Below are 72,089 nucleotides of genomic sequence, written 5' to 3'. Positions count from 1 at the left end.
CTCTACTCTACTCTACTCTACTCTACTCTACTCTACTCTATTCTATTCTATTGTATTTCCAAGTAAATTATGTTTGCCCAGCATGGATGAATAGGGAGTAACTGATAAACATTCCTTGTTATCAGGAAGTTCAAGGGAAGGTGGTCATTCTTGATAGCTCCTCCCTTCCTTTGGAAAAAAAAAGATCTTCCAAGGAAAAAGCAGATATTCTAGACGGCCTTCTTAGAAGTTAAACAACTAAAATATTTTCTGTATTTGAATTATATTTTGATCATATTTTGCATGCTACCTAGAGACTTTGATATGAGGTAGCCTATCAGCCTTAAATAAATGAATAATCTAAGTTTAAAATGAATAGCAAAATCTACACAGCTATAGAGAAGGTCGATAAAGAACATGTATTTCTGGAATGATTTTTTAGAATATAAGATTATGGTCAGCATGTTCAATTACCATAGCATGCTAATGACTGCAGAAAATAGGTAAAATGGGAAAGGATAAATAGAGTTGTGTATCATAGGAGATAGTGTACTATAGTCAGCTGGTTGCGTGAAATGTGAATCAAAATGGCTTTGTGTTACAAAAGTTAGTTTATTTTTCTTGCTTACATAGCCCAAGAGAAATCGCCACCTGAATGTTTGTTTGTGTTAAATGTCTACCTGCAATTTTTCACGTCATTTCTGCATAGCTTTGTTTTTAATCTGGGTCAAATTTGAAAATATCAGGAATATTTTAACAAAAACTTCAAATAGATTATGGATGAGTGAAGGAGGCATCATCTTCTGAACTATGTGCCTTTCTTTTTCTCTCCCCCGGCCCCCCTTGGTTCTGTGAGTGCTATGGCAATGTAGATACAGAGAAGTGCCTTAACACTATTAGGCAGGCACACAATTTTTGTTCAGATCTCAGTTCATGCAAGGAAAAGGAAAATTTCCTCTTTTGCTCTAAGGTCCCTCTGAAGCTGGATGGTTTCCAGCCTAGTCACTGGCTCTGCTCCTGAGGTTTCTGACCTTCTTACCATAGCACCTGCCATTGAAGTTGGGGATATCAATCGATACAGCAGCTCAGAAGGGGGTTCCTGCCAATGTCTTATTTGAGTTTTGTGGGGGAAAGTTTCTACAAAGACCTTTTGAGATCAATTTTGTAAATGGGAAGTATTGTTGGCTCCTGACAGTGAAAAATACTTGATAGGTCTGAGGGTGGGTAAGCCATTCAACCTTTCTCAAGGCCAGGTTTTGTAAAGCTATTTTATTCCTGTAAAGGGATGAGGAGAAAAATCTATATATTTCTATTTATTTGGCTTCACTAGAGTCTGCTGAAATCTAAGCTTAAAAATATTTTCCAGTAAGAACACTAGAGAGGATTCAGAAGCTATTCAAGCAGGCTGCTTTTCTGAAGCATCTCAGCACAACTTCACTTTGTTTCGGTGTGGGGAGAAGAGTAAGATTTAAAGTATTTATCTGCACTGCTTTGCAGGTATTGTCTTTCTTCAGGGGTCTTACGGAAAAGGAACATGAAGCACAAAAAATGGTACCTGTGTTCCTAGGGTTGTGTATTAAATGTGTGCTCCTTTGAAACAGAGTCAAAAAATGGTGCTTTGCATCTTGAGTGAGCCCAGCATCCAGTGGCATGTTCAAGCTCCCTTGCTTTTTTCACATACATTGCAAGCAGGACACATTATAGGAAAAGGGGGCAAAGGGTTCAATGGCATGGCCATAACTACCATTTTGAGGGGGGGGGGAGAAGTTATATTAACTGCGTTCTCTTTGCTGATGATGCAAAGCTATTCAACACCACAGACAATACTGCTACCCTTCAAAAAGACTCAACTATGTATCAGAATGGTCAAACAAATGGCAACTTCAAATCTCAACAAATAAATGCTCTGTCTTACATATTGGCAAAAAAAATCAGAAAATAAAATACAAGCTGAATAGTCAAGACCTAGTTGATCCAAACTCTGTCAAGGACCTTGGAGTACTCATCTCTAATGATCTAAGTGCTAGAGCCCACTGTAACTACATAGCCAAAAAGGCATTAAGAGTTGTTAACCTAATCCTATGTAGTTTTTTCTCTGGTAATATCACACTACTAACTAGAGCATACAAAACATTTGCTAGACCAATACTTGAATATAGCTCATCAGTCTGGAACCCACACCACATATCTGATATTAACACAGTTAAGAAAGTCCAGAAATATTTCACAAGAAGAGTTCTACACTCCTCTACTCATTGCAGAATACCTTATGCCACCAGACTTGAAATTCTAGACCTAGAAAACTGAGAACTACACTGTCTTCGGTCTGATCTAACTACAGTATATAAAATCATACATTGCAATGTCCTCCCGGTCAATGAATACTTCAGCTTCAGTCATAACAATACAAGAACACACAATAGATACAAACTCAAGGTTAATCACACCAAACTTGATTGAAGGAAATACGACTTCAGCAACAGAATGGTCAATGTCTTGAATACTCTACCTGACTCTGTGGTTTCTTCCCCAAACCCCAAAAACTTTAACCTTAGACTTTCTACTATTGACCTCACCCCTTTCCTAAGAGGTCTGTAGGGGGCGTGCATAAGTGCACCAATGTGCCTACCTTCCCTGTCCTATTGTTTCTTTTATTTTTCTTATATGTATTCATTTCATGTATTCATAACTATGTTTATCCTTATACTCAGGGGTAGGATTAAAATTTTTAACAACCGGTTCTGTGGGCATGGCTTAGGTGATGAGCATGGCTTGGTGGTCATGTGACTGGGTGGACATGGCTTGGTGCTCATGTTATTGGCTGGGCGTGGCCAACTCAATATCATTCACATCGAGGCATGCATATCCTCGCCTGGCCTCTCATAACTGTGGGGATGCTGCAACAGTCATAAGTGTGAAAAATGGTCATAAGTCAGTTTTCTCAGTGCCATTGTAACTTTGAATGGTCACTCCACACAAGCAAAGTACCAGCAAAGGAGGGGGGAAAAACTCCAGAGACGTTCCTGAGACAAGAAGTCTAGTCCTGCCAAGAATGTAATAAGGGTTAAAGGAGAGGCAGTTTCTGTAAGCAACACCAGAATGTTTCCTTCCTGCCTTCCTTATAGGATTAGGCCAGGAATTTCTTCTAACAACTGGTTCTCTGAATGTTAACAACTGGTTCTAGCGAATAGGTGCGAACTGGTAGAATCCCACCCCTGCTTATACTTATTATCTTGATTTATTTGACAAATCAAATCAAATAAATAAAAAAATAAATCTCCCAAGAGATATGCCCTCTGCTATTTATTAAAACAGCTTGACTTATTCAAACTTCTGAGAAGAGCTTGCAAAAACTGCCACTGCTGTGTTGCTCTCAAAATGGAGGCCTGAGGACGACAAAAATAACTTTTCCTCCTTTCTCTCACTGGAAGTTTGCTTAATGCAAAAGTGTAAAACTGAGACCAGGTGCTGCATGCTGCAAAACTCTTGGGGTGGCTTCTATAGTTCATTATGATCTGATAGAAGAGAAGAATTAAATAACTAACTGACTGAAGGCTAGTCATATCAGGTAGTGTTAGTCAAATGTAAATGAAATCAAATCAACATTAGTTTTAGCTCTGGCCCTACCCACTGAAGGCATCAGAATATGGCAGGGGTGGGGAAAGATACTGTCCAGGCCTGTTTAGGCTGTGATTTCAAGGGTTAGTTGCATGCCAAAAGTGTGCTCACAAGCTCACAAGCTCACATGCCTGCAGCCATGATGCAATGTGCACGTGACTCCTCCTATCAGAAATACAAAGATATTGAATTTCTTTGTGGATTAGTCAGCAATTCTTGACTTATGACCATTTGTTCAATAACCATTGAAAATTACAATGGTGCCAGAAAATTTTTTTTTTATGTCTGGTCCTCGCATTTACAACCATTGCAACATCCCCATGTTCACATGATCAGAATTAGATGCTTGACAACTGGCATGTATTTACATCATGTAACCAGGATATTTGGGTTATGTTTTCACCATTTGCAACCTTCCCAGGGGGCTTCCAACAAGCAAGGTTAGTGGTTAAATATTCCCTGAACAACCTCAGTGATTCTTTTGTGGCAAAAAAGTTAGTAAAATCAGATGCAACTCACTTAATAACCATATCATTTAGTGATGGATGTTGCTAAGTCATAAGTTGAGGACTACCTATTGTGGCCTTTAAATGGAAAAAAAAAAACCTCCTTTAGATATTGACATGAATTTTAAGGCTGAGCTACTAGGAATGAAGCTTATTGAATCTGAGCATTCTGAATTCCAGGAAGAATTACATACTAATGTTAAAATCAACACATGGATACCCTCCTGTTTCTGCATTTCCCAAAAGTTGCAATGGGGTTCTCAGCTACAAAAATCAAACATGCAAATTTATTCTAAACATATTTAAATTAATACTTTTAAATTAATTAAGAAGCATTTAGGAATGTATATTTGAATAAATGTATATTTACAAGTGTATTTAAATGGGTATGAAGGCACCCATGGGTATCATGTCATAAGATTGCAGCCAAATCTTTCCCTAAAGAAAATATAAGATTGGGAAGGAATACACCAGGGATGCAGACATAGAGAAGACATTTTCTGAAAGGGAACTCATATGGCAAATATTGTTCCCTGTTTGTTTGACAAAGAAGAGTTCGGTCTCTTATCAAGGAAAATACTTTGTTGGGGACAGTAAGAAACTGAGGAAAACATCAGATAATTTGAAATTAATATTCTTTGGCTAAATGCCTAGAAAATGCATGCCCTTATACTATGCTGTGGTGATTTTTTTGTTTTGTTTTTGTTTTAAATCTCCTTAGTCTTACTTTGGTAATCTTTTAAATCTTTTCAACTTGAAATAGGTCTCTGATAAAAAGAATACAAACATCATCTCTATGTAAATAAAGCTTTTCTACATACAAAAGACCAGAGGAAGGGAAGTTTAATATGTAACCTTTTATCCTGCAAAATATGCATTACTTCCTATTATGATAAACAGTTCTTATGTTTGAGAAGAAAATGGCTATACATATACATTCCAATTATGTATTCATTTGACTTTCTATTACATAAATACAGCTCAATTTGGATAAATGTCTGAAGCCAAAGGAATGCATTAGGAGTTGAGCCCAACCCCTGCTTTGCCCTTCCCATTGTGGTTGTAAGATTTGCATTTTATAGTGGCACATTACAAATATGCAAATTTCATTATGGTTTTGGATTACAAGGTTATCATCTCTATTACCCATTAGTAGTAAACACAGGCTTTTTGGATGAATAGATCCTTGGCTCAACTGCTTGCTTAATAGCTTTCCATCAGTGAGTTGCCTTCTTCTCTCCTTGTAAAGCCTTCCCCAAGCCTTTCTGAAGCTTCATTGTCCTTTGAGAAAGCAAGGCAAGGAATCAGGCCATCAGAGGCAAAACAACATGGTGCATGGACAGAGATCTCTCTGTTCTATGATCCATTTACTAGATTTTTATATTGCCATATAGTACAAGGAATCATGGTGTACAATTAAAGACAAATAACATGTATGGTTCAAAAAATGAAGATGAATTATTAAGTGTCCCAATGATGATTGGAAAAGATCCTGATGTTGGGAAAGATTGAAGACAAAAGGAGAAGGGGACAGCAGAGGATGAGATGGTTAGATAGTGTCATCAATGCAGTGGGCATGAGTTTGGGTGGACTCTGGGAGGAGACAGTGAATGACAGGGATGGGTGGGCTGGCATGCTGTAGTCCATGGGGTCATGGAGAGGCAGATGCAACTTAGAATTATTTATTCTTTATTGGCCAAGTGTGATTGGACACACAAGGAATTTGTCTTGGTGCAAATGCTCTCAATATACATAAAAGAAAAGATACGTTCATCAAGAGTCAAGAATCATAAGGTACAACAACACTTAATGATAGTTGTAGGGTACAATAAGCAATCAAATCATACTAGGAAACAGTCAATATAAATCCTAAGGATACAAGCAACAAAGTTACAGTCATACAGTCACAAATGGGAGGGGATGGGAGATAGGGAGCGATGAGAAGATTAATAGTAATAGTAGTGCAGACTTTGTAAATAGTTGAACAGTGTTGAGGGAATTATTTGTTTAGCAGAGTGATGGCTTTTGGGGAAAAACTGTCCTTGTGTCTAGTTGTTCTGGTGTGCAGTGCTCTGTAGCGTTGTTTTGAGGGAAGGAGTTGAAACAGTTTATGTCTGGGATGTGAGGGGTCTGTAAATATTTTCACAGCCCTCTTTTTGACTGGTGCAGTATACAGGTCTTCGATTGAAGGCAGGTGGGTACTAATTGTTTTTTCTGCAGTCCTAATTATCCTCTGAAGTCTGTGTCTGTCCTGTTGGGTTAGTGATTGAACAATAAATGATTAGTTCCTTTGAATAATTCCATTTCAATAATTTTACTGAGCATAAGAACAAAATAACCTTTTGGAATACAGATGGGAGGGTAGGAACCACTGCTACAGAAACACCCAGATTTTTTGTTTTTTTTCTCCACATCTCAGGTAAAGATGGATATCCACTGTATATCTTTACCTGAGGTAAAGTATGTCCACTGGATGAATAGGATCTGGTTGAAGCAGAGAGCAATGCAGGTTTCAAAGATTTAACTGTAATGCAGATAACATTTCCAGCTGCCTGCCTGAGGTCAGGCAATCTCTGGTTCATTAGCTGTCAAGAGTAGTACAAAAGCAGTCAAACTTTTTGTGGCCAAAGCATTTGGAGCTAAATGGCTTCCAGAGACTGCAGGAGCTACGATGGAGATACAATGATACCATCAGAAGAAGTTGCAGCAACATTTTTAATCTGTTCTGGGACGTCTGGTGGATGTTAAGCATTGATATGTACCTCTTTAACTAAAAAAAAACAACCACAAAATTTGGCTGCCAAAATGGAGCTGAAAAAAATGGCAAAATCATACATGGCCAATTGGTTGTAGGATGTCCTCCTGAAATAATTCAATGATCCTGGACAAAAATGAATCAGTTTAGAACATTCAGGTCAATTTTTTATGAACTACCAGTAGTTCTCAATTTACAATTGGGAGCAGAATTTCTAATACTAAGCAAAGCAGTTGTTAGTTGAGTTTCACCTGATTCTACAACCTTTTTTGTTTGTTAAGTAAATCTCTTCTGTTGTTAAGTGAATCCGCCTTCCTCCATTGATTTAGCTTGTTAAAATCTGACTGGGAAGGCTGTAAATGCTAATCACACAACCCTAGGACATTACAACTGTCATAAGTACATGCCCATTGCCAAGTGCTTGAATTCTGATTGCATGACCCTAAGGATGCTGCAACGGTCATAAGCATAAGGATTGACTGTAAGTTGAGGACTAGCTATATACTGATCTGGACTGAAAAAAGGAGCAGGAGCAGGAGCAGGAATGTAGACTAAAATTATGAAACCTACAACATTTTTCTTCTTGGTCTCTGTGTGTGTCCCTGTGTGTGAACAAATATGTCTATTTTGAAGTATGAGCTATACTGGGACTACCTCGATGTTGCTCTTTCTATTAAGCAACTTCTTGTGATTGCTTTCACTGGTTGGGGATAAAGTAGGGGGCTGTTATAAGCAGTGGTGGTATTCCAGCAGTTCAGCCCAGTTCTGCCGAGCCGGTAGTGCCAATGAGCAGCGGAGGCTGAAGCAGTTCTTTCCGACGCTTTGCTGTTGGGCCCACCCATCTGCCCGGGCTCCCATACTAACCTTTATTCCCTGCTTTTGAAGCGCAGTTGCTTTACACAGCACAGCAGATTGCTGCGCGGCAGCTGCTGAAGTGACAGGGAGAGTGCAAGATTGCAGGAGGTGAGTCAGCAAGCTTCTGGGCCTGCACAAAGTATGTGTTTGGCACACACACACACAAAGCGCGCCCTCCAAGCCATGCCCACTGAACTGGTGGTAAAAATATTTGAAATGCACCACTGGTTATAAGCTGCCCAGAGTCACCTCCTCAGAGAAATGGGCAGCGAACAAATGTATTAATTAAATAACTGAATAACTAAATATAATAATATAAATAATAAAAACTTTTCCGCAAGAGGAAATAAAAAAATAGTTCCTTCTGTGATATGCTCAGGTCTTAAGTATTCAGAAATGACCAGATTCAAAAGAAAAGACTCTAATGCCACAGAGAAGTGAGAAAAGTACCAAGCAAATAGCTACAAAGCAGAGGATTATATCTGAAGGAGGAGGTTATGTTTCATTTCCCCCCCATGTAATATCAAAGAGAACACAGTGCACCTTGCTGTAAGTGAGATAAAGGCATTCATTATTCAGGAATTACATGAGAAGCACAAATATATAATGTATGCAAATTAACACTGGAGGTAGAATTCAAAGCAAAATCAAAACTGAAGTTCTCTGGAGAAGAGCTCCTAGTACAGTTTTTCCTGCATATAAAAAAAAAAGTCTCTTTTATAGGGAAGAATTTAGCTTGGAAATAGGCAAGGCACCCTAGAGCAGATGGATCATCTCATTTTGTGAATAAAATAATTTTTAGCATTCAGAGTTATGAGGTGAAAGTTACCTCAGATCAATGTCCTCTTAAATCTAGCATTTACAGAACTATCATTATTCCACACACCCTGAAATCAAAAGAGACTGATACCAGTTTAGTCCATCAAGGAATCTTTTTGGAATGCTAAATCAACAATTGCAATGGCTCTTGAAGAGTTCTGATTATTATTATTTGTTTTATTTAGAAGAATGCTTGAGGTTCTCAAATCCTATAAATAGCAGTATCGGCACCAGCTACCCAGTACAAGTTCATAAGGAGCAAAGGTTTGCCACAGAAAACGGTTTCTAGATATCTGGTGTTAGAAGAAAGTAAGAGGAAAAAACATACCAGTGCTGGCAAAGATATCCTTCTGAAGATGCATTTGATAAAGGGTGTTGTAATTCATGAAAGTTTATGTCTTTTTTTAAAAAGAAAAATTTAATGGTTTGGCTACCAGAGACTAGTCTGGTTTTACTCCAGCAGTGTTAGTTATAAGTTACTGTATGTCAGAGCCAAAAACCAAATTAATCTTCTCCCTGAATTGAAACGAAATAAAAATTGGAGTGAATTATATAGAAGGGGTGTGTGTGTGTGTGTGTGTGTGTGTGTGTGATTAAGTTGTTTTTGAAGGTCCTTCTTTATGTGTCTGAAAAGAGATAATATTGACTTTGTATGTCTGGCACTTACTTTCCAAGAAGCCTGATAAAAAAGTATTTTCACATCTTGTTACCTGACAGTTCGTAAGCTGAAAAAATCCCTAAATTAGTCACTAATCTGTTGGATATTGAATAAGCATGGTAGTTAGCTATTTTGTGAAAATCTCTTTGATGTATAAGATCTTCATCTAAAATGCCCAAATTCCTTCTTTGTTTTGCTATAGTTTTAAAAAAGCACATTTTATTTAACCATATTGGTGAACTCCTTGCTGGAGACTGACACACACTAAATTGTTCACTTCTGAATATGCTGATTAACTATTGTAGCCCCAGTTCCAACTGGTGGCTACATAAAAGTTCTATGCCAGTCTCTCCAATATAACACCACAATTCACATTACACTATGATTTCCAAAGAGAGCTTTTTTTTGTATAGGAATGAAATTTATTTAAATCAGTATTTAAATAATCAAATGCATATTTAAATAAACCCACTGCTTACTTTATTTGAAGGTTAATAAAGCAAGATATTTATTGTTGGAATCATAAAGAATTGGAAGAAAATGCAATAAAAGGTTACAAGGGCTCATCTTTATGTCTTGTAACTGTAGCAAGAACATGCCCCAGTAATATATTTAAAATGTCATGTCCACATGATATTGCCTTCATCTCAGCCCCAGCCAACAGTTGACTCATCTTAAAGTCATTAGCTGTTGCAGTTTTAAAATAGTGTTCAGCCTCTTCTTACAACATTATTTTCTTGCCATGAATACACATACTTCATTGATAATGAGGTTGTTAATGAGGTTGAGGAGGTTCCCTTTGTGCACCACTTTGCTTATTCAGTTCTGCTTCTTTGGCTTCCATGAGCTACATATGGAGATTGTGTGTCCCAAGGGCAGAAATAGACTTACTTGTTGCATAGTCATAGATGGAACTAGCTTATTATGAATCACTCCAGCCCACTTCAATTCTGCCTCTGCTCCATGTTTGGATATTTTTGGACATAGTTTTATCACTCCTTTAGAAGACCCATATTCAGAAGTAGCCAGATGATAACCATAGAAGTCAGCATGGGTGTGTTAAAAACAGATCATGCCAAACCAATATCATGTCATTCTTCAACATAGTGACTAAATTAGCAGACCAGCAAAATACTGTGGACATAATATACTTAGACTTCAGCCAGGCATTCAACAAAGTAGACCACAACCTACTTCTTGGTAAGCTAGAAAAAAGTGAGATAGACAGCATCACCATCAGATGGATTTGTGACAAATCATACTCAAGTAGTCCTTAATGGTCCCCCACATCTACATGGAGGGAAGTAAGCAGGAGGGTACCACAAGGTTCTGTCTTAGGCCCAGTACTCTTAAATATTTTCATAAACGACTTACACAAGGGAATAGAAGGGGAACTTACCAAATTTGCAGATGATACTAAGCTGGCAGGAATAGCTAAAACCCTAGATGATAGGCTCAAGATCAAGATGGATCTTGACAGACTAGAAAACTGGGCCCTGTCTAACAAAATGAAATTCAGTGTAGAGAAAAGTAAAGTCTTACACTTAGGCAAGAATCCACCTATAGTAACCTATACTACATTAAAGAGAGTGATTGTTCTCTTACCAGTTAGATAGTAGTTGGTGGAAGATGAAGTAATCATGGTGGAAGTGGATAGTGCTTGGTGGAAGATGAAGTAATGGAATCAAATTCTGGTTTCCTTACTGCAGCAGAGTAAGGTTCAGCAATAGGGACAGCAAATGTTATGCCAACATATTTGACTGTCTGGCCGTGTCTTGAAGTTGGATTTGTTTGTTTATTTTCTACAAGTACTTTTAAACTATTCAGCTCTTAGCAATATACAATTTTTAAAAAAGAGCAAAAGATGAATTAACAAAAACAGTACATTTAGATGGCTGACCAGTCTACTAAATACCAACCAATCTAACCTTGAACATTCATTCAAATAGGTTAATAGGAAGGTGTTGGGTGCACCTCCAGGGCAAGATATTCTAAAGTATGGAGCCCACAAAAAGAAGGGTTGCCTCCATGTCCCCTTGAATTCTCATGGAGGTGAAACACTCAGTATCCCTTTCCTGGATTTAGATGTGGGTCAGGAACATGGTACTACTTGAGGAAGATAATTGTGCTATTGACTACATTAATGAGATTCTAAATTCAACTCTACAATAAGCAGATTATGAGGGTTGTTCTGCTTGTAAGCTTCATTATATTGGTCTTTTGATACATCATATTTGGACGTGAGTCCCCAGTTATTACTTCACTCTAGCACACTTCTAGTTGCTGTTTCTAGGACAGCTTTAATAGCTTCTACTTCTTGAGATAACACTTGGAAAGTTATAAGGATGTTTTAGGTAATAGTCCTAGAAGTGACATCAACTACCTACTAATTTTTCTGCTTTTTTATAAAACTTAATTATATTTTAAGTTTTCTCTTAAACTAGCATTCAGGATTGTCCAGAGGATGTGTGCATCAAAAAAAATCTGGATGAAAGCTGTGATTGCATAATTGAAAATTTATTCCTTTTTTACAGGTGTTGTATGCACATTAAAAAAATAGCAACTATTCTCTGATAACAACTTCAAAAATTATTGTTTGGTAAAAGAAATATTGCTATCAACAGAGGAGTAACAATTAAAACTGACTTTGTGGTAAGGGGAAAAAAAGGGACAGTATATCCATAGCAGAAACCTAACCTTATTCAAGGAGGAGTGGTTGCCTTATATCAGGGTTGTCAAACTCAAGGCTGTATCCGGCCCTCAGGGTGCTTAGATCTGGCCCACAGGGCCACTCTGAAAACAGTGAAGATCGGTCTGCAGTGCCTCTGCCAGTGAAAATGGATTTCAGGAGGATTTGCATGCGGCCTTCCCAAGTTTTGTTTTTGCACCTCCACAGGTGCCCCTGACATGAGTGATGTCAAGCTGGCCACACCTACCCTGGCCACGCCCATCCAGCCTCCTAAGGTCAAATACAACCCTGATGTGGCCCTCAATAAAATCAAGTTTGACACCCCTGCCTTACATAGAACATATCACACAGCAAGACAAGCTAATTAGAATGTGCCTTTTTAAAAAAGAGAAACTCCTTTAAATAATAATAGAAAATGATACAAATAGAAAATAAGTAGTAACATCCAAAGTAAAGTATAAAAACATATCCGAGTAGTAATTAGTTGCTGGGGGTGGTGGTGTTGGAAGAGATAGAAAGAGAGGGCTATCAGAATGTCCTTTTAATATTTTTTGTTTGTTTTGTTTTTTACATTTTTTTCTCAAAATCTCTCTTTCTCTCTCTTTCTCTGTGGCTGCATGTGGCTGCGTGTGGCTGTGTGTATCTTTTTTCTTTTCTTTCTCCTGGCATGTTTTCATCATTTTCAACAAGAAGTCATAGTTTAGAAATAACCTCATTGCATTTATGTTGTTGGAGATGCTTTATTTAAATATGTTGTTCCATTTCAGTAAGAAGCAATTGCATGCATTAACTCAACCTTGAGAGGTAATATTCTCAGATGTTTATATTCTATCTCAATCATATGGGAGTTGACTTCTGGACAAAGAAAATCAGCTTACAATCAAAAGACTTATTGTTCAGTATCAGAAAAACAAACACATGGCTCCAATTATTCAGTGGTGTGCAGAATTGGTTATCTATGCCGATTTGTAAATTTACCTTTATATGTTTTGTTTATCCTTTTTTCATCTTTTTTCTCCTTTTTATAATTTTGTGCATTTTTTTACATTTTCTTTGGATGTTTTAAATATTTAGTTAATTTTAAAATGTTATTGTTTTAGTTTTCATAATTAAGTTTAAATTTAAGGACATTTATCAGTACCTAGTATCCTTGTGGCTAAAACGGTGAACCAAACAAACCTCATTTTCTTCTCACACAAAATCATCTGGATTTTTCCCCATTTTACCTCACTCTGTCCTGAAGAAATTTGCAGTGCTTCTATCTTCATCATAGTCAATCTTACATGGGTAAAATAGCAATAGCAATAGCACTTAGACTTATATACCACTTTACAGTGCTTTATAGCCTCTCTCTAAGCAGTTTTGCAGAGTCAGTCTATTTCCCCCAACAATCTGGGTCCTCATTTTACCCACCTGGGAAGGATAGAAAGCTGAGTCAACCTTGAGCCTGGTGGGATTTGAACTGCCAAATTACAGGCAACTGGCAGTCAACAGAAGTAGCCTGCAGTACTGCACTCTAACCACTGTACCACCAGGCTCAAATAGTTTGTTTAACATCTCCTGGGCATCTTTTGCCTCATCTTTTGGATATTTCTTCAATCTTCTTCTCTAAAACATTCTTCTCTTCCTTCATTATGAATTCTCTTTCTCTGAACTCCATTTTGTTTACATGAGACCGATGATATCTGGACTGTAAAACTCCAAATGACTATTAGAAAGGTGCAGAGAAATGCTGAAAAATCTAATTCTGTGCTTCCATGTGGTGTCCTTTGAACTGCTACAATGGAGGACATTTGAGCTTCGTGCTTAGCTTCCAACTGTTCATCAATCTAGGGATGTGTGGGCTTTTAAAAAGCCCTTCAGATGATTGACTGTTTGAAGAACTGATGTACCAGGATGAATAAATACAGTATATGAATGGCCTGTCCACATTATTGTTTATTTAAGTCACTGACTTGCCTTTAATATGCTTCCAGGACCACCAATATCTCAACAGAAAATGCCATTTTATTTCTTTAACAAATAATGAAAAATGACATAACTGAGCTGATCCAGTTACCTTGGCAATAAGAATATTTGCCTGTAATACAGCAAGAATGAGTGCTAGGAGAAATAAAACATGCTAAGGTTGGAAGTTGCTTTGGAACTCTCATCTAAATATAACAGTTTCATCTAATGCAAATAAAATAGGACCTCCGTGTCTCAGTGTAATAATTTCCCTATTCCAAAATAGGAGTTCGCTGTTAACATTCTCTGCTATTTAAGTACTTCTGCAAACATACAGAAAAGATAACTAAAAGATTCATGACTTTATTGGAAGATAATGTCCCATATATTTTCATTTAAAAGGATTGCTAAAAGCTTGTTTATTTATTGTATTTACAATTCTTGTACTACTCTAATCAATCCACTTTGATTAGATTTATCATCTGTAGATTATATATTTATAATATTTATAAATGTAAAGTCAACTCTTTTAAATCAACTTAATGCCTAACATCAACTCGTATAAAATGCCTGCTTAAAAAGCCATTTTCAGATATTTCTGGAACACTTAGTGTGAAAATTCCAGATGTATAACTGGGGGGCAGCATGTTCCTTAATATCAAGGCAGCAGAGAGAATGTCCGCCTTCTGGTCCCCAATCTGATAACAGATAACAGATAATCAGAGTTGGAAGGGACTTTGTAGGTCATCTAGTCCAACCCCCCACTCAAGCAGGAGACCCTACACCATTTCTGACAAATGGCAGTCCAATCTCTTCTTGAAAGTCTCAATCTTTTTCCACCTTGAAGAAGCCTTCTGTCAAAAGTGATGCACTTTTGATACACAAGTGATATCCCAAAGATGCTTTTTCAGGAGGCAGAAAGTTTTGTCAGAACTTTGTTGTTTTTTTCTTTTGAAGACGTTTCGCTTCTCATCCAAGAAGCTTCTTCAGTTCTGACAGGATAGTGGGAATGGAATGATTTATATTCCTTGCAGACAGCTGGTAATCTGCATCCTTTTAGAGCAGGGCTGTCAAACTCGCGACCTGCGGGCCAGATGCGTCATGTGCTGGCCACACTCATCCATTTTAGTGAAGGGGGGAAAAGTTGTGATACATCACATGACAATGTGTCTTCATGAGTTTGACACCCTGTTTTAGAGGGTTGTTGAAACATTTGGAGGTTTATCTGTGTCCTCAGGGTCCCCTGAGTAGTACTCCTGGTTGCTTTAGTCTTCAATTTTTCTCTAGAAAATCCCTACCCCCACGCCATTCAAAGGGTGTTCATCCCAAATTGTATAACTGAAAGTCTGTAGAGATTATCAGTCATCAAGTCATCCCAAAAGTGCTTTTTCAGGAGGCAACTGGGCTTTCTTTCTTTTTCCTTTTGAAGATGTTTTGGTTCTAACTCAGAAGAAGCTTCTTGGATGAGAAGTCAGAGGTGGTATTCAGCAGGTTCTGACCAGTTCTGGAGAACCTGTAGCAGAAATTTTAAGTAGTTTGGAGAACCGGCAAATACCACCTCTGACTGGAGATTTTACAGTATCCTTCCCCTGCCATGCCCACCAAGCCACGCCCACAGAACCGGTAGTAAAAAAAATTAGAATCCTACCACTGTGAGCAGTGATATGTCTTCAAAGGAAAAAACAAGAAAAAGTCCTGTTTCTTCCTGAAAAAAAGCACCTTTGGGACAATCATGACCTGGATGACTGAGAATCTCTACAGACTTTTACACAAGTGATACACTTTTTGATATACTTTTTGTACCAAAAAGTAATTTATCACTTGTTGCATGTTATGAATAATGATTGTAGCTATGATCTATGATATATGACTTATCACTTTGTTGTTTGTATGTACACTGAGAGCTTATGCACAGGAGACAAATTCCTTGTGTGTCCAATCACCCTTGGTCAATAAAGAATCCTATCCTATCCTATCCCATCCCATCCCATCCCATTCCATTCTTTCTCAGCCAGAATAGTGAAAGATTATCAAACTGAAGAAAGCTAAATTATATCATCCAGATTTAGATGTGTATATGCATTTTAATCTTTGCACTCTAATGCACAATGTTGTTCTGAATCTGTTCTCTTGCACTGCTTCAGGATGGTGAGTTCATTTAGACACATTTGTTGTTCTAATCTACTTGAACACTGATCTGAGGATTCTGGTTCTTTACATATTTTGGTACACTTTTAACTTGCCAATATGGAAATGGAGTATAATTATTTCTACTGTGCCCTATGAGTAATGGTTGCATGTATGTTTTACCACAATGACCTTTTCAGTATGTTGCACTTTGATTTGCTGTCTGGTGTTTCTATTCAACAACATTGCTGTCCTCACCTACAAGGAGGAGTGCCATGACAAGCCAATCAAATGACAGAATACTGAAAAGGTCAAAGCACTAGTAAAGCATGCTAATGAAATTCATCCACTTAAAGCAAAAGAGGACATTTAATAATTGCAGTGTTCAGAAGAAAGCTTTCAAACAGCATGATATATTAGACTTGGTGCTTTTAAACCTTAACCAAGTATCATCTTTTTATTTAAAATATTTTTACAACAGGTTTCCACAGTTCAGACCCAAAGAACAGTACCATATTAACATTACAATCATCAGATGACAGAGATAAAGAGAGAGTATTTCTTTATGGAAATCTGAGCAGGCAAAACCATTTTTGTACTTCATTAGGAAGGCCTGAAGTTGGTCTGAACTGATCTTCATTTATTGCACAAATCAGCATTTCTGTCTTTCACACTTTCCAAATATTCCTCAGCATTTCTTCATTTTCATGAAAAATTTGAAACATCTCTTTCTTCCCCTCCTTTCTCAATGCATTCTTTGTGGGGGGGGGGAGGAATTTGAAATTTTGTATAATATGGTGCATAGATTGTGGAGATATATGGATAAACCTATGTATGAATGGCCCAGGTTTTGAAAAAAAAATACTGAAATGTCCACCTCCACAAATATTCAAGTCCTGAGCTATTACATTAAAGCCCCTACTTCCTGCAGTTGATGTCCTCATGATCCCAAGTTTTTTTTTAAAAAAAAACATCATGAATCACAGCCACAAGAAGCTTTGTTTTTGGTATGTTCTGTTCTTAAAAGGTTGCAGCAATCTTAAAATGTGAGATCCCTTTGAGTTCAGCTTAAGGCTCAACTTTGTAAATGCTGACACCTGTTTACATCTGCTTGCAGGCAAGCAGTTTATTGGAGAATGTGCACAGCTTTTCAATTACTGCAAGTAACTCAGCAAAAGTTTCCCTACAGCACTACTGAATTGAACTTCCATCCATCCTTGACTCAACAGAAATCTACACCACCTTGAAATGTGTTCTTCCCATTGCAAACCCTTACCTTGCCTTTATAGTTTCTGTTCCTTGTCATTGCCAGTCACACCTTGAGGCTGTCCTTGGATGATTTCAAAATATAGGGAAAATTCTACTTTGGTTCCTCCTTTTACCAACCTCAGAAGGATGGAAGACTGAATCAACCTTGAGCCTTGTCACAATCAAACTCCTGGCAGTGGGCAGAATTAGCCTGAAATATTGCATTCAACAACTGACTCTCCCGACTCTTCATATAATGAAATAGGGAACATTTTAAAATCTTGTATCTGATTCAGCTCAAATAGCTTGTGGAGAAAAAAACCAAACTGATTTTAATGCAGTCCTCAAAAATAGGCTTATGTTGTACAAAGTAAATTTCAGATTTCATCACTGTCCATGTATGCAGGTGCAGGAATAGGGAGAGATACAAAAATATGAAGTTTACTTCCACAGCATCAGACCATAGGTCCTTGCAATATTGTAATGATTCCTCTGAAGGAATGCAGTTTTCTGAAGTTCTCTAAGTAAATAAATATGATAAGAAAATAATCTGGGAGTTTCTTCATCCAAAACAAATGCATGCTAAACCCACTGAACAGGTCCTAGTGAAATAATTCAATGGAAATCAAATAACTGCTGTCATTGTGGAGCATGCATTGGAATAGACATTCTCACCCTAGTGCCTGTTAATGTGTTGTCAATTTTAGTAAACTCTGCCTTGAAGAGAAAAATTCCCCATGATCCCATTTATGAGTGGAGACCACACAATCTGCCTGAACCAAGTTTATGTGAACAGACTATAAGGTTCTGTTCACTTAAGGAGGCTGCAAACAACTTATATAGTCAGCAATGATGTCAAATGCCAATCATCTTATTTTTGATAATATAGGTTAGATTTTTGGCTTATAGTGAGAATACACAATTAATAATGAGTCAGTTTTTGTGGTTGCTTCTTCAGCAGTCTCTGAGAAATAGACACAATTGAATGGAAGAAAAAGAACCTTCCTGTTCCTATTTAAACATACCAGGGCAGATTAAGATAACTCACCTGTAAGTACCTAAGCAAAGTATCCTTGTTCAATGTGGGCAGAGACTCAATGGGAGAACACCCTGTTCACTCCTGTTGGTGTTACTGCTTTGGAGCAGGCATTTGGATGGTAAGAGAAGAAACTGAAGCAGGAAGAAAGAGAGAGAAAAACAGTGGCACAGAGAACAATAATAGAGAACCAGAACCAGATCTAGTCATCCACTGGAGGAGATCTGTGCTTGAATAAAGCCCTATTCTTGCAGCATGGAAGGGGAGGCCAGAAAGTAGAGTCCAAGAAAACTTAGTACAAGGTGCTGCAGCACATCAATTTGGCCCTCTATTTATTTTATTTATTTATTTATTTGATTTGATTTGCCAATTGTTTACAAGATAAGTATAAGTGTATATATAGTTGTGAATACATGAAATGGGTACATATAAGAAAAATAAAAGAAGAATAAGAGAAACAATAGGACAGGGACGGTAGGCACGTTGGTGCGCTTATGCACGCCCCTACAGACCTCTTAGGAAAGGGGTGAGGTCAATAGTAGACAGTCTAAGGTTAAAGTTTTTGGGGTTTGGGGAAGAAACTACAGAGTCGGGTAGAGTATTCCAGACATTGACCACTCTATTGCTGAAGTCATATTTCCTGCAATCAAGTTTGGTGCGGTTAACATTGAGTTTGTATCTATTGTGTGCTCTTGTGTTGTTATGGTTGAAGCTGAAGTATTCATTGACAGGCAGAGGCTTTGGTTGTTTAAAAGTAAGCTCTCCCATCTTCCCATTTAAGCACCACATGAACTAAAGGACAGAAATTAAATTTAGGTAAAGTCATCCTTGAAATAAGTTGCAATTTCTTAGCAATGGGGATAATTACGCAGTAGAATCTATTGCCAATGAGATGGCTGACATACTTTATCTTTAGATTTTTATAATTAAATTACTTAGCTTTATGAAAGATGCATTCAATCCATCTGGGCTGGATTCCACAGACTATTTATACAGGGGCTGAGCTAGGAAATGACAGTGTAGAAACACTGATAATGAAAAGAGTACAACTAGAAACACTGCTAGGGGGAAGTACTCCACATCCTTCATTCACTTCTATGGTTCTCAACAAATAGAAGATACAATACAGAAAGATCTCTTGGCTCATCCTCTTGGACATGTAGTCAAAGAAATTCTACCAATAAATCCAAATAAAAATAGATAGTGAGACATTGTTAGTGTTGATTGTTATGCCAACTTTATTTTGGATTTAACGCCTCCTAGCAATTAAATAATTTTGGACTACATATTAAATAGTTAAAAATAGAGTGTGTTTGCTTTTTGTTAGGATAAATAAAATAAAGTCATATGTTTCAGAAGCAAGAGTTCCTATTCTATTTAATATGATTTAGTAAATACATTGGATCAGAAGAATATCCAATCAAAAGCTTTCTGTGAGGGTTTCATTGTGCTAGCAACCTTTTTATTTAATAGGGATTTCTTGGCATTAGGGCTCTGCAGAACTTTGGATCTGATTCCAGAAGGGTCCTCTAGAATGTGAATGCAGCACTATCTGCAACACTTTAAAGTGCCACATCTTTTTCCAAGGCAGCCATGTTCTGGAACTGAATTCAAAATTCAGAGTGTTGATTCTGTGCTTTCTAGTGAAAAGCTTTTTCTGTTTAATCAGGGAAGGAAGGAAGGAAGGAAGGAGTCACTGTTCTATCAATGAGGAAGGAAGGGGTAATGATGAGAGGTAAAAGACAAGTGAGAATTACCTGTGGATGGTGACTTTTAACAAAATAGCAATTAGATATTCTTAAATTGATGAGTTGGGTAATAGAGCTACCCAAACAGAGGTGGTATTCAGCAGGTTCTGACCAGTTCTGGAGAATTGGTAGATGAAATTTTGAGTAGTTTGGAGAACCGGCAAATACCACTTCTGACTGGAGATTTTACAGTATCCTTCCCCTGCCACACCTACCAAGCCACGCCCACAGAACCGGTAGTAAAAAAAAATGAATCCCACCACTGTATCCAAATCTTCAGATGAGTGCCTCACTTTGCCAGAGAACTTCTCAAAGCTGTTTTGTATCCCCTCATTTTGAAAAATTAAGAAAAGAAGACACATCCCTGATTCAACTTCACCTACCTTCACTGTAGCTTCTTTGAGTACTTGTGTAATTTTGAAGAGACATTCTATAGATCTGAACTTCACAGAAGCTCCTTCCAATGCTTCTAGTCAGCTACGGGAAACTTCTTTGTTGTTTTTGTGAATGATGGAGGAGACTATGTGATAGAGATAAAAGGCTGCAGCAAGTCTCTGCAAAGTGCCTTTTGGGGGCCAAATTTGTTGCCTCTTTCCCTTGAGAAAGAGGATTGCAACACTTCAGCAATGCAAACCTGTTTATCAAGCAAATCAAACCCATCTCACATAGACCTATTGATTAATGTAAGGAAAGCAATAAGAAACCTTATACTCAATTTTAATCCCTGAGAAATGTTGTGAAATGTTCTGAAAACACTGCTTTCTCAAGATTATACACTATGCATCTTATCATGTGGATGGTGAGCCACAAAAGCTTAATAATAAAAAATGGCTAGTCTTTAGTTTATTAAGGCTATAGAAACTTTGCTTAGAAGATTAGTTCAAAACAAGTTGACATTTCCAATCAAATCAAATATCTGAATTAGATCAACAATTTGAAATAAATGGTTGAATGAGATTAGAAGTCTCCAAAATGTTTTGTTGATTCAAGAGGTTCGACTCAGTTTGAATGCAATCTGAAATCCACATATGATCAGGCTCAAGAACTGGAATCAGAATGGAGCTGATTTGCATTTTCCCACATCTAGAACTTTTGCTGCAAAAGAATCCCTCAGCTGTTTCTTTAGAAGATAACTCAGGATACTGATATGCTGTAGATGCAAAGTTTTCTAAATCCAATTGCTGTTATTTGTAGTGAGAGCTGAGCAAGGCTGCTGCTGGAAATCTTGATGATAGCCCAGAAATCAACTAAACAATAGTAACAACAATAGCACTTAGCCTTATACACCGCTTCACGGTGCTTTACATCCCTCTCTAAGTGGTTTACAGTGTCAGCATATTGCCCCCAACAATCTGGGTCTTCATTTAACCAACCTCAGGAGGATGGAAGGCTGACCCACAAGAATCAGTTATCCTTCTGGATAAGTAAAAGACCTATGCTCTTTTTCTATTTCCAACAGACATAAATTATGCACATAATGCAAAGTAGGACACTCTTCTTTTTTAAACTATTGCAGTATTGCACTTTCCTCACTTGTTTTTCTCTTTGTGCCCCTTACAAACCTGCTGAGATGTTGAAAAAATGGGAGGGGGGTGGATATGGAACTAACTCAAATAGTTCCTTCTTTTCCACACACCTACACAATTACACACCCTAACTATACCTCACATTGCCAGCCATGTATGGTAAATTTTATTCCACATCCTCTACTTGTTTGAATGGCGTGCATGGGGAGGGCTTCGTTTAACAACAAACATGTGCAAATCAACCCAATGGGAAGACAATCCTGAATTGGGTTTTCAATGCCCAGAAAAAAAGGGGCAGAAGATAAATAATCCTGTAAGAAAGAGGAGAATATTACAGAGAGGATATTAAATGTGCCTGAAGTTGAGTGATCTTGAGAGAAAGGCTTATCAGTGTTTGTGTGTCACCGGCCAACTTAAACCATTCATTTTTGAGGATCCTTAAGACCTTCTGCTCAAACTTTTCTCTTCTGTCAAGCTCTTAGAATCAAGAAAAGAAACGTGCTTTTGATCTCAAGTCCAGAATTGCAGAACTTAATAAGTTTTATGTTGCTCCTAAATTACACAAAGCGTATAGGCATAACATTCCATTAAGGGAGAATTTTAGTAATAAATTCCCTTCTAAAACCAATGAAGCCAAATCAATAGATATTTATTAGTTATTTATACAACACAGTCCCAGAATTTCAAGTAAAACAACAGGGTCAATCTAACCAAACTTAGTTACTTATTACTTACTTCATTATCCTCCTAGTTTTCACACCATATTCATTATAGAGAGTGTGGATCAACAGGGTAGGAGAAATCAGATGGGCTTCCAAGAGAAAGAGATTGTAAAACTGTTGTTTTTTTTTTTTATTTATTTATTTGAGACTGTTGTTGCTGCATAGTTGTGAATATATGAAATGCTGCTGAAACTGTTGTGTCCCTTCTTTTTCTCTTGCATCTGCTCCGTTATATAGACTGTGGGGTAAGCAGAAGCTAGGAGTCTTTGGGGAGACTGACTGTTGCTTTGCCCAATCAAGGGCAGTGCTCCTCCCCAGTGTTGGCTTGTGTCTAGCCAGCAAATCTCAAATCCCTAACACCCTAACACTCCACCTACAAAGGTGGGGTCTCATTTTTACTAGAAGGTTTCCCAGTCCCAGTTGTGTGTCTCTAGGGGGTAGTGTTCATCTCTGTATCCTAGCCAAGGAAGTCAACTTTGTCTGAGGACATTTTCCATGATCATGTGGATGGCATGACTATATGCCAGGATGCAAGGACTATATGTCAGGGTGCATTGAACTGGTACATATTTATCTAGTTGCATTTGCATGATTTCAAACTGCTAGGTCGCCAGGAGCTGGGGCAAGAAGGTGGTGCTTGGGTCTCAAACTGCCAACCTTCTGGTTGACATGCCCTTTTCACAAATGGAATTAATTGAGACAAGCTCTATGGTAATTCCATCTAGTTAGCACTCCTAGCGGAAGATCTATTTATCTGGTATTCTAAGGGACTTGGTTGTGCCATAATAAACCAGAGGTTTGTCACACTATGGTAGCATACCTTCACGCTCAGAATATTGGAAAGATTTAAACTTTACAAGGAAGAGGAAATAAGAGAATAGAGTTGACAAAAAAGATTGCTTCCTGAATGACAATATTTTAAAAGAAAAAACACAATCATATTTTGCTATCTAAGATAGAATTTCTCTATTTTAATAGAAACAAATATTTATCCAATGTTTGTGTCAAACATACATTTCATGGTTCCAGTCAGAATTTAATTTGGTTTTCAAGGTTAGTGGTTGAAATCTTTCCTTTGGGCCCTTTAAGATAATTGTTAGTGAGTACATATATGGGGTAGGAATGAGAATAGAGTAGGCAAGGGAAATTATTTTGAAGGCTTTGAAAGAATGAAGATATGTCGAAAGAAATCCTGTAAACATGTATAACATGTTCTCAGACTACTAGATTTGAGTTAGAAAAACCCAGACAAGCAATTAGAAGTCATAGTATTATTTTGCTGCATCAAGTTATCAACCCAGATCTCAGTGGCCTAGACAACCTCCAATAAAACATTTAAGACTAATACTTATTCAAACTGAAAAACGGGGGGCGGGGGAGCACAACTGGTAAATGTGTAATACTGAAAAGTAAATGAATAATTAAATATATTGCAATAAAGTAAATTAGATGGGCTTCTGGAAACCCTGTTTTCACAAGCAGGCTTTGATTTGCATGTAGAGCTAAATTTGCTGGAGTAATTTTACCATCTCATTTTCACATAGGGAAGCATGTGTGGGAAAGATATCCCAAGGTGAGCATTTCAAAATTGTCATTAAAAAAACACTAATTTTCAAGTGTTTGTCTGATGTTGTAACTTACGAGTTTTACGCATCAGTGCCGGTTGCTTCCACGTGAAAATGAAGCGATTGTAATTATTATGTGTGGACTATGCAACTTAGAAAGCAAATGTGAGAAGTGGGTCTTATGCTGTCTCCACAACTGCTGTTCCTTAAGTTAGGTTTTTGGTTACTCACCCGAACTCTAGAATTCTGTATGTTGTTAGCTACTTTTCATTCAATGAGAAATAATGTGCTTTTTCTGCAGCATTTTTGGGGTCCTCTGATTGTGGTTAATTGCCCATTGTGAAAGTTAATGAAATGTTAGTCCCCTTTCTTCCCCGATCCCCTTTTTGTGGAGTTTATATTTATACTTATATACCACTTCGTAGTGCTTTAAAGCCCTTCAAAATTTCACTCATTTCTGTTCCACATTAACTTTTAACAAATCACTCAATTTCTGTTGGGCATTTTATTATTATTTGCACTCCATCTTTTCCTCTTTTAACTACTTCCCAATATATCCATGCTGTTCCTTGCATATCTAGCAGTTTTGGCTTGGATCCACATTGCAGTAGGGATTTGGAAAAAATAGCCAACACCTCAGTAGACAAGCTCAGGACCCAAAAAGATTGTATTGCTCAAGAAAAGTGTGTGTGTGTGTGTGTGTGTTAGACAGATGATAGACAGTCAGATAGCTAGACAGACGGTTCCTATGCATACATATACATTTTGAAAAGATTAAATAAGTGGAATTTTACTTATATGTGTTCTATTATATGTTGATGTATGTTTGCATGTGTATAGTGATTGTGTGTGTATGTGTGTGTGTATGTACTAAACAATAGTAACAACAACAGCACTTAGACTTATATACCACTTTGTAGTGCTTTAAAGCCCTCTTTAAGTGGTTTACAGAGTTAGCATATGCCCCCCAACAATCTGGGTCCTCATTTTACTGACCTCGGAAGAATGGAAGGCTGAGTCAATCTTCAGCCAGTCGGATTTGAACTCCTAGCAGTTGACAGAATTAGCCTGCAAAACTGTATTTAGCACCATCATGGCTCTTATATCATACACATCCATCCATATATATATATATACACAAGGCAATACTTATTTGTGATCAGTTCAGATCAATTCAGTTTATAAAAATCTGAAAGCTGACTCACTGCAAAAATCTCAGTCGTAAGAAGTCAAAAATGTTAATAGGGCAAAGGAATTCAGAGATCCTCCTCCTTATTTTTTTTAAAGGATTTTTTTTTGCAGTGTAGTGAGGAAGAAATCTGCAAGAGAAAGGATTTAAAACCTCAATGCCCCTCATATGCACTTTATGGTAATGAAGTGTCCATAGCCCATATATTTCCCATGTACGTGCCCCTTGTTCAGAAATGTATATTGGATGGAATTCTCTCCTCTCCGAAAAGAAGCAGGCTGAACATCCTATCCTTAAATATAAGTCCTTCACTTTAATAAAGTGAAAGAATAGACCAATAACATTTCAAAGCTCAAGAAAGGGGTTCAAGAAACCATGTCCCAAAGAAGAATGTTCCACGTTTCCACATGACTGGCATTCCTATGGATGGACCACACAGTTTCTGCTGTTAATTTGATATGGTCTATGAAGAAGAAACATTTACTATTGTAGATGTCAATTGCACTGTCTTCCATCATGCACGATTTATAATTCTGCTGCAGGCACTCCATATTGTTAGTGGGTGTGCAGAGAAAGAATATTGCTCCCTTTTTCCTGTGTGGAGCATTTAAACAATACCACACATTCTACTGTCTGCTTGGGCTGAGCCATTCCAATGTTCTGTGGAACTCCTAAATGAAATATTGGCTACCACCCACGTATTTCTGTTTATTGGAAAGCATAAGAGATACTTAGATGTGATGTAGCATAAATTGTGTCATCTGAAATGTGTTTATCTACATGGGGGGGCAGTGGGGGGGGCAGAGCTGGGATTATTGATGCAACTTATTTTCTATTGTCGCACTATTTAGCAATTAAAGCAGAGAACACACTCCCAGACTATTCTCATTCTGCTCAGCTCGAACAGACATCCGTCTCAAATAAGTAATGGATCTTTGTGTAGTATCTTTATCTTTATCTTGTATCTTTAGACTGACTGAATCTACTTGTTGGAGTATATTTACAGGATATGGCTTTTCTGATGATGGATGTTTTGCTTTATGGAATTCAGTAAACAAAACTGCTGCTCATACCTTTGAGAAACTCACCCTGAAATTTTCTCCATTTTTTTTCCCTCAGGGACTAGGAATCACATGAATGCTTTACACAAATATCATAATTTATGTTACTTTGAAACTGGGCATTTGACTTTGTCTGCTCAGCGGGCAGCTAGATACCAAAATATGTTTGCTGCATTTGCATTCTGTCTTCCTCCAAAAATTGAAAGCATCCTAAAACCCTACATTAACTTCAAAACACAGTTTGAGGAAGTAAGTTTGATTGTGAGATTGTGACTTTCTCAAGGCCATCCCTTAGTATTTTATGAATGAGTGGGAATTTAATATGAACTGTAAGGTAAAGGTTTCCCCTCACACATACATGCTAGTCATTTCTGGCTCTAGGGGGCGGTACTCATCTCCGTTATAAAGCCAAAGAGCCAGCGCTGTCTGAAGATATCTCCATGATTATGCGGCCAGCATGACTAAATGCCAAAGGCACACAGAATGCTGTTACCTTCCCACCAAAGTGGTCCCTATTTTTCTACTTGCATTTTTACATGCTTTCAAACCGCTAGGTTGGCAGAGGCTGAGACAAGTAACGGGAGCTCACTCCATTACGCGGTGCTAGGGATTCAAACTGCTGAACTGCCAACCTTTCTGATTGACAAGCTCAGTGTCTTAGCCACTGAGCCACCGAGCCCCAATATGAACTGATAAAAATAAATCTAGGATTATTAAATATTTAAAATTGGCTTTCACGCCTAGTTTTCATAAGCCACTAACAGTTGAAATAATATTCCTTATTTTATGTTTGACCACATCATCTTATAAATAAGAAGTCATGTAGTAGAATGCTTCTATGTCATTTTTTCTTCTTTTTATGAGCCTTTAATCGCTTGTTTCATGGTGGAATCAGAGCGACTGCATGGAGTGATAATTTATTTGCCGGATGACCTTCCTGGTGCCTATGAGTTTGCAGCAGATATTTTCTGTTTGTGCCTTGATAGAGAAACATCTGCTGTTGCCTAGGATTTAACTCAGTCTTCTGAGAAATAGGTGAGTGGGAGGTGAGCATCTTCACCTCTAGACCACCACTTTCCCCAGAATGCTTCTATGTCATTGACTTTCTGAAATTTAGGAGACCTGGTGGCGCAGTGGTTAGAATACAATATTGCAAACAAACTCTGTCCACTGCCAAGAGTTTGATCCTGACCAGCTCAAGATTGGCTCAGTCTTCCATCCTTCCAAGGTCAGTAAAATGAGGACACAAACTGTTGGGGGCAATATGCTGACATTTGCAAACTGCTCAGAGAGTGCTATAAAGCACTGTGGAATGATATATAAATCTAAGTGTTATTGCTATTGTTATTTTGGCTGAACTCTTTCTGCTGATATCAAGTTTTGTGAGCGATGAAGATAATAGAAATATAGAGAGAGCAGTATGCGGAAGTTGGTGCAATAGCAATGTAGAGGACCACTGTTATTTTGAAGAGTCATGCTGCCAGGTTTTGATTTAAAAAAACTTGGGGTTGTTGTTTGTTGAGAGCTTCTGCATAGAACCAAGCACTGGGTAATGTAGAAATTAGTCATCCTTAAAGTTTCTCTGCTGTCATTGTTAAGGAGCTCCTGGAAGCTTTTAAGAGATTTGGATATTATCTTGCTTGGTACGTATGCTCATTATGTTATGCTTTTCATCTGTTTGACTGAGCTAATAATAAAGCTTAAAATTCCTTTACTTACTGTTGTGCTTATTGTCTCTGGAGCCAAAAGAACCAATTGTCTGCTTACCTAATCACTATCATGACATTCGGCAAAACATTTGGTGCAAGAATTAGTCACCTGTGCAGTTTGCTTCATTGGAATCTCTATATGGCATTTACTGTGAGAAAATTCATATTGTTAGCTGGTTTGCAGGAATGTATGTATAGATATCCCTGCTTGCAGAAAGAGGGTTAGGTGATGTCTAATTGATTGATTTTCATCTTTATCCTAGCAGATCAAATGAAATCAGGCCAACAGAATTATATTAATATAATATTTAAATAATCTCTTTCAAATAATAAAGAACAATTCAGATTTGCATGCTATTGGGTTATTCCTAGAGCAAATGTTTTGATATATATTTTTGCCCTTTCCGTTCATTTCTGACTGGTTAAATGGCTTGCAATCGATGAAACCTCCAATATCTTTGCATCAATTCCATAACAAAGACAGCTTATGAGGCAAGTTTATTGTGATATAATTAGTATTGGAGTAATTATGCTTCTGTCTATGCAAAAAGTTATTTTTTGCACAGAAATAATTATGCTGATGTTCCTAAGCACCAGTCATTAAATGTGGAAGAATTAGATTGAGAGGGATAGTGTTATACATGTGAAATGGAAATCCAGAGTTCTTTCCACGGTGGCTTTTATTTAAAAACTTAAAATAATAACAAGAAAGAAGAAACAGCCATGTAAGGAGTACAGATATTTGACTAACATAAGCCAGTTATATTGGAGATTCCAATCTATTTTCCTCTCTTTGGTCTGTGAAAAAAAGGTTTTTATTTTTTTATTTTGGGGTGTTTTGGCTTTCAATTTATTCAATTCTTTTGGATAAAAAAATAAATCTGAGCAGGTTTGCATCAGCAGTTCCAATTTGCCACAGAGGGAAACTACACACCTGAGAGATCCCTGTGCAACCAGCAAACATTTCATTTTGAAATCTGGAATTGAAGGAAGAGGGGTGCTGGGAAGAATAATTTTAAAGAGGCCAAGGAAACACAAAAGGGATATACATAGATAAGATTTCTTTGTGCACATTGATGCATCTGCTTTGACTGTACCTTGGATGTAAACAGTCATAACATTTGACAAATTCCTTGTGTGTCCAATCACACTTAGCCAATAAAGTATTCTATTCTATTCTATTCTATTCTATTCTATTCTATTCTATTCTATTCTATTCTATTCTATTCTATTCTATTCTATTGCGATATGTATAAAATTCACTTGCCTTTACCCTGGTCTGATAGAGATGTAGAACCAAATGCAAGTTGGTCTGGTTCAGAACTAAGTTAAACCTTACATCTGTGATGGAATGTCTACCTATAGGAGCAGTAGGGGAGAGTTTTGGCAACACAGATCTTTTCCAGAAAGAGACCCAGATTAAAAGACTGTGCAGTCCCGAATAGGATGGGAGAGGGAAGAAGAGGTTCAGAGTAGTCATATCTTAGAATCTCTCAGAATAGTTCTCGTAGGCTAGGCTAGTGGTCTAGCAAAATAAATAAAATTCAATGGTGAGAAAAGTAAGGTTCTACATTCAAGTAAGAAAAACCAAATGCTCAGGTATAGAATAGGTAGTGTCTGGTTCAACAGTAGCAACTGTGAGAGGGATCTTAGAGTCCTGGTGGACAATCTCTTAAATATGAGCTAGGAGTGTACTGTAGCTGATAAAAAAAAAACCAACACAGTCCTAGGCTGCATTAATACAGAGACAGAATCAAGATCATGTGAAATGTTAATACCATGTTATAATGCCTTGGTAAGGCCACCCTTGAAATATTGCATCCAGTTTTAGTCATCACAATATAAAAAAGATGTTGAGACTTTAGAAGGAATGCAGAGAAGAGCAACAAAGACGATTGGTGGGGGCTAAAACATATGAAGAACAGTTGCAGGAATTGGATATGTTTAGTTTAATGAAAAGCAGGACTAGGGGCATGATAGCAGTGTTCCAATATCTAAAGGGTTCTAAAGGGCTCCCACAAAGAAGAAGGGGTCAACCTGTTTTCCAAAGTACCTGAAGGCATGACAAGAAGTAATAGATGGAAACTAGTCAGGGAGAGAAGCAACCTAGTATTAAGGAGAATTTTTCTGACAGTTAGAATAGTTAATCAGTAGAACGACGTGTCTCCAGAAGTTTAAACTCTTTATAAACTTCTTATAAACTCCAAGGTTTATAAGAAGAGGTTGGATGGGCATTTGTCTGAAATGGTATAAGGTTTCCTGCTTGAAGCAGGGGGTTGGACTAGAAGACCTCCAAGGTCCCTTCTAACTCTGTTTTTCTATTTTTACAGATCTTTCCATTAGATGTAAGCAAATAAAAAATGAACTCAGTTGGGTTTTGGTGTGTCATCTCTGAGCTAGGGCCAAACATAATTTTACTAAACTGAATGGAGGCAACCTTAACTCTGTTGAGCTGGAATGCCCTCCATAGATGACATTATTTGCATAGAGAAGATTATCTAGTTACAGCCTTCTGTAATGAAGACTTTATTTTTGAGCCATGGAAAACAGTTACTAGTCTGAGCAGTCAATTTCACTTGAAAATTCCTGCTGTGTCTGATACTTGGAATGGAAATGTGTTTCCATTCATTTCAAGGGGACTGGCTACAGAGACCATAATTCAAATCCTATTGGAGTGAATATAGGAGATGGGCAAGCAATATTTGGTAGAATCTCTCCTGGTCCCATTACTTTGCAAGCCAACTTATATTTAGCTGTTGAAATTTAGGAAGTCAATGAAGACTCATTTATTCTGGCAGGGTGGAGAGTGCTGACTCCCTCTTTTTAGGAGAAACTCAATTATTTGTTTTTATGTGTTGTGATTTTATTTATTTTAAAAATTTGATGAGTTGCTGTTTTAGGTCTCAGTGCAATTGCTCCTTTATTACAGATTTTAATTTTGAAACCATTTTACTGCTACTACTTTCTAATATACTGGATGGCCATCAGTTAGAAAATTCCCTGTGAAAGTGATCAAGGAGGGCAGGGAGGGAAGCAGTGATATGTAGAAGCATTTGGAAACCCAAATAAAAGAGAAGCAAGGGAGAACTTCATCAGAAGAGGTTTGCTTTCTAGATGTGCAGGAGATCAAAGAATAAATTCTCTCTGGTCCTAAAGATTCCAGAGGTACCATTACAATGACCTAGAGATTTTGTCAAAGCAAGTAATACAACTCTATATTGCAAGAAGAGATTGGATTCTCTGTCCAGAAATCTTAGAAAACTAAATGAATCACAAGAGATTGACAAAACAATTGATCAACATTTTTAACTATCTTTAGCAGCTGAAAGCCTTCCAAAGGTCAGAATCATGGTGGTAGAAGTGATAGTACAGTAGCAACAATCATCACCCTCCTCCTCCTCCTCTACCAGAATACAGTCCCCTCTGTGTCTGTAAAACACAAACCAATTCATTCATTCATTCAATCAATCAATCTGAGTTATCATTGATTGAAATGACTGGAAATCTAAAAGAGGCCTGCAATAGGCTTTTGTTGCGATCATCTGCTTCAGTGGTGGGATTCAATTTTTTTTTTTACTACCGATTCTGTGGGTGTGGCTTGGTGGGCGTGGTGTGGCTTGATGGGTATGACAGGGGAAGGTTACTGCAAAATCCCATTCCCTCCCCACCCCACTAACCTGCTTTCCAGCTCCGTTCTCCTGTTCAGGGCAACAAAAGAAGACCCAGCCAATCAGCTGGGACTCGGGACACAGAGAATAGATGGGGGTGGGGGCCAATGAAAGGTGGTATTTGCCAGTTCTCCGAACTACTCAAAATTTCTGCTACCAGTTCTCCAGAACTCATCAGAACCTGCTGAATACCACCTCTGATCTGCTACCATGATGTATTCTGTGCGTGCTGTATGTGCCGCTGCTAAGTTGGCAGCTGGTGTTACTTGGCCTTAAATACAGTATCTCTGCTTTGGAGTGGGAGTGTGGGGGGGTGGAGACTATTTGTGCTTAGGCCAGTGCCTCTTGCTACCTTCCAATGCATTCTGAAATGTCGGAGGTCCCAAGAGTAGGGATCTTTATCCCCATTACCATGGCAACTGGACCGCCCTGTCTCCCTATGGCTCAAGCCATTTGTTTGCTTTCCCCGTTTCCTTGGTGACAGATGCACTCTTCTTTAAGGCTTCCTGGTTCCCCACTCATTGGGCTGACATACCAATTGCTGGAGAGAAATTATCCTACAGTTCTTGAAAATATTTTCCTCCTCCAAAAACACTGAAAAGATACCCACTTTTAAAAAAAAGGAGTAAATTTTTCACCAAAATCTTTGGGAGGTGGGAGTGGTGTTACCATTACTCTACACATCTATTTCTCAAAAACAGTTGCTCAATGGACTGTTGCTAACTCTGTCAGATAGTTGCACATTCTAAAATGCCTTGGGATATTCCCATGTTGTGATAGAAGTTGCACTTCCTGCCAGCTTCAGAATGTCATCAGAGTAGCATGAAGAAAAGCCATGTTATTTGATCCAAAGCTTCCAGAAAGTGTGCGCAGTAGCAAATTTGAGGGAGTGGTTTGAACCACATGGAGTCTTAGAACTTAAGTCTTAGAATTTTTTAAAAACAAACAATGAAATAGTTTCAGAAGGGTTTTAGATTTGCTTACTTTTATTTGAGAAGAAGTACTCCCATTTGGAAAGAGAAAGTTTGCCACAAAGAAAGGGTTGAGTGTGGGATAGCCTCCCCAAATTTAATGTTCATCTAATGTGATGGAATTTGTCTCCCAGAATTCCTATCAGCATATCAGCTGCTGAAGAGCTTTGGAGAAATTCTATGAACATTTTAAACAGCAGTTCCTTTCTTTGGATACCAACCAAGAGAGAAAATTATAAATTGATTTCACTTCCCAGGCTAAGCAAACTAAAGTTGTTATAAAGGATGTGGATAGACTTTGTAGCATTAACTTTGATGTAATGGACTTAACCCAAGGTTAGAGGTGTATCTTAACAGGCATTGTAGTTCTGCTGTGTATTGTCAAAGAAAACAGTAGTTCCTCAAAACCGTAAAAAAGTATTAAAGGAAATAAAAATGGCTTTTTCAGTCTATGAAACTGATGCATTAAGCTCTTTCTTTCAGGGCCATAAATGTGAAACAAGAAATCTCTCTCTCTCTCTCTCTCTCTCTCTCTCTCTCTCTCTCTCTCTCTCTCTGTGTGTGTGTGTTTTTCCTTATATAGAGACAGAGATGGAGGCAATAGAGATGGGACCGGATAGAAATGAAGATGATGGGAAATGGGGTCAATTGGACTGATCTCACTCTGGCAGCAACATCAAAATGTCATTGAAGTGTGCTGGATTATATCCATGGCAAAAACTGGGTTGGGGGAAGAAGAAAAACACTTCATTAAAATGGGAGCATAGAAGTCTCTCTTTAAACTGTAGTTTGGGGCTGAGGCAAAGGCAATGTCAAGAAAGATGACTTATCAAAATGTGTATTGTAGACACATTCATGCCACAGACACAGAGATACAAGACTGCACCCTGTCTCATTTTAGCAATATTTCTTCTTTCATAGCTGTACCAATTATCAACAGTTACTTAATTTGCATCAGTTTGGGAATTCGGTCCTTGAGCTGAATTATTTCTCAAATATGTCCTGGGATCAGGACTCCTGGGTAAAAGCTTGGTTTGATATGCTCATTATATTATACATTTATTGAACTGCCAGTTTCACTCAGTGGGTAAAATCATGACTCGTTGGAATCCATCACAGACATGAAATCTTTATAAAGTCTAAATTCAGAGCGTTTCTGGGTATGCTTAGGTATGCTTAGTAGGCCCTAGGCAACCATCTTTTCTTTGCTCTGTCAAAACAACAACCTGGAAGCAACAGGTATAGAACTGCCAATCTATCAATTTAACTATAACTTATTAGAATTGTAAAAGGTCCCTGTATATTTCAACCCAAATATTACTTCAATGAGACAAATAAGTCCAGTAGTAGATATCACCTAAGACTATTTTATATACCTATGCTCCACTCAAAGTGGAAAAGATGAGCACCAATATGAACTACAGGATTTGGAACAAAGGAGGCTCTTTTAGTGACTTTCCTTCATGTGGACAGCATCTTCCCTTTGCTGATGCATTTATTTGTTTGTTTGTTTATTTATTTATTTTTAGCCATTTTATTTTGGGCCCAATCTATAAACTGTCCAGGAGTAGAGGGCAGGAAGAACCTTAGGTTTTATCCTCTAAGCCAGGGGTCACCAACCTTTTGGACCTCAGGGACCACCAAACTCATAATTTTAAATCCCGGGGACTACTAATATGAATTTTGACTGACGGTGGCTTGTTGACGTTGGTGGGAAGATCAGTCCCATATTCCAGAGCTGCAGTAGTCACAGGACTGGCTCTTTGGTCATCTCGGAGCAGCTGCTCTTCCACCCAGGTGCACCGGCCTGCCATGGACTGGAGGAGCTGCTCTGGGATGACCAAAGGGCCAGTCCTGTGACTACTGCAGCTCTGGAATATAGGACCGACTTTCCCAACAACATCAGCAAGCCACCCCGGCACAGATTTCCCTCCCCTGCTGTTGGTCTTATCTTCCAGTTCCAGCTTGCTTGGCTCTACTCAAGGTAAAGTTTGCGCTCAGCTGAAGAGTGGGGGCCAGTGGGTGGGCGGGCCATGTGGGTAGCGCAGCCTTGTGTTCTTGCACAGCCTGGATTAATTGCTTTGGGGGTGTGTGCTTTGGGGGGGACATTTCTCTGAGGACCACCAAAGTTTTCTAGCGGCCCACCAATGGTCTGGAAGATGAACTTTTGTAACAGATATATTTTCCAAGCATTCAATACACAGTGTTTATGTATTTACACGTACAGTATCTCTTTAATATTTTTGCATTGGAAACTAAGATCGATGACAAGTCAGTTTATCTTTTGTATATAGCTAAGCATCCATACCAACATTTGTCACATGTTTTTATTATTAGATATACATCCAATGGTGCTGATTTTTCAGCATCTCATGTCTAAAACTGCAATCAGGTGATGCTAAAATGAAGATTTTTGTCTCTGCTCTCTGTCTGTTATTCTGCTTGCTCTTGATCTACTGTAGGAGATTGTTAATCTGAAATCCCTTCCTTCTGTTATTCATCCCAGGAAAAACACATACAGAACACATGCTCTTAGATTCATTGGTTAGAAGGATGTAATCAGCCAGGTGCTAGACTTTGCTTACCTCTATAAAATATTTCTTGTAAATAAATTTCCTTCCTGTTATAGAATTTGCTTCATTAATATTTTTCAGACTAGATTCTCACTCTTAGGAATGTTCACACATACACAAAGAAAACTTCAGTCCCCAATCGCTATTGCCTTTTACTGTTGAATAGCATCATCACAAAATCTCCAGAACCATAAAGCCTACAAACTTGAAATTCAGCACGTATGTTCCTCTTGGCTTCTAGGTGCTCACTAAGAAAGGATTTTTTAAAATCACCATCGGAGCATTAGTATTTCATATATTATTATTAACACGCTCTGATGCTAAGGAGTTCTATTCTCCCTCCCCACCTGAAAAGAAATATGTTCCATATGCAAAACACAAGCAGAGGAGAGGAGTGTCAGTTTCAGTTTTAGTTTCACAGCTTCAGTACAGAACATATGAGCTAAGCCATGCCCAGGTTCACAGCAAATACTGTTTCAGTTTCCAAACAGCCCTCAACTCTCTCACACACTGACAGGACACTAGCCAGATTAATACCGATTGATGCTGGTAGGCAAAGGCAGATTTTTTCCCCCTTATTTTCCTCACCAAAAGTTTCATAGCAAAGAACAGGTACTGAGCTAGTATACCATATGTGGAATCAGCCAATCAGAAAAGGAATAACATATGATTCATGAAATTATTTTACACCACATTAGTGTATGTGTGTGGGTGGGTGTGTATTCCCTGTTTAGGCTATATACAGAGTATTCTCACTGTGTACTTCAGTAATAAAAATGCACAAAAATTCATTTTTTTAATGTAGCAAAGAATTTCACCCCAATTTGTAATGATTGAGGCTTAACGTGGTGAATTTAGAAATAATCTTGTCAATCATTAGGTCCTTTTCTACTTAGCCAAAATAATGAAGCTCTCCCGTTTCTCACATCATCTGATGTTCCTCCTTTCATCCCCTCTCTCACCCTCTTCGTCTGCTTCTTCTAAGTTCCTTTCCACTTTTATATCTATGTAGAAAAGGTAAGGCTAGAAGGCTCTTGGTTTGCTGCTATGAGAAACTGGTAAAATGGTAATGGGTTTTGGTAAAAAGCCAAAATGTCAACTCATATTTTATGTTAGTCTACATTGTTGTGCCACTATCCGGAGAAGGAACTGCAGCTCAGCCTGGACAAGTAAAAGGGCACTTAGTTAATTGAAATGCTAAAGTCTTCAAGGCCAAATAAATTATTTATTTATTGCATGTACTGTATATAGCTGCCCATCTTGATACACAATTCTAGAATTACACTGTAGGGTATTGAAAGTAGTGGGACTGATCACAGAATTGCTAAATCTAACGTCTGAGAAATTATGCAGAACTATGGAGGTCCCACAAGACTGGAAAACAAATGTTATCCCTGTCTTCCAAAAAAGAATCAGGAAATGACAAAATTGCAGAACAGTCTGCTTGATGCCTATATGAAACAAAAGTTCTCGGGAAAATTAGTTGTTCTCCTCTGTGAATTTGTCCCCTTCTAAAAATCCATCTACCATCACTATATTGGGTAGTAATGAATTTTGTAACTTATATGTTGTGTAAAATACTTTATTATTACTCATACTCCAATTCATTCTATCCAAAGGGCTCTGCCCTTTTTCCCTTCCTACTCCATGTGCTTGGAAAAATCTGTAGGAAGGGATTCTACTTTCTTCAGTTCCCTCTCACCAGTTTGTGACGACTTTAAAACCAGAGGTGTCATTCAGCAGGTTCTGACCAGTTCTGGAGAACCGGTAGCAGAAATTTTGAGTAGTTCGGAGAACCGGAAAATACCACTTCTGACTGGAGATTTTACAGTATCCTTCTCCTGCCACGCCTACCAAGCCACACCCACAGAACCGGTAGTAAAAAAAATTGAATCCCACCACTGTTTATCACATTTTCCTACTCTTGTTGTCCTAGTGTAACTGACCTCAAAATTAAGGCTAAACATTAAGGCTCATCATTCAAAAGTAACTTGATAGATTTGAACACAGGGCCTTTTCCCATCAAAATGCAATGGTAAGAAACATAGGGTTCTGCACTGAGGTAGAAAAAAGTCAGATGTAAAGACAATACTTACCTCAACAGCTGTAGCTTTAAGAATAATCTGGATGTCCCCACTAGACAGTAGAGCACAAATTAAGCAAGAGTTTGCAATCTGCTTTAGCTTTCAAAAAATAGATGCAATCTTCAGTTTCAGTAATAGAGGTATAATGTCATAATGATATTTCTACCCTATACTGCACTGATCAGAAGACACCTGAACCTGTTGTGTTTTGGGCACCACAATGCAAGTGCCTTTTTTATTTCTTGTACCTGCCCTCTGGAGCTCTATCCCAAGTTCAACAGTGTTGGGTCGTGTGTTATTTTGAATTTGGAAGCAATGACCACACAGTAAGAGTATTTAAGGCATTATTCCAAGTAGTATAAGAAAATAGTACAACGTAATATTAAACAGCAGTATCAACATAGAACATAGAATCATAGGGCTGGAAGGGACTTCAGAGATCTCCTAGTCCAACCTCCTGCTTAAGGCAGAAGAGCTTATACTAAACATACAGAAATACTGAAGGATATAGTAGAACCCAAGACAGCAATAAAATAATATTAATACAAGGCAAAATAAAAAAACATGTTCACAAATACAATTAGACAGAGAAAGACTTTATACCTCTTCTCCTAGCCAGAGAACCACAGAGAGATGAGGAGGGCAGAAAAATTTTCAAAGCTGGCAGACATGTAGCACTCTTTCAGTTGTATCTGCAGTGATGTTCCACCCCTTGGATATCACTCACTAGCTTATATAAGTACGCTCTGAACAACAATTAAGGACATCTGTTTTTCAACAGTCTCATCTCACTGAATTTTACCCAGGACAAGGAGATCAAGTCTATCTTATCATGAATTGCATTATCCTCCTGCCAAGAATGAGATTATCAAGCTAATTAATCTTTCTTTCTAAGGTGGCAGTGAGATCATCTCAAAGTTAAGGAGTATCTGGTTCTCAAGGTTAATTGAACTGAAGTTGAGAAAGATCATTCTACTTATACAGTTATCTCACAAAGGACAAGGCAAAGTATAACCTGAATATGACCGTTAATGGCAAAAATGCTTAATTAATTCTGCACTACATTACTAAACCATTACATGAAAATATAAAATCATAAAAACGTCTATATACCATGCCGGTCATGGAAAGCGGTATATACCACCACTCGTTTTTTTCTCATCAATCATCCTGTAAAACATAAAATATAAGATCTCCCAATACTTGAAGGATTGTCAAGATGAAGATAGTATGGATTTATTCTCTAGTCTATAGTTTCTGGTGGTAGGACAAAAATCAGAGTAACCTCCTGACCATGATTGCTATTAAGCACTGGAATAGCTTACTTCCTGGCATCATTGGAGGCTTTCAAACAAAGATTAGGCAGCCATTTGTCTGGGGTTCCTGCTCTGAACAGGGAATTGGACTAGGACAGGGGTGTTAAACTCAATTTCATTGTGGCCTGCATCAGGGCTGGGGGGGGGAGTTTCATTGTGGCCTGCATCGGGGGGGGGATGGGCAGGTATGGCCAACTGGGTGGGCGTGGCCAGCTTGATGTCACTCCCCAAACTCCTGGCATGTTTCCTGTTCGCATTGGATAGAACAGGCCAAAGCTACGCTGGCCTGATCTTTCCTCTTCACACTGGGTAACCAGGATGGCCCTATGAGCCGGATCTGACCACATCGTGGCCCGTATCTGGCCCACGGGCCTTGAGTTTGACACCCCTGAACTAGAAATTTTCCAAGGTCCCTTCCAACCCATGATATTTTAGATTCTTTGAAGTTCTTTCTTCTACTATATTTTTTTTAGTCGGGTTTCTTTTAAGGGTGGTAGGTTTTGGTTGTCAGTCTAGCCTATTTCCTTGTAGTTTCCTAGCCACCATATACTTTGCCTAACTTCCTACCAAACAAGGCGGTGCATTGCCATCTGCTAAGATTTATGTCCTACAGTCATATATACTTATTTGTATCAGTTGGATTTCTCTTTCATCTCCATGAAAGGTGAAGATAGACCACATGATCATATGGAGGTCAGAGATACAGTTATCAGCATGTCTTCCTCTCTCTGCTTGATGAATCTGAGTATCATCATATATATGAGAACAAAAGCTCCAAGAAAAGAATTTTTGCCAGGTTTTTATCCTTTTTATCTATATACCCTCATAGGGGATGGAATTCTGTTCAATATTTCTGAACTATAAACCTTCTTTTACTGCTAACTTCTTGTTCTGCACATTTATGATCCCCCTCTCTCATTTGTATGGAAGAGGGAAAAACTAGCAGCAGCTTCTTGAAGACAGTCACATGGGTTATCCAAGGAATGAGATAGTGGTTGTCACAGGGTTAGGGCACACAAGAGTTAGGCTTGAATGTACCTTGCTTGATCAGTCTGAAAGATCCCAATGATTTGATTGTGTGATATGGAAGTATTACACTTTAGAAGAAACAGCTGCCATCTGGTGGCAATCTTACAAATAGATATTTTTAGACCAGATATTTGGGCGGAGGAAAAATGAGTCATATAATTTCAATAATTCACCTCCTTCCACAATGTAGTACTTCTGTCTCAGATTGTAACACCCATATTGGCTGAGGATCGATCATGTTACTTCAGAATAGGAAAGCTTAGTGCAGTGGTTCTTAAACTGAGGGTAATTACACACACCAATAATTTGGGCATATCCTGGGAGTAATGGGGCAATTTGTAATTGCTTATTTGTGAATTGAGACTCACAAATTGATTGCTACTGGTGAGATGCTTACATAGAACAACTCACTCTCTCTCTCTCTCTCTCTCTCTCACACACACACACACACACACACACACACCCTCCTTCTCTCTTTCATGTCATTATCCAAGACTGGGAAAAGGGGTCATTGGGAAAAACTGGCTTTATGTTTAAAATATCTAGAAAACACCCCACTGTGGGAAGACTAATCTAAGATATTCACAATGATAGAACCAATTCTGCCAAAGTGTTTCTAAGTTTTAGTATTTCAAATGAAACCTATTCCATGTTTGTTTTCTCATCCTCTATAAGCTGAGCTGCGAAGCACTTGCCTCTAGGGTAGATGCAATCTTTTTTGAGGCTTGCTTCTTCTCTCGAGCTGCCATGTTTGAAGTTCTACCACTGTGCTGTGAAATCAATGCAATTGCCACTCAATACTGCCGAAAGAGATGTTGGCAATGGGCAAGATAGTCATCCTTCTTCTCCTTTTACTTTTTTTAAATTTTATCTTAACTGGAACAGCTTCTTCTCTTTGTCACTACCATCAGTTAACTATTCTCAGACTGGCCTAAAAAATAGAAACAGAAAGGGAAGTAATAAATATGTGCTTTAAATGTGGGGTTTCATGTTAAGGTCTGAAATGTTACAAGAGAAAAATGGCTTGTCCTGGAAAAAAAAACTGCATGACACACACATGTAAAGCTGCCTACATGCAGACAGACACAAAAAACATGTTGATCTCAGCTGCAATTCTAAAATTTAAATTTGTTAGGGCAGAACCAAGTTTACCATCTCATTAAGACAGAGTTGTCAAATTGGTGGCAGAGGAGGTAATCAGCAGGTTCTGACCAGTTCTGGAGAACCGGTAGCAGAAATTTTGAGTAGTTCAGAGAACTGGTAAATACAACCTCTGACTGGCCCCGTCCCCATCTATTCTCTGTCTCCCGAGTCCCAGCTGATTGGCTGGGTCTTCTTTTGTTGCCCTGCACAGGAGAATGGAGCTGGAAAGCAGATTAGTGGGGTGGGGAGGGAATGGGGATTTTGCAGTATCCTTCCCCTGGAGTGGGGTGGAAATGGGGATTTTATAGTATCCTTCCTCTGCCACACCCACCAAGCCACATCCACAGAACCAGTAGTAAAAATTTTTTGAATCCCACCACTGATTGGTGGCCCACAGGCTGGATGCATCACATGCAGGCCATGCCTACCTTAGCTCTGTGAAGGGAAAAAATGTCACGTGACAGCAATGTGACGCCACGAGTTTGACACCCATACATTAATCTTAGACTTCTTCAAAAGATTCATCCAATTCTGGCTTTATTAGGAAAGGCACTGAAGGGTATAAAAGTTCTGTGCATATTTGGAAAGATCGTTCACTGATATAAGAAATCTTCATATATTATTCTGATTAATATACACATTTTACGTTCACATTTTAATTAAAGAACTGCATTACCAAAATTCAAAAAGGTGTGATTATTGAAATATAACTGCATTTTAATTCATGTATTAATTTGAGAAGTATGCATTAAATAAATTAAAATTAAAATGTGAACCAAATTAAATTTTCCTCCTTCTCCATTTCTAAGGCAGACAACATTTCTCTATAAAGTTTGTATATTCATTTAAGACATTAATATGCTGCTTCTCTGAAAGGTTCAAAATGGGTAACAGATGAAATAAAATCAGTACAGAAGTAAAATTATACAACACGTGTCCAATTATATGTTTTTTAAAAATAAAACACCAAACAACTAATAATTAGCTGAACATGAAGCAATTAAATAGAACCGATTCTTTCTGAAAGCAAAAAATAAAGACTTAAGACTTTGTTCCTTAAGGGAGGCAATTCCAGAGTATAAAGTCAATTGGACCGTATCTGAGCAATTCTTTCCACAAAGGGTTCAGTAAAAGTTAGAAAATAAGGAGACGGATAAGAATCCGATTCACTCATTTAACCCTGAACAAATACAGCTGCCAACTTAATGACTCCCAAAGGAAAAGCCAAAGCAAATTGCCAGGGACAGGATTTTCCTCAAGCAAAATGATTAAAGTACTTTTTTTGGTGGTTTGTCAGGTTTAGGTTGACCAGATGTAAGTTGCAAAAGCAAGATTGACCACTAGATAGCAGGAGAGAGACACAAAAAAGGTTAACTCTCTTTGCTGCCATCTCCTGATCCTTTGTCTTCTGCACCCTAAAGCTGATAGTCCAGATCTCATGAATAAGAAATTCCTTTCTCAATTTCAACACCTAAGGAACAATGAGGGGGAAACAAAACAGTGTCAGGAAGATGAAGTAGTTTAGCAAGATCTGCTCTAGGGAAGATCATTTTTACAAGTCAACGGTAGAACTCTGCAGAGAATGCTATTATTTGCTATTCTGTCTGCTTCTACTGCACCTTAGGCCTTTTTTGAAGCAGCAGCAGCAGCATCTTTCCCACTGTGGACCTAGATGGAACTCGCTTTGTGTGATTTTGATTTCTCCTTCCACATCCCCATTTAGCCAAGAAATCATTGGCCTGTTTCACCACATTATGGGTTGTCTCTTCTAGTTGTTATCCTAGCAGGTAGCAATCTTCTGTGCTCCGAGAAGACCAACAATTGGATTAGATGACTGGAATTATGGCCTATTTAAGTGAAAACTGCAGGGCCAACCTGAGAGTAGCGGAATTAACTGAAAAGGCCAGATTGGAAGAGAAGGGTGGGGTGAAGGGAGTAAGAGATCACACACAGCCAAGGAAACACTTTAAAAAGCAGTAAGTTTGTCTTCATATTGGCACGGCAGTGTTTGCAGCATGGCTTAGTGTGCCTCATCTTGTTAAATAAATATTGTGACAGTTCTAATCCTAGCAAGCGGAGATGTAACCAGAACTTGGATTTTCACTGAGGGCAAACAGTAATGGCTGCTCTTTAAGTATTTCAAATAAGCCTCTAATTTAGATCTACAAAGTCAGTACTGTTTGTTAAATAAATTCCCAAGTTATCTGGTACAAGGCCAATAGTCGTGGTTAAGGAAGATGTAGCAAACTAACAGACATTTAATTCCACTCTTGGATGAGCAGCATATTCATGTATTCAGGAAGAAGCTTTTTAATTTCATTTAAAGCATTAGCAACTGCAAATAACCAATACAAACAGTACATGGACACACATGCACACAAACTCCTCTTTAACTTAGGCAACCCTTTCTGCAGGACTTTGAAGTCAATCAAAGGAGACAGCTCCAGCACAGCCAAGGAATTAGGTATCATTTAATTGCTGAAAGGAAAATGACAAATGCTGGTTCATAACTAACATGCTACAGCCACTTTGTAAAATGTTAATTGGGATACCTTGCACTTCTTCAAGCCTTTAATGAATTAATGGTGATGCCACTCTCTATTTATGGCCCAGTTAAATTCCAAGGCAAATCCATTTACCTCCTCTATATTGTTATTAAACTTCATATGACTGTTACATAATCAATAAACAGCCCCTTCATTAATCTAAATGAAGGCTTTCCAGCAGGCCTTTGTGGAAAGCTGAAGCCCCTTTCTAAGATGATATGCTACACTTTGGATTTTATGGAAACCATGAATGTAATTTTGGTTGTCTAGAGACTCACAATTAACATGTTATTTCCAGATGGCTGGGCTGCTATACAAACATGCAGTTTTATTGTTACAAGGCTCTCTCAGTTTGTTCTGTTTGCGTGTATATATCCCATTGCAAGTAACTGAGAAGTGATTTAGTTCCTCTGAAACTGTTTTTAGAATGTAGGTATTTAAGAGGAACAGCATACTGGGGCCTGATAGTAAATCCATGAGTATACACAGGGTTGCAAGAAGTGGGATTCAAATTGTTTTACCACCGGTTCGATGGGCGTGGCTTGGTGGGTGTGCTTGGCGCATGCATGCATGACAAATGCACACTTCACAGGTGCACAGAGGTGTTCCTACTGACCTACTCCTGCACTCTCCCTGTGTCTTCAACAGCTGGTATGCAGCTATTCGCTGTGCCACACAATGCAGCTGAGGTTGAAAACCAGGAAATAAAGGTTGGTATGGAGCCCGGGTGGGCAGGCAGGCTCAGCAGCTGATTGTTGCAGTAAACCGGTTCGCTCCCAGATTATCTTCTGAGCTACTGGTAGAATCCCACTCCAGGTTGCAAGGTACTACTTCAGAGACCTTTAAGTATGGGTCTTGTATTCTATCAAATTGTAATTTTTGATAGGCCAGATGGGAGGAAATTAACTATATGAATTAATTTTAAGATACTGTTGTTAAATGCTAGATTTAGCATTTTGTCCAGTGTTAGGAATGCCTAACAGGTATTTGGGTTGGAAACATATAAACCAGGAAAGACATTTTAATACTGTATCTTTAAGAAAATGCAAAACTGTAGTTGGGTGTGGTTTTTCAAACGGTCATAAGATGGAGCCAGAAACCTGGGTTGTTAGTCTTAGTCTTAGTCTCAGAAGAGAGTGTGAGTCAGTCTCTGTTTCCTTCTGTTGGAGAGTTTTGCTGTTCTTTGAATTGACTGATATTCTTGGATGTGATGTAAGTTTGTTACTGAACTGTTTTTGACACTGGAATTTGTTATTGGATTATCCCTGGACTAAAAACTGACTGATCTTACCTGTGAATGACTTTGGACTGCCTATTTTGAACTTTGCTTAAACCTTTATGGAAAGTAAAAACCTACATTTACCGTACAGTGTATCTGTGTGCTGTGTGTGTATTATTCAAACACTACTCTCAATACGTCTCCCTGTATGCGCTCATTCTCCTAACGGGGAATTACCTCAACACTGGTTATGGGCCCAGACCATACCAGGCTCAGATAACTGAGAGTTGGTGTGAATACACAGTACTGTATACAGGCAGCTGTTTACTGTTTAATTGTGGGTTACTATCCTGGTAAAGATGGCACAAGTCACTTCAACAAGTCTATCACTGATAACCTGGTTGGATGGAACAAACTATGTTTCCTGGTCTATGAAGTGCAGTCTACTTCTGCATAGAGAAGGTTTATGGAATTTAGTTCAAGACCCACCGGATGTAAATGCTTGGGATCTAGCTAATGAGGATGATGCCAAGAAGCTTGCTGACTTTAAACGGAACAACGAACAAGCTCTTTGTATAATTGGACTAACACTGAGTGACCAGCAGCTAGTCCATATTCGTGGAGAAGAGTCTGGGCTGCTAGGTGTTGGGAGAATTTGAAGAGGATTTATGTTCGTGACAGTGTAGGTGCACATATACATCTTACACATAAACTGTTTAGAGCACATCTTCTGAAAGGTGGAGATATGTTAGCTCATTTAAACTTCATGAAAAGAACTTTTCAAGAGCTACATGGAAAAGAACTGATATTTTCAGAGTTGCATCAAGTTTACATCATTCTTTCCTCATTGGATGAAAGTTATGATGATTACATATCTTCACTGGAAGTCCTGCCCAGAGATAAACTGACATTGACTGACATAACCAGAAGATTGTTAGAAGAAGCAAGAAGACGGCTGGATAGGGACCAACTGAGAAAGGACCAACCACAAAAAGAGGATTTGTCTTCAACTGCCTATACTGTTAGGAAATGTTTTTCTTGTGGGGCTAGGGGACATATAGCTAGATTCTGTAAGAAGGGAAAAAGACAGAATACTAGTAAACACCAGAAGGCCAAGAAGAATGCTAGTTTAGCTATGTCTAGCAATTCAATTGTAAACCATGATTTGTGGGTTGTTGATAGTGGAGCATCACAATGCATTACTAAAGATAGAGAAAAGTTTATAAAGATGTCTACAAGTAAGCAACATGTATCATTGACAAATGGATGGAAGATTAACGCATCTGGTGAAGGTACTGCATATTGTTCTTGTATAAACGAACATTTAACTATGTTATATGTACCTAAACTGTAATTTAATTTGCTATCAGTAAGGGCTTTAGTTAATCTTGGTTATGTAGTAACCTTTAGGGGAGACAAGTGTATAATTGAGAAAGAGGGTAAAAGTGTAACTGCTACTTTAGAGAATGATTTATATGTGATACATGATGACCAGTTGAAGATGGCTTACTCAGTTTATAACAATGTTAAGCCACATGATGAATGTATACATTTACTGCATAGACGTTTAGGGCACATTAATTTCAAAATGCTCAAACAAACTGTTAACTTGGCAGAGGGAGTAAAATTGAAACCCTGTAGCAAGTATTTAAACTGTAATGCTTGTAGCCAAGAGAAGAGCAAAGTTACTCTTGCAAACAGACTTAATGGGTTTAAGACCAAAGAACCTTTAGAGGTTGTTTTTGCTGACATAATTGGTCCTAAAAAACCAGGTTTAGGAGGTGCCTGTTATATTTTGAGTATTATGGACCATTACTCATGATATGGTTTCTGTTATCTACTGAAAAACAAAACAGAAACATTCCAACATTTCTTTAACTGGCTAAGGTTTGCTGAGAGAAAAATGAAAAGTAAAGTAATTACTTTAGTTACTGATAATGGGACTGAGTTTGTTAACAAAAGATTCCAAACTATGTTAAAATTGGCTGGTGTTGAGCATAAACCTTCTGCACTTTACAGACCGCAACATAACTCATTTGTAGAACGAAGAGGGCAAACATTACAAGCCATGGCTCACACTATGTTATCTGACTCAGGTTTACCTGAAACACTGTGGGGTGAAGCCATAATGTGTAGTAATCATGTTTTAAACAATGTAGTTAATACAACAACTGGAGAATTGCCATTCACTCATTGGCATGGCAGAAAGCCAAATTTAAGTTACCTACACACATTTGGAGCTCCAGCATGGGTGCATATTCCCTCACAAGTAAGACTGAAAAGGCAACATAGAGCTAAGAAGTTATTTTTTGTGGGTTACGAGGCCAACCATAAATCATTTAGATTTTGGGATCAAAGCACAACTCACGTTTATTGTAGTGCTAGTGCAAAATTTCAAGAGCACGTTGGATGGGATAAACTGGAACAGGAATCCAGCAATGATATTATTATTGACACCTAAATAGTCCCTAAAGATAAAATCAGTAAACCACAAATAGCCATTAAAAAGGAAGAAGTAGTAGAACAGGCACAGGAAAAAATAAAAGAACAGGAGCAGGTGGCACAGGAAAGTCCACCAGTAAGCCCTGTATCACCAAGACATTCAACCAGAGTAACACAACCACCTGATAGATATCAGGCTAGTGTTATATGCCAAGTGAATACAGTTCCAAGTATTTATAATGAACTGAAACTGTATCCTGCTAAGTTGGAGGTATATGAAAACGTTAAGTTACCACCAGGTAAACATGTCATAGGATGTAAATGGATATATAAACTTAAGACAGGTGTAGATGGGACTGTTACCCATAAAGCCAGGTTAGTAGCACAGGGGTTCAATCAGACAGCAAATGACTATCATGAGGTGTTTGCACCTAGTCTGAAGGCTACTACATTAAGGGCAGCACTAGTGTGGGCAGCTAAGGAGAAATACATTGTAAATCATTTGGATGTAGAGACAGCATATCTGCATGCACCGTTGCAACACACTATATATTTAAAGAAACCTTTAAGTATAAAAAATGATAATACTGATAATAATGATTGCTGGAAATTGAAAAGGAGTCTTTATGGTTTGAAGCAATCAGGATATGAGTGGAACCAATGTATAGTTAAAGAATTAACTAAAATAGGATTTGTAGCTGGCATGGCTGATCCATGTTTGTTTAAAAGAGAAAGTAATGGTGTAATTTCATTATTGCTATTATTTACTGATGACATAGCATTAATCACCAAAACTGAACAAGAAGCTACTAAAATAATCTCACTGTTAAGAGAAGAAATTAAAGATAAAACAATTAGGAGAAATCAAACAATATCTTGGTTTGAAGATAGATAGAACTAGAGGAGGATACAAGATCGCACAGGCAGATAAAATTAACCAATTACTAAAAAAGTTTTAAAATGGAACTTTGTAAGCCGGCTAAGACACCAATGAGTCAGGAGTTTAGCCATAGTGATGTTCAAAGTCCTGTTTTTGATAAGAACATTTATCAGTCCTTGATTGGCAGTTTATCTTATCTCAGTAATTGGTCAAGGCCAGATATTTCATACAGTGTTAATCAATTAGTGAGATTTAATGCTGAGCCAACTGAAAGGCACTGGCAAGCTGCTAAACGTGTGTTAAGATATCTGAAACAAACAATGCACTATGCATTGTATTTGGAGCCAAAAGATGAACTGAGTTTAATTGCATATGCTGATGCAAGTTTTGCTACAGACATAAATACACAAAAATCTACATTGGGTACTGTAGTATTATTGGGAAAGGCATTGATTGGATGGAGATCTATTAGACAGAAACATCTAAGTTTGTCAACAATGGAGGCTGAATTCTCATGTTTGTCTTTACTATGTACAGATTTAGTTTTGTATAAGCAATTATTAATTGATATGGGAATTAATGTAACAGATTCTATTGTTGTTTATGAAGATAACCAATCAGCAATACAGATGGCTTCAAATATTGCTGTTAAAACAAGAAGGAAACACACAGATTTAAGATATTTAAATGTGAGACAATGTGTGCAAAGTAAGATGATTAAGCTGGAATACTGTATGTCAGAAAACAATATAGCAGATCATTTTACAAAGGCCCAAGGCTCTATAAAGCATAAGGCTAGCTGTGAGGATTATGGAATTAGAATGTAAGGTTGTATATATTGTCCTACCCAAAAGGAGAGAATGTTAGGAATGCCTAACAGGTATTTGGGTTGGAAACATATAAACCAGGATAGACATTTTAATACTGTATCTTTAAGAAAATGCAAAACTGTAGTTGGGTGTGGTTTCTCAAACGGCCATAAGATGGAGCCAGAAACCTGGGTTGTTAGTCTTAGTCTTAGTCTCAGAAGAGAGTGTGAGTCAGTCTCTGTTTCCTTCTGTTGGAGAGTTTTGCTGTTCTTCGAATTGACTGATATTCTTGGATGTGATGTAAGTTTGTTACTGAACTGTTTTTGACACTGGAATTTGTTATTGGATTATCCCTGGACTAAAAACTGACTGATCTTACCTGTGAATGACTTTGGACTGCCTATTTTGAACTTTGCTTAAACCTTTATGGAAAGTAAAAACCTACATTTACCGTACAGTGTATCTGTGTGCTGTGTGTGTATTATTCAAACACTACTCTCAATACGTCTCCCTGTATGCGCTCATTCTCCTAACGGGGAATTACCTCAACATCCAGTCTCTATTCTTACCATTTTAGAGAGGGCTGTAGACAAGTGGTTGTATGACAGTTTCAGAGGTCCCCAGATAAAGTAAATTATCTAGACCCCTTTGAATCAAGGTTCAGATAAGAATTTGGACCTGAGATGGCATTGATCATGCTCAATTTGGGAACGGAGAGAGGGCAGCACATTATTGTCCTGGTTTTACTCCTTTCTATGTGATCAGTTCTAATTGATATGGTTGGCGGAACGAAGTTTAGCCTGAATTCCCTATTTGTAGGCTGCTTCAGGATTTGGTCTTCTCCTCCTCTTCTATTTAACATTTACATGAGGCCACTGGATGAGATGATCCATCAGTCTGGGGTGATATATCATTAATATATGGATGATATGTAGTTTATATCTCTTGAGTGATATCATGGGTGTCCAACCTCAGTGTCTGGAAGTTGTCAGGGAGTAAAAATAAAGGTTCTCCTCGCACATACATGCTAGTCATTTCTGGCTCTGGGGGTAGTGCTCATCTCCATTACAAAGCCGAAGAGCCAGTGCTGTCTGAAGACATCTCCATGGTCATGTGGCTGGCATGATTAAATGCTGAAGGTGCACGGAATGCTGTTACCTTCTCACCAAAGTTGTCCCTATTTTTCTAGTTGCATTTTTGCATGCTTTCGAACTGCTAGGTTGGCAGAAGCTGGGACAAGTAACGGGAGCTAACTCCATTACATGACACTAGGGAGTCGAACTGCTGAACTGCCAACCTTTCTGATTGACAGGCTCCGTATCTTAGCCACTGAAACACTGCATCCCCATCAGGGAGTAGATGGGGAAAAATGGCTCAACAAGACTGATTGGTTGTAGGTATTTGGATCTTCTGGACACAAGGTGTTTCCATCGCCACCTCTGGATTTGACAGACCCAGTGGGTAATCTAGGGATGCTCTAGGCTCATGGCTGCTCCTGAAGAACAGGTGGCAGATGTGGGGAGGAGATCCTCACATGGTGTGCAAGTTGCAACCATTCTTAGATCAGCAGGGGTCATTATCTCCTATTCCTTTGAACCTCTCAGTTACATTACTGTAATGGACTTTACATGGGGCTGTCCTTGAAAAGCAATCAGAAACTTTAACTAGTGCAAAATGCACAGATAGTAAATGATGGATATATGGCATATGTAACATGATGTCAGCTGGTGCTCCATTCAAAATCCAAGAAAGAAATACTTAGACTCTTTTAATCAGAGAAAAGATATCTTTGACTGGAAATCGAGTGGTAGCAACAAAAGAATTCTGAATCTGAGAAAATGGGCACGTAAATCACATATACAAAGTAATGGCAACGTTCCCACCCCCAATCGTTGGCTCATCCAATTAAAAGTTGTGTATGTCATCATGTGGGCATCTCCAGGTGGTGATGAGGCTTCTGTCCATTGACCTTGACATAGTTTGATAAAGGGTTGCAGCTGCGCATAGCATAGGATAGAAACCTAAGCAAGAATGTACCCCCCCAGATTATACAGTCCTGCTTTGTAACACCTCCAGCTCACTTCCCATAACCATTCCCCACTCCTCCCCTCGTTACTTATGACAGCCGAAAGATGCAAAGCAAATGGAGAAAATCTCGAAGGCTGACATTCGGCCCTCCTAGAAAAGAGACGTTTTCTGGGCTCTGGTAACCACTGGAGCTGCCAACTGTTTGGTTGGGACAATCGGCCGTACCACTTCTTGGTGAGCACTATTATATTGAGGTAATCTAGATAAAACATCCGCCATGAAGTTCTTCCCCCCCGGAATGTACTTCAATGAAAAATTAAAGCGCTTAAAGTACTGTGCCCAGCGAACTTGCTTGGGAGACAGCTTCTGAGGCGTTTTCAAAGCCTCCAAATTTTTATGATCCGTCCACACCTCAAATGGGTGTTTTGCCCCTTCTAAGAAATGTCTCCAGGTTAACAGAGCCCAATGAACTGCAAAAGCTTCTTTTCCCCAGATGACCCATCTTCTTTCGGTTTCCATTAGTTTACGGGAAGTATATGCACATGGTTGTAGAGTCCCCGTCTCATTTGCTTGTAGTAACACTGCCCCGACTGCTATGTCACTCGCATCGGCTTGGATTACAAAAGGAGCATCCATGTCCAGGTGCTTGAGTACTGGTTCAGCAGCAAACAGTTGTTTCAGCTTCTCAAAAGCGGCTTGACATTCCATGGACCACTCCAGTGGTTTACTAGGCTTCGGTTTCACCTCCCCTTTGGTTTTTAGGAGATTTGTGATCGGCATTGCAATCTTCGCAAAAGCAGGGATAAATTGACGGTAAAAATTAGCGAATCCCAAGAAACTTTGAAGTTGTTTCCTGGTGCGGGGAGGGGCCCATTCCAAAATGGCACAAACCTTCCCTGGATCCATTTCTATGCCATCATGTGAGATGTGATAACCTAAATAGTCAATTTTTTCCTGGTGGAACTCACACTTGGACAAATTTGCATACAGCTCAGCAGCTCAAAGTTTTTCCAGAACTGACCGCACTAGTTTCACATGTTCATCATGAGTCTCCGTGTAGATAAGAATATCATCAAGATAAATCAACACCCCTTTGTATAGATGTTCATGCAACACCTGATTGATCATTTGCATGAATACTGCAGGGCCCCCCTGTAGGCCAAATGGAAGAACGTTGAATTGGAAACAACCCATTGGGCAGTTAAAAGCAGTTTTCCATTCATCCCCTTCCTTAATTTGAACCCGGTAGTATGCTTCTCTCAAGTCGAGTTTTGTAAAAAAATTCCCTTTGGCCAAGTGGGCCAACATATCCTTCATCAAGGGGAGGGGGTACACATTCTCCCCTCAAATAGCGTTCAGGTTTCTGTAGTCAACACATAAACGAAGGGAGCCATCTTTCTTTTCATGGAACAATACTGGGGCTGCTACCTGGGGTCTAGCGGGTTGGATGAAACCACGTTCCAAATTCTTATCGATAAATGACCACAGCTCCCACGGTGTCATCGAGTACGGTTTCGGTTTTGGGAATTTCGCCCCGGGTAGAATTTCAATACTGCAATCTTTTGAATGATGGTGGGGGGGAGCTCATCCGAGGCCTTTTCACTGAATACCTCCTTTAAGTCCCAATATTCCTCTGGAATTTTCTCCTCCCCCTTCAAGTTCTCGGTGCCAGTGGAGGCCAGTTCAGTGGGATTCTTGAGTTTCGGTTGAGATTGCCCCTCCCCCTCTGGGCGCTGGTCATTACGTATGCACAATGACCCTCTCCTCCAATCAATGGGGGTTCCATTTCCAGAGCCAGGGCAACCCCAGTATTAGGGGCCACTCCATCCCAGGAGCCACAATAAAACACAAAGTCTCTCTATGCTTCCCCATCATCATTTCTATTGGCTCCATTATGAAATGTGCAGGGCCACCCCCAGCTACCGATTCATCCAATTGGCAAAAGGCTATGGGTGTTTTTAAAGTCTTCAGCCTTAAGCCCATTTTCTCCACTACCTCCGAGATGATTACACACCTTGTGCACCCAGAGTCTAACAAGGCCAGCATTTCCCCTTTGGCTCCTGACGTGGGTATCCTTAATCTCACTGGAATGGTTATAGGGCCCTTGTTTGGACTTACCAGTGAGTAGTCTTCCGATTCAGATTCACTCTCTTCAGAAGAGGTTGGAGTTCCCAGCTCCTCTCCTTTCGGAGGGGCGATCTCTACAACCTCCTCTGCTTTAAGTGCTGTTTCGCGAGACTTTGCTGGGGGGGTTTCAGGTTTTCTTCCTCCTCCTGGCGCCCCCTTTGGTTCTAGCTTGGCACAGCAATCTGCAGCCCGGTGACCTTTATTAAGCCTGGATTCCCCAACGGGTGTTAAGGAAAACAAACTAAACAGAACGTGCAGCGAAGTCAGATAGGAAGACAGGTAAATGTGTGAGATAAGTTTTTTAGTTAACACGCAGTAAAAATACAGATACGCTTGTGCTATCAAAAATATAGTTTATTCCATTTAAGAATTATAGCAGTCTAAATAAACGGTCCATTAGTCATATATGAATTTCAGTCAAGTCTTGTCAGGGATACTCTATTTGCAAAGTCCGTGTTGAGTAGCCAATGTCAGTTCACTTACAATAAATCAGTCCAATCTTTATTTTCTCTCCGTTGAGAAAAATCAACACTCCTTCTTCTCTCCCCTTTCCAGCAAGAACGCAGTCATCAATCCATCAAGTAATTAGGGATCAGTAAGCCAGAGAGAGCGAGCTGCAATTGCCTCGCTTCTTATATAGTGCTTTTACAACCACACCCTTAATTACATTCTTGCTGTTAAAGTTACACACACTTTAACTAACAAACCATGATACCATTATTTATTATTTTTACCCAAACCAGTTAGGGTAAACAATGTTATCCCTTCCCACATCGGAAGCAAGCAGTGGTCTTGGGTTTTGCCACCATTCCTCCCTTTTGAGGTTTTAAGGCTTCTCGCGGGCTGGTGGGGGAGGATTTGCTCCAACCAAACACACACCCCCGGCATCTGTTTCAGGTCAGATCAATTCCCACCTCTGCCGCCAGCACATACCACAGCTGCAGCTCACTGGGGTCTCTTCTGGCAATACAGCTTTGATATACATCTTCATTCAACCCATCTTTAAAAGCTTCTATCAGGGCTCCCTGGGATCAGCCTTGAATATGACATGCCAGATCTCTAAATTCCTGGGTGTAGTCGGCCACTGATCTCCGCCCCTGATTTATGGTCTTCATCCTAATCCTGGCCTTACGTTCAGCAAGTGGGTCTTCAAACCTGGCCCGCAGCGCAGTCATGAGCAGGTCATAATTCATCAGCTGAGGGGCATTATCATTATGCAAAGTCACCATCCACTTTGCAGCTGTTCCCTCCAGAGCCCTGGTAACACATCTAACTTTGGCTGCTTCTGAGGAAAAATCCCCTCCGTATTCCTCCATATGGCTCCAGATTTGTGCCAGGAAGAATCCTAACTCCTTGGGATCCCCCCCATATTTTACTTCCAATGGGGGCACCTTTGGAGTTCTAAGTCTTCTGGCAATTACTCCTCCTGCTGGGGACCCCTGGGCTGCTGCTGCCTGTTGCGCTAGCCCAGGTTGATTTATGGGGGTGGCTGCTCTGATTCTTCTGGCTGGGGCTGCCTCCCCCTCCTCTCCCTCATACCTTTGATCAGTTTGAGGTTCTCCAATAGCTTCATTTAGAAGATGCATGGCTTGAGTTAGTAAAAAAATCTTTCTTTCCTTCTCTTGCCATGGCTCCTCTCTTCCACGCCGATGGGTAGTGGTCACTCTTGGAGGAGGCTTTTCCTCAGGATCCTTCCAACCAACTCCCAGGGACCATTTGGGTTTTACAGCTGGTTTTTCCCCAAGATTTAGTTCTGCTAACAAGTCGCTTCCCCTGCTTCCTCTAGCAGCAGAGAATCTTGTCCTCCAGTTGCTCCCAGGTCTTCTTGGTCACTGGCTGGATTTGAAATTGTGTTCAGATCCCCTCGGAAGAAAACTTATTATTTCTCCGGGTGGGCTGGTAATGTGGAGATTCAGAATAATGTCAGCTGGTGCTCCATTCAAAATCCAAGAAAGAAATACTTAGACTCTTTTAATCAGAGAAAAGATATCTTTGACTGGAAATCAAGTGGTAGCAACAAAAGAATTCTGAATCTGAGAAAATGGGCACGTAAATCACATATACAAAGTAATGGCAACGTTCCGACCCCCAATCGTTCAATTGGCTCATCCAATTAAAAGTTGTGTATATCATCATGTGGGCATCTCCAGGTGATGATGAGGCTTCTTTCCGTTGACCTTGACATAGTTTGATAAAGGGTTGCAGCTGCGCATAGCATAGGATAGAAACCTAAGCAAGAATGTACCCCCCCCCCCAGATTATACAGTTCTGGTTTGTAACACCTCCAGCTCACTTCCCATAACCATTCCCCCCTCCCCCCGTTACTTATGACAGCCGAAAGATGCAAAGCAAAGGGAGAAAAATCTTGAAGGCTGACACATGAGCTGCACTGGCTACTATTGTGTTCCTGGATATGATCCAATATGCTGGTTGTCAGTTTTAAAGCCCTACATGTCTTGGACTGGGTTATCTGAGGGATTCTTCAAGAATCTTTATCAATAGCAATAGCATTTAGACTTATATACCACTTCACAGTGCTTTACAGCCCTCTCTAAGCTGTTTACGGAGTCAGCATATTGTCCCCAGCAATCTGGGTCCTCATTTTACTGATCTCAGAAGGATGAAAATCTGAGTCAACCTTGAGCCGATGAGACTAGAACTGTCAAACTGCTGGCAGCTGGCAGTCAGCAGAAGTAGCCTGCAGTATTGCATTCTCACCACTGTGCCACCACAGCTCTTTACACATCCAATTCTTTCCAGCCAATTGGGCATGCTGCAAATACCAACAACCAAAGAGTATCAACTGGCAGGGATTTCTGGACTTTTGTGCTATAGCTTCTGTTTTGTATAATATTCTCCCATCGGAGATTAGAATGGCTACAACTCTATTGGCCTTTAACAAGTTTTAATAAATAAACAAGCAAGCAAGCAAACATATATTTCAGCATTATCCCCCCCTCCCACCAGTCTCTCTTGCTTTCTAGATTGTAGTTCTGGCATATTACTCAAAGGTGAAATGGGTGCTGATAAACATTTTATTTATTTATTTTATTTATTTATTTGATTTGCCAATTCTTTACAAGATAATAAGTATAAATGTATACATAGTTGTGAATACATGAAATGGGTACATATAAGAAAAATAAAAGAATAGGAGAAATAATAGGACAGGGACGGTAGGCACGTTGGTGCGCTTATGCACGCCCCCTACAGACCTCTTAGGAAAGGGGTGAGGTCAATAGTAGACAGTCTAAGGTTAAAGTTTTTGGGGTTTGGGGAAGAAACTACAGAGTCGGGTAGAGTATTCCAGACATTGACCACTCTATTGCTGAAGTCGTATTTCCTGCAATCAAGTTTGGTGCGGTTTACTTTGAGTTTGTATCTATTGTGTGCTCTTGTGTTGTTATGGTTGAAGCTGAAGTATTCATTGACAGGTAGGACATTGCAATGTATGATTTTATATACCATGCTTAAGTCAGACCGAAGACGGCGTAATTCAAGGTTTTCAAGTTCTAGAATTTCAAGTCTGGTGGCATAAGGTATTCTACCTTATAGAGGAGTGGAGAACTCTTCTTGTGAAATATTTCTGGACTTTCTCAATTGTGCTAATATCAGATACGTAGTGTGGGTTCCAGACTGATGAACTGTATTCGAGTATTGGTCTAGCAAATGTTTTGTATGCTCTGGTTAGTAGTGTGATATTACCAGAGAAAAACCTACGTAGGATTAGGTTAACAACTCTTAATGCCTTTTTGGCTATGTAGTTGCAGTGGGCTCTAGCACTTAGATCATTAGAGGTGAGTATTCCAAGGTCCTTTACAGAGCTTGAGTCATCAACAAGATCTTGACTATTCAGCTTGTATTTTATTTTCTGATTTTTTTTGCCAATATGTAAGACAGAGCATTTATTTGTTGAGATTTGAAGTTGCCATTTGTTTGACCACTCTGATACATAGTCAAGATCTTTTTGTAGGGTAGCAGTATTGTCTGTGGTATTGAACAGCTTTACATCATCAGCGAAGAGAACGCAATTGCTCTTAATATGATCACAGAGGTCGTTTATGTAGAGTATGAAGAGAGTTGGTCCTAGAACACTGCCTTGGGGAACACCACTATTGACAGGTACTGGATTTGATAGTACGCTCCCGATTTTGACCATTTGTTGTCTGTTTGACAGGAATGCTTCTATCCAGTTATTCAGTTGTCCAGAGATACCATAGGATTTTATTTTTAGGAGTAGTTTGTCGTGTACCACTGAATCAAAGGCTTTACAGAAGTCTATGTAGATTGCATCTATTGCTTTGCCCTGGTCGAGTTGTGTCGTCCATATGTTTTTGCAGTGTAAGAGTTGCAGATTACAGGATAGTTTTTTCTGAAACCAAATTGTTTATTGGAGAGTAGGTTATTTGTCTCTAAGTGAAGGATGATGGATTGGTTAATAATTGATTCCATGACTTTACAGGTGACGCAGCATAAGGAGATTGGCCTGTAATTTTCAACTAGGCTTGGGTCTCCCTTTTTAAGATGGGGTTGACTGTGGCTTGTGACCATAGGTTAGGCAAGGAGCTGGTTCTGAAAGATTTTTCAAAGATTATGCTTAGAGGTTTGGCTATGGCAGTGGATAGCTTTCTTAAGAAGTAGGCACATATTCCATCCGGTCCAATAGATAGAGATGGTTTTAGGTTGCGTAGTGCTTTTTCAACATTGTCTTCTGTGAAATCGATATGTATTAGATCATTGTTGTTATCTGTGGTACGGCTAGGAAATACTGGGCATGATCCATTGCTGTTTACAAATACTGAGCCGAAGAATGTGTTAAAGATGTTGGCTTTAATAGTGTCGTCGTTGCAGTCTTTACCATCAGGTCCTATCAAGGGAGGGATGGACCTTGAGTCTTTTAGTTTGTTGTTTACAAAATTGTAAAAAGCACGGGTGGAATTGGTGCTTAGAAGGTTTTCCTCTTGTTTAATGTGATAATTGGTGCATTCGGTCTTTATCTGGTGGCATAAATTTTTGTATTGGTTTTTGAAATTGGCAACGTGACCAGACACCAAATATTAGATCTAAAGATTGTAAGAGAAGAAATATGTAATGAGCTAAACTGCTAAACTAAAATCTTGCACTCTTGAACAAACACAAATAAATAAATTTTGAAACTCTGAAAGCATTTGGCTTCATTCCCAACTAGAAAAATATTTGTTTTCTCATCTTGTTCTTCATTGATTCCTATATAGTCTTGACTTTACATTTATTGTTCAAAGTTGCTATACAGAGTTTTCTTATATGCTCAATCCTGCTTCAGTCATTTATACATATTAATGTATAAAACCTATTGCCCTATAGTTAGCTATAATAGATAGATGCAGGGCTGTGATTCAAATGTTTTAACAACCGGTTCTGTGGGCATGGCTTAGTTGGTGGGCATGGCTTGGTGGTCATGTGACTGGGTGGACATGGCTTGGTGCTCATGTTATTGGTTGGGCGTGGCCAACTCAATATCACTCACATCGAGGCACGCATCTCCTCGCCTGGCTTCTCATGACTGTGGGGATGCTGCAACAGTCGTAAGTGTGAAAAATGGTCATAAGTCACTGTTTTCAGTGCCATTGTAACTTTGAATGGTCACTCCACACAAGCAAAGTACCAGCAAAGGAGGGGGGAAAAACTCCAGAGACATTCCTGAGACAAGAAGTCTAGTCCTGCCAAGAATGTAATAAGGGTTAAAGGAGAGGCAGTTTCTGTAAGCAATACCAGAATGTTTCCTTCCTGCCTTCCTTACAGCAGGGGTCCCCAACCACCGGTCCGCGGACCGGTACCGGTCCGTGGAACAAGTCCTACCGGGCCGCTGGTTTGCTGGGCGCCGCCATCTTTTTGATGAAAAAGTGCTTCGGTGAGCTTTTCCAGGTAGAAAAATGGCTTTCTACCGGAAAAGCTCACCGAGCGCTAGCGCCGCCATCTTCTTTTGATGAAAAAGTGCTTCCGGTGAGGTCACCGGAAGCACTTTTTCATCAAAAAAAGATGGCGGTGCCCAGCTGATGCCGGTACCGGGCCGTGGCGCCCAGCTGATGCCGGTACCAGGCCGCGGCATAAAAAAGGTTAAGGATCGGGGACTTCCGGTTTGTCAGCTTCGGCAGCGGCAGGGATTCGCGATCCTGCGCGATCCCTGTTGCGCTAGCCGTCTTGGTGCCTCCGATCCGGACGGGTCTGGAGGCTAAGGTTGCCCCGTAGAGGCAGCTAAAGATAGGAGGGATCCGGACAGGGGGTTGGGGTTTTCGCAGACCCCTTCCCCACCCGGCTTAACCCTCTTTTCTCAAGGCGGTGGAGCGGCGGTCAGCAATGGCTGCCACAAAGAAGCTGACAGCTGGACAAGATTGTGCTGGAGGAAGAAGGAGAAAGTTCTGAAGCGAAAGTTTTTTGGCTGAACGATGCCTATAAGATACAAGTAATATCCTGAAAATCCTGATTTTTTGAAAGATACTTTGTTTCCAGAAGAGATTTACAAGCGGCGAGTGAAAGTGTTTAAAGAGAAAGTTTACTCTCCTTCCACATGGATTTAACAAATGGATATTGAAAATCCTGCTATTTTACAGAAGGTAAAAATTTAAAGCTTTCTGTTATAAGTGGGAAGGGAGAGGACAAAAGGAAAATCTTTATTAAGATTTTGTTGGAGGAGATGCCTGGAAGATTTTGAGATTGGAAGTTAATTGTAGTAAGACTTTAAAATACAGATTGGGTTTTTTTTCCCCCTTGCCAATTGATATTACCCCAGGAAGAAAAAGTGTGAAGAACTTTGTGCTCTGTTTGGATTGTTTGATGACTTTGGAATTTTGGGGAATTGTTTCAAGCTTTGAATTATCTTGGTTGTTTTAAGAAGAAGAAGAAAAGAAAAAAGAAGAAGAAAAGGTTTATAATGGCTTTATCTGTTGATGAACTGAGAGAGGAATATGGTAAAATAAAAAAAGTAGGTAAAGACGGTGTGAGAGAAATTTTTCGCTTTTTAGAAATGGCGCTTGCCACTTATCAACAAACACAACAATTAATGGAGGAGGAAGAAGAAGAAGAAGAAGAAGAAGAAGAAGAAGAAGAAGAAGAAGAAGAAGAAGAAGAAGAAGAAGAAGAAGAAGAAGAAGAAGAAGAAGAAGAAGCCATCTTTAACGAGTCTACAAGGTTGATTAAGAAAGGAAGGAAAAAGAGAGGAAGGAAAAAGGACATAAGACTTAAAAAAACATCCAAGAAAGAGAAAAATAAGATGCAAAATCAATACAATGTTAGAAAGCAAAAGAAAAGAGAAATACAACAGAGAGGGGAAGCTAAGGGGGTAAAAAAGACCAGATGGGATAAGATAGGAAGGAAGAAGGGGGGGGGAAAGCCACAAAGGTATAAAACAAGATGTGAAAAAGAAATCTTTTTTTAGGGATATTGGGTAATGCATAGCTTTGTTTCAAAATGTTTCTGCAAGGTACATAAGATAGTATTGTAGTATTTGTATTAGAAATAGAAAATTAGAATTTTATAAGACTTAAGTAAAGATTAAAACATTAAAGGTTTAATAATGATAGATTTTAAGATTTAATAAAATATTAAAAGGAATGTTTAAAATATTTAGTTTAAGTATAGAGTTTAATTGACTATTGTGTGGATGTTTGTATGAACTTATTATTATGGTATTTGTTTTTGCAATAGATAATTGGAATGTTATGAGATTTAATGTTTAATTATATATTTAATTACTTTATGGATTTACTATTTTAGTAAGTAGAATATACTAAGCAGAATTAGATAGGGAACTAGGTGTTACCTTAAATGTTAATTTAGGGGAGCGATGGAAAGGCATCATACTTCGATTAGTGATTTCAGGAGAAATCTTTTTTTTTTTTCTAATATGAATGAGATAAATGGATAATTGGAAAAGAATGGACAAAAGATACAAATATAATGATTTAAATTAAGATGAAATAAATAAAATAGAATTAAGAAGAGTGGAAAGCAGGGAGAAGTTATAATGAAGATATAGAAGGGTAAATAAGATAGGTAATGGCATATAAGTTGAACATGAATTTAATTGAAGTCCATACAAAGAGAGGTAATCCGGGGCCAAGCTACTTTTTAAAAAGAAGTTTTATGTTTTTGTGTTTTGTGTGTGTATGTTTGATTGAGATTTAATAAAACCTTGGGAGAAAGCGAGAAGAATAATTGTAAACAAGGCAGAGGGAAATATGAATATGATGAGTATAAAATGGATAAATATAGAAGAAATGTAATTGAATAAGAGTAAAGAGAAATAATGAGAAATCTGCTAAAAAATATTTAAGTGGAAATGGGATATATTAGAAGTATATTGTATAAAACAGTGTTTTATCTGCCTTGTAAGAATTTGTAATGGAAAGAGGTTTAATGTCTTTAATGTCTAATGATGCTTTGTTTGTCTTTAAAATTAATAAAATTTGTTTCAAAAAAAAAAAAAAAAAAAGGTTGGGGATCACTGCCTTACAGGATTAGGCCAGTAATTTTTTCTAACAACCGGTTCTCTGAACTGCTTAGAATGTTAACAACTGGTTCTAGCAAATAAGTGCGAACTGGTAGAATCCCACCCCCGGATAGATGCTTGATAGTTAGATATGATAGATAGGTGTGATAGATATGATAGATATGATAGATATGATAGATATGATAGATAGATAGATAGATAGATAGATAGATAGATAGATAGATAGATAGATAGATAGATATAGTTGATAGGTAGATGCCTATTAGCCTTGCTTGCCCACATTCATAACACCATGTGGTAGAACTTCCAACACATGCCAAAGGAAAAAAACCTGTTAAACAAAGTGTGAGGCCTACAGTTTACAAAGAAAGATCTCCTGCTTTCATACCTGCTATAAGTATTTCTATTTTTAACATTCCATGCTGAAATGTGGATTTAATAAATAAAAAGTAAAATGGGATAATGTGCTAAATGGAGTGAGAACGTAACATTTTTGAGAGTCTTCTTCCCATGGAGAAGGAAGAAGGACTGGAACATCCTCCTAATTTCTATGGTATAGAGATAGAGAAAGGTACAGAGATAGATGTGTGTGTATGTGTGTGTGTGTACACACACACACCTGTACATACATACATGCATACATAAATACATATAAAATACCTGCAGAAAATCCAGTGTCCACTCAATCTAAATGATAATGTTATTGGCTTGGGTAAATAATTGAATGACAGTTAAGGTATTGATTAATGGCTTGATTCCAAGATAAAAATAGAGCTCTGATTAATCTGAATCTGTCACCTGGACTCCCTTGTGGTTACTGCCAAAACCTAACGGGGTTCTTTTAGGGATGAACAGATCTCCCCTGATTCTCTTTCATTATCATGCCGTGGGTTGGCTCTGCTTCATGCTAAGTGCTCCTTTTCACCTGGAGAATTTCTAAAATTGGTTTTGGAATTGGCACATGGACAGTTTGCTACAATTTTCAGTTCACACTATTTTCTCCCCCGACAGCTTACTAATTCACTGCACTAATTAAGTCACAGCACACCAAAAAGAGAATGTGATGTGATCTCGGCTAAGGGGGGAAAAAAAGATGTCAGTGGGGGAAAAAAAAAATGTAGCAAGTTTAATGTACACGACAGTGTGTAATAAAGGTAGGAAATCCAAAATGGAAGAAGGGTGGGTTTCCAATACAGCCAAATGCTCTGCAAAGGAAAAGGAAGCAGCTAATTCTGGGGTGATTCCAAAATTGTGAGGGAGGAAACATCCAGATGTGGAGAGTTCCTTTAACATACATCACTTGTCTGCTATTCCTGATTCAAAAGCCTACTGAAAAACAAGGAATGCTTTTCCTGATTACTCAGCTGACTGACCAACCAATTCTACAAGGTTCTACAATTCTACAAAGTCTCCCAGTCAGGCTTGGTACTGGACATAAAAAAACTTAAACTAATTTCCTGAAAAATAGCTCAGATCATCCTGGTAACTTGAGCTTGCCCTTTTCTGATGAAGTCCTTGGATGTATGATGGGATCTAATGCCACTATTGATCTCCCTGACCCCCAGAGCTTCTCTCCCTCTCTCTCTTTTTTCCTTGAAGTGATAAGAGTTCTAGGGGACTGAAAGAGCGAAAATGCTTCAGTCCTCCAATTCACATGAAAATCTAAGCCAGAGAAAACTTGTAATGCTTCAATGCTCATTGGATAGGTAAGGTGTACTGTGAACCTCAGTAACCTTTTATTTCATGGTCTTTTTTTAATAAAAAAAATTATTTGGGTTTTCACAAAACATAATACAAGTAAAATTTCTTTTTTTAAGAATAGCATGGTCCTGGGTTATCACTTCTCCATACAGGCACAAATTCAATTTCATATTCATCTTTGTGTTCTATTCCATATCTTATTACTATTTTAACATTTTCTCAATATTTTTTCCCTTCCCTTAGTTTTCTCAATCTTACTTTTAATTATCTCATTCCTTTCTAAATTCATATATATATATATATATATATATATATATATATATATATATATATATATATATATATATATATATATATATGTTTTCTTAAGTTTTCGCGAGGTACTTACATGTATGGTGTTCGGCTTGGTTCGGGTATTTTCCAAACAATTATAGTTGTGCTTTTAAAGTTGTAGCAACGTTTTGGCAGAATCTCATCTGCCATAATCAGGCTTCTGTACTGTGTTCATCTGGTTATATATATATAACTAGATGGTTCGTCTGATTATATATATATAATCTTTTGCTAAGTTTCAATACCTTTCTAGTCATCATATTTATACTTTTGTCTGTCCTGTTTTAATTTCATATTTTCTTTCTCATTAAACAAAATTTTCCCCTGTAGTTACTAATTGGAGTATGACACCTTTGTATCTTTTAATTTTTATCCATTCAACTCTTATTTAAACTTCAGTTTATGCCTTTACAATTATAACATTCAATATAACACATAACTTCCAGTCGAATTCTGCTTGGTATATTCTTAAAATATGCACTAAGTTCTTAAAGAGAAAATATATATATAACAATAATAAATAAAATACTTATTCTATTGCAATTCAGCTGTATCATTAATGTTAGTTATAATCTTTAACATTCCTTTTCAATAGGATATCATACTTCTAGGAACACTTATAATATTTCCATAATTTTTTCATGTTTCTTTCATATACCTCTTCACTTAAATTTTTATAACACATTTATAATAATTAAAATGTTCCCCTCCTTTCCTAATTTCATTCTCTCATTCTCTTTATTTCATTTATTTATTAAACATTACATTACATTACAATGAGTATTTATCATATTAATCATACTTGTTTCATATTTTCAAAGTTCATTTCTATTTCTAATATAACAATACTATCTTATGTACCCTTGCAGAATCCCCCTTTCAATTAAGTTTTCACCCATTAACTCTGTGTCTTGTACATTTTCCCTGTTTCTCTATGTCCTGGTTCTGTCCTTTTCCTTTCCCTCTTCTCCCTCTTCTTCTCCCTTCCCTTTTTGACCCCTTCTCTCTCTAATTCTGATTCTCTCTTCTGTAATCCTCTCTTCTGTTTCTTCCTAATTTTATAATTACTTTTCAAACTATTCTTTTTGGGGGTTGTTTTTTTGGATCTTAAATTTTTCACTCTCTTTCCTCCCTTTTCTTTCTTTTCCCCACATAGAAATACTTGGTCATTGAAGATGGCTTCTTGTTTGTCCTACCCCTCTTGTTCTACAGGCATTGCTTGTTGTTTCTCATAGTTCAGGATCTCTATTTCTAAAAATTGAAATACGAAGTCAAAAGAACCTCTTCCTTCTTGTGCATCTTCTTTCTGTTTTTAAAGTTCCATTCTCAATTCTTCCAAGAGTGATACATTTTAAAAACTTTTAAACAACCACCCGATTAATTTTAGTCCTTTAGATCCAATAGCCAAAAATCCAAAAATCACCAAGTAATCCAAATAATCCAAAGCTGTTTCTTCTTGCTTCTTTTTTCCACTTTCTCTTCCTGGGGTTCTCTTATCTTGTTACAAAGTTTCACTTAAAATGTATCTTTTAGGAATCTTGTTAAAGTTTCACTGTTAATTCCTTTCATTTCCAGGTGGTCTCCTCCCTTTTTCCAGATCCCACCCTTTTGTTTTTTTTCCTTCTCTTAAAGGTTTTTGAGAATCCAGAAATCTTTATTATCCCTTTGACATTTTATTTTCAGCTTAAATACCTGTTACTGTCAAAGTGGATTTTTGCCAATTTCTTGCTTAAATCTCTTAGTTGTCAATATAGGGAAGAAAAAAAAAAAAAAACAAATCCTTTCCCTTCCCTCTCTCATTCACAGCTTCAAAATCTTCTTTGGGAACAATGTTGTTCTTTATCATTCAAATTCCAGGGTACCTTGTATTGTTGTTTTTCCAGTTTCACCCGGTCAGCCAAAAACTTTCTCTTCTTATCTTACTCCTGCACATTCTTTTCCGGTCGAGTTCTTCTTTGAGGTGGCCATTTCTGACCACCACTGCAACTGCCTTTGGGAAAGGGAGTAATGGCCAGCTGGGGAGGAGAGATGCAGCTCTCCTCAACCCTGCAGGCAGTCTCCCCCCTCTTCACCACCTCTACGGGGTGGCTTAGCCGGCTCAGGGGACTCCAGCAGCGAGCACAGATTGAAACTCCTCACAATAGCAGATTGTGGTCTGTCACTGAAGAAGCTCAAACCAGATCTCTTCATTTTCGAAGGAATGTTTGTGCATTTTATAATCCCCTTTTCAGTCACAAAGACATCCCCAAACAGGAATGCAACAAACAAATTATTTGCAGTGGAAACTATTTGGCAGGAAATTTCTTTCAAAACTACCCACATTTTTAAAACCATGAAACAAGATTTGAGTTTGGTAACACTGAACTGTTGTAAGCCGAAGAATAATTGAGAGGGGGATGTATAACTGTACTGAATGTGGGATGTACATTTATAATAAATGAACTAATAGAAACTTATTCAGAAGTGCCCTGGTTTTTTGTTTTTTGTTTTAATCTGGGAACTGCTCTTTATAGGATGTTATCCACATTAGGTGTGCGTCTGCTTAAAAAAAATCAGAAGAAATCCTCCAGAATTCTGACAAGAATGAATGTATATTTCTGCTGCCTTTTAAACAGCCATTTTCCAGGCTCAAAAAAGTCAGGGTGCTTTAATAGATGGCACAGAGGTGCTAAGAGCTGTCTAAAGCATTCCTCCTAGATGATTTTCAAATTTTGCATAGTCCTAATCCATATCCCTTAAAAAAAATCCCCATTAATGCATGAAAGGGTTAGAAAGCTAGAGTGTGTTGGAAGGTCCTATTTTTTGTGATAAGGATGAAAACGTCTTTGCCCAAAATGAATTTATGGGACAGCATTGCATTGGTGTTATAATATTTCATAGAATACATTGTGTCCATCATTATCTAACAGCGATTGGCCTCATTCGAGACAACGATGACTCCGCATACAGATGGGAGATTCAACAACTAGCCTCATGGTGCAACCATAACAATCTGAAACTGAACACACTCAAAACCATAGAAATGGTGGTAGACTTTAGGAGAAACCCTCCCATACTACTACCTCTTACAATACTAGGCAACACAGTATCAACAGCAGAGACCTTCAAATTTATAGATTCTATCATATCTCAAGACCTAAGATGGACACCCAACATCAAAAATGTCATCAAAAAAGCACAACAAAAAATGTTCCTTCTGCACCAACTCAGAAAGCTCAAACTGCCCAAGGAGCTACTGATACAGTTCTGCAGAGGAGTTATTGAGTCTTTCATCTGCACCTTTATAATTGTCTGGTTTGGTTCTGTAACCCAACAAGACAGACACAGACTTCAGAGGATAATTAGGACTGCAGAAAAAAACAATTACTACCAACCTGTCTTCCATTGAGGACCTGTATACTGCATGTGTCAAAAAGAGGGCTGTGAAAATATTTACAGACCCCTCATATCCTGGACATAAACTGTTTCAATTCCTACCCTCAAAATGATGCTGTAGAGCATTGCACAACAAAACAACTAGACACATTTTATAGTTGACAAGCAGTTTTTCCCAGAACACCTTCACTCTGCTAAACAAATAATTCCCTCAACATTGTCCAACTATTTACTAAGTCTGCATTGCTATTATTATTAATCTTCTCATCGTTCCTTATCACCCATCCCCTCCCACTTGTGACTTTATGACTGTAACTTTGGTGGTATTCTTACAATTTATATTGATTGATTTCTAGTATGATTTGATTGCTTATTTGTATCTTGTGACTATTATTAAGTGTTGTACCTTATGATTCTTGATGAATGTATCTTTTCTTTTTATATACACTAAGAGCATATGCACCAAGACAAATGCCTTGTGTGTCTAATCACACTTGGCCAATAAATAATTCATTGATTCATTCATTCATTCATTCATTCATTCAATGCTCAATTTTTATTTCCAATCAAAAATCTTATTATTCAATTATGCAATACACTGCATTTTCACTAAGAAAAGTTAAAGCAAATAACTTTCCAGAACTTGAGAACCTGAAAGAATTTTGGGAGAGAGGGAGCAGAATTTTTTTCCTATTTGTGGGATTTTGTTCTTTCTTTTCTAACAAAATATTCTGCACATTTCATTTTCCAAGAATATAAGATAGATTTCTGATGGTGTGGTCAAGTAATGCTGAATTTAGTCTTCTCATCTGCCTATCCTGATTTTTGTTGTTGTGAAATGATCTTCATTTGGCATAGCTTATTGTGATTACCTGTAGCTTCTTAAAATAACATTCCTTGTCCCATATGCCATTCAGATATGCAGATTTCAACTTATATAATTATCACCAGTGTCCATGCTGGCAAAGAAATTCTGGGAGCTGGTCCACCCATTTGGATGTGACTCAAGTTGGGGAAACTTATCTTATAAGATGCTCATGGTTGCATATCTCTTCCTATTTATATTTTCCAAACTGGTAAAATTAGTGTGATAGAAAAATGTAGTGCTAAAATGTATTAGTGCTGAGTTAGAAAGGATTTGAAAAATGAGCATCTACTCACCATCATTTGTGACTCTAAATTAACTTCTTTAGTAGGTCTTCAACTTATTTTTGAAATATGGTGAACTTACAGTGGATGGCTTAGGTAGCACAAAGGAAGCCCAAATTAAGATAAGAGAGCACTATTACTTCTGGAACTGTTAAGCAATTAAATAAACTATAAGTTAATCATGACAATCATAAAATCGCCTTAGGCACTTTTCAAGGAAAAGATAAGGTAACAATTTTCTAGATATGTTGTTGGCAGAACTAAAGGAAGACATAAATCAAAATACTGTGGCAAGGCCTTGAGCTCTGTCTACAGCTGGTGTACATTATGTAAATTGAACACAATCATTTGAACTGGAGTCAACTATGTAAACTAAGTGATTGGTTTTTGACCAGTGGAAAAATCCTGCTGTCATCCATTAAAACCTTCTGAGATTTATCAGGCATTTTGAAGTCCATTTGAACAGCAATAGAGGCTGAAAATTTGTTTGTATAACATGAAAAGGGCACAGATGCTTTCAGAACCAGTTATCGCATTTGTACAATGTCTTCCTGTCTCTTGCTTGTATCAGGGCTTTGATTTAGTGATCAATTGTTGGATCAGTTAGATCCCTTGCTCCTTCACTCAGCAAGTTCTCCTCCAGTTAAACTCCTCAGCCAAAATGCTAAGGCCATCCTTTGAAAAAGGAAAGTCTTTGAACAATCTCCTTTCCAAGACTGCTGTTCATTTGGCCAGCTTGTCTGCTATTGCTTGGCTGTGGCTTACAGATAGAACTGGACACTAAAGAGCCAACATCAAATTCCTGCCAAAGAACAAGACTCCCAACCAGTGAAAACATTCAAGAGCCCACCAGGGCTTGTTGTTAAGCATAAGGAAACCTGATTGGCAAAGTCACCTCTATGCTTCCTGTATGGCTCTGATTTTCTGCTCCAACATTTCCTGTGCTCCTGATATCTTTCTCCCAATACAGAAGGCATCTCCTAACCATTATATTTTGCACCAATGTTCTCTGAGGAAACAACTGTCCTTCATCAAGCTACTCTTCCTTGTTTCATAAGATGTAATTATGAATAGGTTTTAAGCTAATGGGATGAATACTGTTCTCTAAGTAATATCTTTGTAGTTGGCTTTCGTATTTGATCTGCAACCTGTCCCATCTTAAGAAGAATACTCCATAGGAAACATTTGCTGTGTTTGCTGAACTGAAGAAGTTCTTGGATGATAAGTGAAGTGTCTTTAAAGAAAAACAAAGAAAGTCCAGTTGCTTCTTGAAAAGGTACCTTTGGGATTTTCTGCGTTTGAAAGCAATTAAACCCTAAAGTTACCAGATACTTCCAATCTTTGAAAAATAGAACCTAACATTCAAACTTTCCACTAAGCCATGAAGGGGTTTTTGTTTTTGTCTTTTTGGCTCAGCATGTTGTAGCAACCTAACTACTATGGTTAATACCTTGGCACAATGTGTCAAACTAGATTCTGATGAAATAAATAATGACTGCCAGTAAAAATGTTTGTGCTCAAGCTGAAATCTTGAACAATTTGCACCTTAGGTTTTTATGACCGGGAATGAATAAAGCATCATTCAATGTTTTACTTATTAATGATTTTAGCCCCAGAGATTATGCAAAATCTTCTGTTCTGAATAACTGCCTTGATTTTTGAATTTTCAATTTCAAATTTCAAATTCCTTTATACCAGTGGTCGCCAACTGGTGGGCCGGGGACCACTGGTGGTCCTCAAGAAAATTTTGGTGGTCCGCAGAGAAATGTCACCCCCAAAGCAATTAATCCAGGCTGTGCGGGAACACAAGGCTGTGCCGCCCACCCGCCAGCCCCACCCTTCGGTCAAGCGCAAACCTTGAGTAGAGCCAAACGAGCTGGAACTGGAAGACCAATGGCGGGGGAGGGAAATCCGCCCCCGGGTGGCTTGCTGATGTTGGTGGGAAAGTCGGTCCCCTATTCCAGAGCTGCAGGAGTCACAGGACTGGCCCTTCGGTCATCCCGGAGCAGCTCCTCCAGTCCATGGTAGGTCGGTGCACCCAGGTGGAGGAGCAAAGGGCCAGTCCTGTGACTACTGCAGCTCTGGAATAGGGGACCGACTTTCCTACCAATGTCAACAAGCCACTGTCAGTCAAAATTCATATCAGTGGTCTGCGGGATTTGAAATTATGGTTTTGGTGGTCCCTGAGGTCCAAAAGGTCGGCGACCCCTGCTTTATACTATAGTTAATTCCTTTACTTAAAAATATTATTTCTGAGTTTATGCAATCTACTTTGCACATGAAATTCCCCATAATACTGATCTCTGCTGTTTACATGTTTGGCTCACTATATTTATGATAACATGTTCACTCTGTATGTCTGTATGCTAAACACATAAAAAGTACTGTTTTCATTTCAGATTGTAACATCATTATGCATCAAATATCAAACTCTGATATGCTACATGGCATTCGTTTAAAAATTGTTACAATGCCTCTGTGAAATGGATAAATTGGTATTAGAACATTTATTTATTTATATTTCACCTTCATTATTTTTTATAAATAACTCAAGGCAGTGAACATACCTAATACTCCTTCCACCCGCTATTTTCCCCAAAACAACAACCCTGAAGTGTGTTGACCTGAGAAAGACTGACCCAAAGTCATCCAGGCAGCTTTCATTCCTAAAGCAGGATTAGAACTCATAGTCTTCTGCTTTCTAGCCCGGTGCTTTAACCTTAGACCAAACTGGCCCCATATCTCCAACATAGACCTGAATAAAGAACTGCATTAAGACCCATATTATATTGTTTTAAACTCTTAAAATTGAACTTTAAAAGGTCTAAATATCTAAAATGGAAAAGTAATGTACCTGAATCCATTAAAAACAAACATCAGAATAGATGCTTCTGATCTGAATAACTTATTGCAGTCTTTTATGTCATTATCTCAGAAACAAGACACAGGAGTACATTATACAAATAATTTGAATTCCTAATTAATCTCAACATTTACTATAATTAACAATGTGGCTGATGATTAAGAAATCTGTTTACAAAAATAATCCCTATTTTTAAGAGACTGCTAATTTCCATAGCCATGTAGCCATGTTGGCCACATGATCATAGAAAATGTCTTCAGACAATACTGGCTCCCTCAGCCAAGAAACGAAGAGCAGCATCACACCCTAGATTCGGCCACAACTGGATAGGTAAACCTTTACCTGATAATTTTCTGGAGCAAACAGCATTCAAAGCTGAGAAAATCTGACTTGATTATCAGATTAAAGTCATTCAGGAGATTGTATCAATTATTTTACAGGCCAGGTAGCATATAGCTCTAAATCAAAATAACCTTCCATGGCTCAATGATACATTAAAGAAAAGAATACAGACCTATTCATTTACCTTCTACAAGTTTGATTGAACCAAGTTACTTTTAGATCAGGAGTGTCCAGCTGGCGGCCCCTGGGCCAGATGTGTCATGTGCAGGCCACGCCTATCCCAGCTTTGCAAAGGGAAAAAAATGTCATGAAATGTCATGTGACAGCAATGTGATACCGCGAGTCTGACACCCATGTTGTAGATCAACCACAGGCTCCACGTTGGACACAAAAATTCCATTAGCTGAACTGGGATTTGGAGATGCATAAAGATTGTTGAATCCGAGAGACATTCAACTGATGTCCCATGATCCAGTGCAATACACTGACCATTGGGTTACCCTGATTCTCATATAGAGCATGGCTTTGTAAATATAGGGTGCTGTATGATCTCCAATTATTCCCTCATTGTCTTTTATTTGAATCCTTGCATTAATCAGAATAATTTCCCATGCTGTGAAGATGGGCTTCTCACATCTGGCATGCTTTAAATTCTCTCACTTGTGCTTGAGTGAGGGTAAATGTCAGCAATTGCATTGATGGTTGGTTCTGCACAAACACAGCTAATAACAGGTTTCAAGACTTTGGGTAAATGAATAGAAATTAGATGTCGTAACACTGACTGCTGCAGCAGACTGTGGGGGTGGGTCTGAACAGCTGGCATATTCCATGTGGCTGCCTGAACCACATCTCAGAGACTCAGGCAGACACCTTGATACCAGAGGCACTTTAATTCTTAAAGGTTTCCCCCCCCCTTCCAGTCCTCTTTCCAGTTCTGCTTCCCAGTCCATTTCCCCCCTCTTTTTTCTCTCTTTCAGCATTGCCTCTAAATAAGAGAATCTGAGCAAAGAATACAAGAAATAGTTTATCAAAGGAGCTCTCAGTTTTGCTTACTTGGATTTCTTTTGCCGTGGGATCCATTTTTTCATCCTGAGGGAGACATGAAAAATAATCATACTTCCAAGTTAAAAGTGGGTGTTGACAAGGGAGTGCCTGAATTGGAAAAAAAAGTTTTAATAGTAGCCCAATTTCTGCAAAATCTTTGCACAAGGTGTGCATGACTTCTGCTAAAGCATTGACTCCAATA

Source organism: Notechis scutatus, chromosome 2, assembly GCF_049901735.1.
Source record: "Notechis scutatus isolate UNSWTSFEM ecotype Mainland chromosome 2, rNotScu1.2, whole genome shotgun sequence".
NCBI lineage: Eukaryota > Metazoa > Chordata > Lepidosauria > Squamata > Elapidae > Notechis > Notechis scutatus.
The sequence above is the reverse complement of the archived record's forward strand: the minus strand, read 5'-3'. Positions refer to the sequence as shown.